Genomic DNA, 72,089 nt, shown 5'->3' with positions numbered 1-72,089 from the left:
GTTTCATCTGGTGATGTTACAACTATAAACACGAAGGCAAATGCTGGCACTAAAATCTGGTAGCTATACTTTGTTATAGCACTACTCATGGCGAAAGAATATACTCCTTTTTTTTTTTAATTTTCACTAAAAAATACAAAATTACACACACACACACATATATTCACACTAACAATTCATTAGTCCTGAAGAATTTATCTGAGTCTCTTTCTGAGATATATAGAACAAAGAAACCAACATTGTACAACCAAAAAAGTACAATGTAAACTGAGGACTCAACCCTAGGTAAAAATGCTGGTTTAAGCTAATATTAGGTTATGAACATCGGCACCAAAAACGAGGCCCACACTTACAATAAGAAAACGAGCTGTCCTAACAGAAAAGAGAGCATAGGAAAAAAATACTGGTTGAAATGACCTAACTTAATAATTGTAGCTCTAAGAGTCTGGCCTTAAATCTTTTTTAATCAAGACAAAACACAACTCTAATTCTAATGTCTTAAAGGGGCACTGATAGAAGAAACATTAATATTTATATTCATTTCATCGCCAAATCAAAGATGAATATTTCTGAAAATTAAATAGTAAAGGTTAATAAAATTACTGAACTTGTCCAAAAATCTATACATAAATTACTTCTTTCCTTCTGGCAGGAGAATGGACTTTGTGTTGTGACTCAAGAGGCTAGCACCAGGCAGTACTGTCTGCATTTCAGACACGTGCAGCAGATGGCATGGCGGCTACTCCATTTACACGAAAATGATCCCATTACCATTTTATTTTCTCTGGCACTGGGATAAGTACAAGGTGCTTTTGATAAACACTGGAAAACATTTTCATAACTTGGACACTCGACTGAGGTATAAAAGATCCAGTTGACTACAGAAAATACCAATTGCTCTTGACCACGTTTCCACATTTTTCAAAAGAAGAAAAAAATAATCTCTATAAAGAAATTTTTTGAAAAAAACTCTAACTCTGAATAAATAATCTTTACTTCAAACCATTATTTAACTCAACATCAGGATATTATTAACACTATAAAAAGGAATAGAAGGCAATTTTATGGTATCAACAAGGAAAAATATTATTAAATTAAAAATTATTATGAAATTAAATCTCGTATATGTGGTTATACTGATTTTTTTCTACTCCATTGTAAGTCAAGTCTTTAGACATAGAAAATATTTATTTCATTTATTAGTTGCTAAATATTTATTGCAGAATTTAACTAGGTTTTTATGTACCTAATCATATAATAGATTCTCTGAAGACAAAATATTTCATACATTTTCTTTAAATTTCTTAATAAATTTTATTATCAAAATCAAAATATTAGCACAGAAAAAATGTATTTGTGCAAATTATGGACAATACTTTTTGTAACTGAGTGTGTAAGAAAAATCAGTTTCTTTGACAAATAATTATTTTCATGAATAAAAATCAATTATTTAAAATAATTTTTCTCTAATACAATAACGTGATGCCCAAGATAATTTCTAGCTTTCCTCCCTCAAAGAAAGAAACAGTTAAGCCTTCTGTAGACATTATTTCACATAAATAAGGAATATTAAAAATTTTATCTTATTTTAAGTTTTAAAAGTTATTCTATTAAATAAAATATTGACTTGGCTTAAAAATAGAAAATACAATCCTCTGATCGTTGAATGAATGGAACAAAAATTCCCACAGACTGGGTCTTACAATAAAAGAAATTCAGAATTTTGAGACTGCATTGAGATCATACATTCTATTTGTTAATCCTATTTTAATTCTCCCTCCTTTCTCTGACTAAAGATTTACTAATAATTAGTTGATTGTGAGGGGAATGAGTATGGATGGAGTATGGTGCTTAGGACAAGAATGAAAAAACAAGGATAATCCTCGAGATATGTTGTTCCAATGATGTGTGATGATGCAGCCAACAGAAAGAAGTCCCACAAGAGGATACACAGATTTGAGGAGTAAAAAAATGATGTACTTACTGTCAGGCATGTTTTGTTGAGGTACCTGTGGGATAGTCATGTAAAGTTATCTGTTAACAGTTGGAAATCTCCATCTGAAAGTTTAGAAACAATAGACTTGAGAAGCATTGATGCACAGCATCAAATCATACCTGAGAGCAGATAATGTCAGTCGATACAATAGTGACCTTACAATGAAAGCAACGCATCAGAATCATCCTTGCTATTTTTTTTTTTTCCAAGATTTGGGTCCCTGTAACTTTCCTCACATCTATTTTGGTGATGGATTCGAGATCTAGAGTTTACCATTTAAATTTCTTTAAATAAGCATTAAAAGTGATCCAATGGATAATGAAGCTTGAGATCCATTGATTTAATTGGGCCATCAATGCAAAGAACAAATAAAGAGGCATGAAATAAAGGTCAAAAAGAATGTCAAGAAAATAAGATCACAAAGAACAGGGGGAGAGATCAAGGAGAAAATGGCTAGTAGGGTTAATGCTGCACAGAGGTCAAGTAACAGAAGATCTGAAGTTTTTCTACTAGATTTCCAATCCAGCTGTGATTGGTAAGATTACAGAGAAGTTGAAAAAACAAACATGAATTTCTTTTTTCACAAATTTTACCATGAAGGAAAATTTTAAATAACATAATATACAGAACAGAAAGCAAGGTGAAGTGAGGGCTTTTATTTTTAAGGTTGAAGGAGCTTATTCAAATAAACTAAATAATATGCATTTTTCTTGTTAATGTGACACCAAGCAATCATTTAAACAATTCATCCCTTTTATAACTCATAATTCCACACTGTAGTCCCTGGTTCATAAGAGTATACTCAAATGAACCTGTAATTCCCCCTCATTATAAAGATGGAGGTTATAAAAGATGCCGGAACTCACATATTATTGAAAAACAACATAGTAGAAGGGACTCCATTTTTAAAAATGCTGACAAATATTTAAGCAATCATTACCATCCAGTTTACTATAAATCTAGTGGACACCATGTTGAGTTCCCTGATGTGTAAGTCCCTGTAAGTAATTCAACACACATACCCTGAGAGCAAGGTAGGTCTCAGAAAGGTAGCTACAACATAAAAGTATGTCTGGTTGTCACTTATTAATGAGGCCAACAATCCCCGAAGCACGTGAGTCTTTTATGAAAGTTTCCACTGAATGCTTTATGCTATTGAGTTTTTTGCTCAATACAGACAATTTGGGAATAAGCAAATAAAAGTCGATGTTGTCTTCAAGTAATCATTTTTCTGGTGCTTAATTCCCTCTGCCACTATATTTTTTTATTGTGTTTGGGCATTGAGGGTAGGAATAATTAAAAGGACTTTCATTTTCTGTGCTCACTGTGTCTGGAAAGCATCAAATTAATGCTAAAATAAAAAGGTTTTCCTGAGTTGACGCTTGTTGAAGAAGCAGGGGAGGGAGGCTTTTGTCAAAAGTCTCTTTGTGTTTGTATCTGTTATCAAAATAATGGCAAGGACTCCATTGTTTTGAACATTTGCTACCCATACTTAAATTAGCAAACATATGCAAGGCCATTCAAACTTGAGGGGAAAAAAATGTTTTATTTGGGATCTTCATAGAAGTTGATTGAAAGCTTGGATGGATTAATTACTATGCGGCATTTTCATATAGATGAGGCCAGGGAAACTAAACTGCTTAAATATGAGATGTTCTTGTTCCTCTGCCATCCGTGTACCTCAACACTCAAGATTTTGGAAAATATGTGTTTGCCATGTGGGATTCTAGTGCATTTGATCATCGCCTGTGCTTTAACTGTTAACAAGAAAATGCTCATTGTTGTCATTTTATTATTCTTAGTTGTAGCAGTGGTGAAGCTAACTCACTCTTACTGGACAATGTTAATCCTGGCCATGGTGCTAAGTATTTTACTGCAGTGTTTAATTTAATACTTGTTGTACAACATTTAATCTTTTTGTTTTAATGATGAAGGAACTGAAGAACAAATACATTAAATAACTTGTCCAAGATACACAGCTCATATCAGGCAGAATAAAGATTAAGACGAATTTTGTCTCGACATTGAACTTGAGCTCTTACCCCTCTGTTGCTTACTGTTTCTGCTTGAATGTGGTATAAAATCCAGCCCAGCATGACCTTGAGAGATGCCTCCACTGGTGGGAAATGCAATGCCATAATCTCTTGCACATGACAAAGATCATCATTATCTTAGGCTGTTTCTTCAGTCATTTCTAAGCCATAATTAACAAATATAGGCTAACCTGTTTAAATACACAATGCTGATGACCAAAAAAAAGAATTTTTGTTAAGAAAATATATATTCTCATATAGATACAGCTCCCCTGAGAAAGTGACATATAACACTAAGACTTTATGTCAAGACCTGGGGCTTAGAACACAAAAATTAGTAGTTATAAATATTTCATAATGAGATGAAAGAAAGAACAGACTCCTAGTTGAATTATCTGTTATCCTGGATTGAAAATCTAGATTTCCAATCCATGTGTCATTAAAACAAATAACAGCAACAACAGATCAATGAGAAATTAAACTACTCCAAGTCACACCAAATGAAATATCTTAGTAGAATATTTTGTTCTGACTCATCACCTGCTGATTTATTTGCACAAAGAAAGAAGAGAAAATATTCTTAGCTTTTAGTCTTGACCTACTCTTCTCTCCTTCCTTCTGTTGTTGTGGAAGGAGTGGAGTAATTATGCTTAAATTTGTCCTTATCTAGTGCTGGTGCAAAAAGTGTTTGTAAGAAAATAGGTTATTAGATTTTTAAAATAGTGTTTTTGTTTGGATATCTTCAGAAATAAATATTCAAGTGAAGAGATTCATTTGGGGTATGAAGGAGAACTCTGATAGGGGAGTGGAAAATGAGACAAGAAAAGGCAGCCACAAAAGGGTATGTTACCAAGTCAGCTACCTCTGTGGGCACCTGGAGATTAATCCTGCTGGGAAACTTCCAGAAGCAAAGCAAAGAACACTTGGCTGAGATTTATCTCATCTGAAGCATGAGAGAACTCAAGAATTTATAAACCAACTTTCCTAAGTCACTGGTGGGAGGTGGTTGGGGTGGGAGGTAGCGATGTTAATAAAGCTCTCTGCTTTCTTTCCTTAGGGAAGATTTATTCCAAAGAAGGCAGAGGTTCTTGCAGACAATTGCCTTTATGAATTTTGTTTACCAAAGCTTAAAACCATTGGAGAGATTATGATTGGTATCTTGAGCATGTGGCAAGCAAGGTCCAGAATCAAGAGAAAGTCTTAAAAGAAATGCTAGAGCTAGAAGTTAGCAGTTAAGTTGCAGTGAGGTGGTAAGGACTGGAAGATAAGGGACAGGGCACCAACAGTGTCTACTACAATTACGGTAAAATTTCATATGCAAAATAGTAATATATAGGGTACTTTGTTTTTTTATTAAGAGATATAGTATATGTGAATGTAGAATTTAGAAAGTGATCAATTAGTTTAATTTCCTTCATTATTCTTTTCCCCACCTTTTCTAACTCTGCACCTCATGAAATTCAATGGAATTAGACAAATTTTTGTTAAATTCTTAAATCTTTAGTTCCTTCTCAATTCTTAACAATAATTAAGCTGATTTCTGAGATCTTGGGGAACTGATAATCTAGTTAAAGTCCCATTATAATTAGAAAGTTGTATCTTTTTTCTGTGAAGCCCACATCCACCTGTATTTCTGATTCAAACTGAGATGTCCTTAAGGTATCAAGATGATGCATGGAAGTTTCAGTTATAACAACCTTAACTGCATTAAAGAAAAATTCATATAGCTTATTTTTGATAGTAAGTAAATTTACTGTTGAAAATATCCTTGTTTCTGCCTCTTTCCTTAAAAATGGTGATATGAACTGTGTTGCATACCAGAAGACACCTGGTGCTGTGTCTGAGGGATCAGTGAACACAAGGACTCTGTGAGATATATTGTACAGGTACCTTAATAACTTGCTGTAAAAAGAAAAAAAAGTCAAAGATTGTCACTGGAAATGCAGTTGATCAAGCATTGACATTGGACTTCTCTCTGTTTTTGACCCTAGATAGTCAAATAATTTACAAGGAGCAGGGTATTTATGTGACAGAATATAGCTCAAACGTTAGTCTTTAACAATGATTATAAGACAGCGCAGTCAGTGTTGTTTCCACTTAGGCGGTAAATTTACATCATACCCTGTATTTAAAAGGCAGTTTGGTGGGACAGGTGAATATTGACCCTTCTAACTGGACTATTTGCTAGTCAAAACTATTTTCACAATTAAAACAAAAGGAACATGAAAACACTTTCATTTAAATACATTTTTCATTTCTTAAACTAATGATTTTTCTTCTGATGAAAAAAAATCCCCCGTCTAATGTGTATAGCTATTTCTGTACGTGTGTGTGTCTAAACCTTCTGTCATAGAGCCACATTCGGGGTAAGAAACAAGAAATTGTTCATTATACTTGTAAAAAATGTTTTGTTATTTTGTGTGAGATGCTTTGCTGCAAAAATGTGGATATGAAAACAACATTACACTATGTCCTTTTCATAAAGGACAATGAGGAGGAAACCTAAAGGATAAATTCCAACATGACCTAAGAAAGGAAGAAAAATTGACACGTGACTTAAGGGTTTGCCACTGTTATTGGGTTATGCTCTGTCTCACTCTGTACTATTGTGAATGTAAACTACATAGCCAGAATGTTAGTTTATTTGAGGGCAAAATAAAGTTCTAGACTTGAATCAAAACACTGGCATAGATCCTAACCAAACCAGCAGGCACAGATTCCAAGGGACAAAGGTCAGTGTTTTGTTTATATTACTTATATACTTACTAACTTTTGTACTTAGAAAAATTTGCCCTTTGGAATAAAATCACCCCAAAGTGCAAGTATGGATTAATGGCATTTAATTAAATGTTTTATTTCAATTTAATTAAATGACCCATGTTTAATAAACATTCGAGAGTAAGTTAGCAAATCAGAGTTCCACAAACTGGATGCAGAAGCTTGCACCACTAGGTGGTTCTGGCATGAAGTGAAACATCCAGTAACTGGGCTCTTTAAGAATAATTTAAGTCCAAAATGACTACATTTCTAGCACAGTGCACTCCCTGTAAAGTGTAGGCACTTAAAGATCAAATGAATAAATGATGAAACATTTTTGTTTTGTATTTAATTTGCTGAAAACGTTTTTTTTCTTTAGTTGCTATTGAATCATTTGTTAGAAAACACCACTTAATTTTAAGATTTTTATGTTACACACTTCAATAAAAATAAGCCTTTGAACCATTCAATCTGCACTCTTCCTAGTTCTGGGTTTTTTTCTCACAGGTGAAGAAGGGAGCTATTGTGAGTATAATTTGGAGTCTTAGAGACTCAGTAAGTTCATCAGTGAAGGGAAAAAAGTATCTGTAAAAGGCAGAAAACTGTTAGGTCAAATAGCTTCAAGGGCAGATTTTGCTGACCTGGCTTGTGGTCCTGAAAGTGTCTCTGTATAACTATATCTATGTCATCTGTATCTTTCTATTTATTAGAACACACTGTGAGATATGAGAGAGTTGTTTTACTTCATTTTGTTTTCCTCTAAATATATTTTTTTTAAGTGTCTCTCTTCCCTATTTAGGCAATTGTCTTTTTTGTGCCTGAGGGAAGATTTATGACTTGGCAGATTGCAGAGGTACCTGTAGGCACTTGTCTTTCTGGATTTTGTTTACAAATGTTTAAAGCCATTGAGGAGATTATGATTCAATTTGTGTCCAAAGCCTAGTAAAACTGATTTTGAGAAACATAGAAGGAAATGACTAGAAAAGAAATATTTAAAAAAAAAAGAGTAATTTATACCAAACTAAAAATATCCCCTTGGAGTGGAGATAAGCTATTTTAGGAGTGGGAGGTTGGGTTAGGACTCTGGGACTTCAAGGATCCCAGCAACACCAAAAATGTACCTCAATTACCACGCGAAGGCAACAGAGCTGGTGGAATTGAGGGGACCGGGTGGACCAAAATGAAGGATTTTTAGGGGTTTAATCTGATAATCAACCATCACAGGAATGGGAAGGAGGCAAGAGACATATCAAATGATGATTGAAGTTAAGTGCCCTATATGCCTACATGTATAATATAGAGAGGCTTAAAGAGTCCAATTTCACTGCACAAGATTTTTATTTCTGGTCTGTCCTAATCATTTGTTTCTTCCTGTCTTGTGTATCATAATTGTCACATATAAACATTCGATGACTATTTAAAACTCCCCTTTCTTCCAAGCTTTCCAGCTATTTCTCCGATCCCTTCCACATTATTTCCTAAGACAATCACCACTTGCTTTCTCCACATCCGTATCTTCCTTTTGCTTGCAACCTACCTTAGTCTGACTCCTGTTGATACCACTCATTCACTTTCCATGTGTCAACATCACAAGGATTTTCAGTTCTCTCTTTTTATCTGAACAGATCTTTGAGCACTGTCCCACACATTAGACCCTTGTTCCTTCTGGAAATACATTTCTTCATTGGCTGTTCTAACACCAAATACTCCTAATTTTCCTCTTTTGTACCATTTCCTTCTTAAATTCCTTAGTTACATCCTCTTTCTTGGTCAGATCTTCTAGTTATTTTAACTACCTTATGTAGATGAGAACTTTGAAAGATAATTCGGGTTAAATAAGGTCATGAGGGTGTGGCCTTCATTATGGGATCAGTGGATTTATAAGACGCAGGGAGATTGATTTCTCTCTGAATATGAGGACTAGAGACAAGGCAAGTCAGACAAGGGCTCTCAGGAGGCACTGAATCAGCCAGAATCTTGATCTTGAATTTCCCAGCCCCCAGAACTATGAGAATAAATGTCTGCAGTTTAAGGCATCCAATCTATGGCATTTTGTTACAGCAGTCCAAGCAGGCTAAGCCAGGCAGAACCAGAGGAAACATTATTTACTGGAAGCTACTCTTGGTAGGTAGCAGAAATTATTGTTGACTTTTAGCAGCTCCCAAACAATTTGAAAATCATCTCTTCTGCACTTCAGGCAGGTGCAATCTGTGGGATGGCATCCCTGAACTCTCTGCTTTATCAGATTTCCTGAAAACTCCCTTGTTCTCCTTTGTTCTCTCAGCCTTCCTATTAATTATTTAAGTTTCTATTTGCCCATATTAAATCTCTGCTTACCAAAATATCTATAGGATTTAAATTTTCCTTACGCACTGATATATTTCCACACACAAAATATTACCTGGGAAGTTCATTCTCTTCCATCAAGCATACAACAGCCTAAATGATGGGCGTGCGCATAATAATGAGGAAGAGACGTGAGTCACTTCAGCAGACTCATACTTGGACATCAGTGGAATGATGCACCTTGATCATCCCTTGTTGAATGGGATTTCTCTTTTTATTATCTGGGGTGGACAAGGAAGGAAGAGGCATTTCTGGGTTTCTGACGTTTGTTAAAATAATGCTTACATATAAGAAAAGCTAATTTACAAATTAGTTTACAAATAACTAGCTTGTGAATTACTTTTCAAAACATGCTCTTTTGGTGATATTGAAATAGTCTTTTAATTACTATATAACCCTTTGCAATAGACTAAATAATATATTATGGACAGTTGAGTAAACACGAATACAACCCAGTCTTTCAGGCACTCTTAATTCTACATTTCCTGTCAGATTAGTCTTCTTAAATTAGTTCTAATTATAATGGTGTTCAGCCTCCCAAAACTTAATTGGCTTTCCATTCTATACACAAACACACACACTCACACACGTATCCCTCACACACAAAATGTACAACTCCTTACCCTGATTAATAAGATGCTCTTTAATACCCATTGATCTGATTTAGTTTACCATTTTTAAATATTCCACCGCTTTTCATGTACTCCCAGTTGAATGAATGACTAGCTATTCTCCTAACACCTTGTACTATTCCCTAACTTTAGGATCTTGCCCAAAATATCCTTCATCATAAAATAATTATGTGAAAATTCCACTTATTATTTTTGTTCTAGCTTAAAAGTCTTCACTTTTTTGTATTGAAATACAGTCAGTTACAGTGTGTCAATTTCTGGCATACAGCAAAATGACTCAGTCATGCATATACATACATATATTCGTTTTCATATTCTTTTTCATTAAAGGAAAAAAATCAAAGTCCTAATCAAAAAACATTAGGCAGGAATAATTATCTCTTACTTGGGAAAAGGTTGGCCATTTTGTGATATTCAGACCTTCAACTGATTGGATGAGGCCCACCCACATCAGGGAGGACAATCTGCTTTGCTTAGTTTACTGACTCAAAGCTTAACCTCAATCAGTATCACCCTCACAGAAACATCCATAATGTCTAACCAAATATCAAGTCACCCCACAGCCTAGTCAAGCTGATAAACACTCACACTCAGTAAGCAGGGATAAAGGTTTACTCCTGGATGCTGATACTGACTGGTCAAAGGGTGGGACAAGGAGAGAAGAGAACCAGGGTGTACCTCACATTCTTCAGGTCAAAGAGGTCTCTCAGGAAACCCTAAAGCATGCAATAGGTAAAAGGGCAAACATTTAAACATCTATCATATTCAGAGGGCACCAGCACTAAGTCATAAGTTTAGAGTCCATTAAGAATTGCTTTTCCTTAATTGCTCTCTCCTGCAATTGTACAAATGTTGTTCTGCTGACTTCCAATATGACTGAGACCCTAGTTGGAAGAAAGTTGGCTTTAAATTAGACAAGCAGAGGAAATATTACTAGCGGGCTGGATTTGTTGTTTCAATCACTGAATAATCAGATAGTTGAATCACAAAATGAATCTCAGGGCTATGGAAGGTCCATTATTTCCTATTTTTTTAGCTAATTTAATCTAATTTATCCAATAGACATGATATATACATATATATATGTGTGTGTGTGTGTGTGTGTTTTCTTCTACAGTATGCTTAGTGGTAAAATTCATGACATCTCTATGTTCATCTTGTAATAGGTGAATTATCCTATGTATTAGAAATATAGAAACATAAATACAAGAAGAGACTTGTGGAAGACAAAAACATAACAATTCAAAACTTTAGCTGTTACGATAAGTTCTCTTATCATCCTTAAGGATATATCTACCCAGGAGATAAATTATGTTATTTATAACTTGCTCTTCCTTACCCTTGTAACTAAGACCCTGTAATGATAGCCAAGGCAGAACTTCTTCGCGTTGACTCTGTCTCTATAAGGATATACTTAAAGGAGATCTGTGATTATCCTGTGCTAAATGCTAGGCACTTGTCATGGCATTGGAGATACAAAATTAACTCTTGATTTCAAGGATAACATATGGGAGTTGTCTACGTAAAGAAATAGTTAAAGACTGATTATGGTGATCAAATAAAGCCTAATTAGTAATTAAATAACACAATATAGTATGAGTGCTGTTACAGTTACTAGAGCTGCATAACAAACCAGTCCTGAACTTAGTGGATTCAAATATTTACTTAGCTGATGAAAGTACGGTCTGGGCAGGGTTTGCTCATGACCGCTCTCTGGCTCCACTCAGCATTATCTAGGGACTGGAATCATCCAAAGTTGTCTGGTCTAGGAACACTCAGGCAGCTGGGCACTGGAACAAGTCATCTCTCCTTATTTCTGTGAGGTCTCTGCACATAATCTCTCCAGCATGGCCACTTAAGGAAAGGCAAACTTCTTCTATATCAGCTCAAGCCTCCTAAGAGGCACCTCAGCATCCTAGAGAGAGCCAGGTGAAGGCCGATCACCGTTTATGGCCCTATCTCAGAAGGCATGCAGTACCACCTCACTATAGCCCAGCTGCCCAGGTGTTCCAAATTCCAGACCTCACCTCACAGTGGATGAGTGTTAATGTCACATCGTAAGAACACATAGACTGGGCTATTGCATTTGGAAAAATGTAATCAGCCATGGGGGCACAGAAAAGGGGGACTTATTTCAGACTGGGGAAGTCAAGGAAGTCTTCCAGCAGTGGGACTCAGAAACCCAGGTGCAGGAACCACCTGGGTCTCCCTGCTTCTAGAGACTCTCCGTCCACCAAGCAATCCATTCTTCACATTTCCTTCTACATAAATTATCTAAAATGCAAACTGGATGTCATGCCCATGCCTAACACCAAGCACTTGTGTCTAAATTTCAAGAACCTATACCAGCACTACCACATAGAACTTACCGTGGTAATGGAAAGTCTCTCTGCTGCACATTATGGTAGCCCCCAGCCTACTGAAGATTTCAAATGTGAGTATCACAACTGCAAACCGAATATTTAATTTTATTTAATATAAGTTAATTTTAATTTATTTTTGATCCTTTTTTATTGAAGTATAGTCTATTTACATTTCTGTGCTGGTCTCTGGTATACAGCGTGGTGATTCAGTTATACAGACATACCCACATATATATATTCTTTTCCATATTCTTTTTCATTATAGGTTACTACAAAATATTTTTATTGAAGTGTAGTTGATTTACAGTGTTGTGTTAATTTCTGGTGTACAACATAGTGATTAATTTATACATATACATCTCTTTTCATATTCTTTTTCATTATAGGTTACTACAAGAAATTGAATATAGTTCCCTGTGTTGTACAGGAGGACCTGTTGTTTATCTATTTTATATACAATAGTTAGTATCTGCAAATCCCAATTTATCCATCTACACCCCCTTTCCCACCTGGTAACCATAAGTTTGTTTTCTATGTCTGTGAGTTTGTCTCTGTTTTGTAAATAAGTTCATTTGTGTCTTTTTTTTTTTTTTTTTTAAGATTTCACATACAAGTGATTTTAAATATGACATGTGGCTAGTGCTTAACATTTTGAGTAGCATAGGCATTCTGAGATAAACTCCAAAGTCCTTAAAGTTATATTTTAAAATCCTTGTAACATCACGGTGCTGGGTTATTATTCTATTTTAAAGGCAAGAAAACTGAGGTTAAGGAGAAACAGTTTCTATTTAAGACGGTAGAGTATGCCTTGTAATGTGAAGATGTTATTTTAACCTAGATCAACGCAAGTACTGAGGACCTCTTTGCGCAACATTCAGTGCTAACATGAAGAAGCACTTTTACTGGGATCTTCTTTACTGGCAGCATTCTTTTCTCTAATGTGACATTTTACAACCTCACATACGCCAAGAGGTTGACCAACCATGAAAAAAAAATCAAGGTTGTGCTCTAATTCTCTTTGAACTATTGATGGTGTCTAAATGTTATTAATTTAAAGTCACCCCTGTAAGACTTTCTAAGTGATTATATTGTTCATAGTCCAGAGGCTTTGTATAATTTCTTATACCTATGCAGTTGGTCTTAGGCATAATGCAATTTTAAGCATTGTTAGTTCCCTTTAGATTACCTCCCCTAAGCAAGGTAGGGAAATAGTCCCTTTAACAATATGGTGATTTATAGATCCATCTTACTACACAAACTTGAATTTTTCTCAAAATAAAAACATTTAGCCAAATATTCTGACAGAATGCTAACATTACATATATATTGTGTGAGTTCTAGTATATACATAAGAAAGACAATAACATTTATACTACCTTCAATTAACAAAAATGAAGATATCAAATTGGTCAAAAGATCATATTAAGAGCAGACCTGGAAGAGATCTGACTATATTATATGATCACATAGTCTCTTTTTTGGTCCATATGATCTGATTCATACATTAGTCATCTTATTTTCAACTCATGCTTTTTTTTTTTTTCACATTTTCTAGATGAAAAAACGAAACTTGGCAGGCAAGATTAAAGGGAGCAATTAAGATTCTGTTTAGTCCATGAGTTGTAATTCACATTTCCTGCTGATTAACAAAGAGCAATATTTGAAAGGTTGACTGTTTTGATGTTTGTTTGCTACACATAGGATAAGAATAACTTCCTCCTATGGGTGGCTAAGCAGTGAATGCAAAGCACTCATTTTTACAGGAGAGGCTTATCCCGGGAAGAGCCATAAATCTAAATATCCAAATCTAAATGTCCCCTGCCATTTCCTTTTCATTGAGAATTCCCCTGTAGGATGGTAAGTGATCCGACTGTGGAGGTCAGGCCAGTGCTTCTGCATACGGGGTCCTCCAAGTGCCCACGTCCCCTGGAGCACACAGTTGAGAGGCAGGGCATAAAGGGAACCAGAAGGCATTGGCAGCTGATGGTATTGGTGTCTTGGACTGGATTATGGCTTTCCCTGCTGCACCCAACCTGAAAAGAAAGGAAATAGAAATGTAAGTGAGACATACTCCAGTTAGGTGAATTTGGTGGACTACATATTATTTAATCCTGTATTCTTCCCACATTTTTTCAGTTCATGAAACTGAGTAAATATTGTGTTAATGACATAAATACATTATTGGTTCAGCTCTGCCATCAACTCAGTGAATCGTCTCACGCAAGTCATTTTACCTGGAGCCTCCTAGTCTGGATTTGTCATTGATGCCTAAACTATTGGCTTGTCTTGAGAAATAAATGGGTAATGTAAGTGAAATTGCTTGTTACTCTAACATAGTGCTTCTTAAACTTCAGTGAGCACCAGAATCACCTGCAGAACTTGTTAAAAAGCAGTGCTTTCAAGCATTGTTCCAACATAAAGACAGCCAATGATTTCAATTAATACCTTTCTATCTAACAGTAAAGTAATCATGACATACAGGATTCAGGAAGTAATTTTTATTAAGAATAAAACAAAAATAGATTCAGTAAATATATTTAGTTTTTATAAATGGGTTACACCAAATATTACTGTATAGTATTAGTGTAGGTTTCTATATAACAATTCTTATAACACTTGATAAAAAATAATGATTTGAGTTTATGTTTATGTAACTCTTGATTATTAAAGATGGGAACAAAGAAATTTTTTCTTTAGGAAATCCTAGGACATAATTAAATAACCTGTTTTTAGATTTTAAAAAAATTTTATAGTAGTAGGTTGAGTAGTGTTTCCCTCAAATTCATGCCTACCTTGAGTCTGAGACTGTGACCACATTTAAACAGGATCTTTGCAGGTACAACTGAGTTAAATATTGAAGTGAGATAATACTAGACTAGGGTGGGCCCTGAATCCAATGACAATACCCTTGGGAGAGACATAAAAGGGCAGTGATGCAGAGACAGCAGTGAGTGCAGAGATTAGGGTGTCTGCAGGTCAAGAGATGCTGAGGATTGACAGCAATCACCAAAATCCAGGAGAGAGGCAAGGATGAATATCTCTCTCAGAGTCTCCAGAAGAATCAACCCTGCCAACACCTTGATCCTGGATTTCTGGTCTACTGACCTATGAGAGAATACATCTCTGTTGCATTAAGCCACCAAGCTTTTGGTAATGAGTTATGGCAAGTTTAGGAAATTAGTACATCATAGTAGGTATGGAAGCAGACATGTGTGAACTTTAAGGTGTTTGACCTCTATTTTACTTAATCCAGTAGATTTTTGCAGGCAGGAATTCTCAGCAATGTTTTGAATCCTGCTGGAAAAGGGCAATGCTTTCACTGGTCATTATCTTGTCACTGAAAGACCTCCCACTTCTTTGCATTCAGTTTCCGCTGTCACTTTATTATGACTTCTTGTAATTCTTTGGTTTACTCTCACTTTCCACTTTGACCTTCTGGTCCTCCTTAAACTCTTCATTCCGCTACTACTTTTCCAAAAGCAAAAGTCATGCACGAGTTGTCTTTCCTTTTTCCCTCTCCCTCGTAAAGCACAGACTGGGCTTTCTATCTCACATAGCTGGCACTATCACTGAGTAGCTCTTGTGTTTTCTGTCTCTGCCCGAGCATGGAAACAAATCTGCGTGCAGACTTTAGTAGGCTGAGTAGTTTGTTAAAAACCAACCAACCAACCACTCTAACCACACGTGCATGTACACATACACATACATAGATCTGTGTGCCTCTCTACATTTGGAATGACCATTTTCACAGTATGCCTGCTTTAACTTAATTGTTATGATACTCTGCTTTTCAAAGATCCAATCAGTTCCTTCGCACAGCTACTCTACCAGCAAGAGAATAAAGAAGAAGAGACTTTAACATATGCTAATTGACATAATGCTGGTTCAATCTGGGCTACAAAATAGGCAATATTACAATTCTCAACTGCTCTACTGGATAGCAATTACTGAACACTTCACAGTCATGTCAAAGCTGTCCTTCCTGGTGGACTGTCAATACAGAGTCCCATCTGTATCCATCAGAAATGTGTGATTTATGCTATTTTAATTAGTTTATAATTAATTCATAAAAGAATATATCTGCCCACCAAGACCTGAAAACTGAATTCCTCCAGCTTTAGATTTACCATTTGTCTTTTCCCTCATATATTTTTCATTCCTTTAAGGAATGAATAACTATTTAAAGAGTTTAGTGTATTCTCAATTTAATCTTCATTTAACTTTGTGATTATGAATCAAAACAATAAATGTACTGATATTTTTCTGAATTGGACATAGCGATAAATAACCTTTATCAGAGAATCTTTGATATAGCAGGGGTTGCATTACATTGTCTGGACATATTTAGAACGTCTTTCCAATGTTTAAACCCTCCAAAGATCCCAAGTTATCAATTTATTTATTTAGTAGTACATGAACTCATTTTGCTCTTTAAAAAAAATACACACACACACACGCATACATAAAATATCTCAGGAGCTTCAGAAATAGTTAACATACAGCACTCAAGTTGCCTACATTCTAGTACAGAAATTCCAAGATGTCATCTGTGAGTTAAATCCCACTCACAAACCTGTTTGTTTTATCTGCAGTGTTTTTATTTGTGTTTTAAACTTTCATTATAATTTTTTTCAAAATTTAGCAATTGACCGTTTTCACATAATTCAAAATTCTGACTTCTCTTGACAAATCAAAATATCCTAGACACTGAGGCTTCCTGTAAGTTCCTGCCAGGTTAGCAAATCTGCACAGAGACTTTGCTCATAACTGTGAGCACAATTACTATTACCTACAAGAATCACTGAATAGAAAATACATTTGTGATGACTTTTTTGTTTCACTTTGTCTAGGCTGAACTTTATTTTCCTAGAATTCTCTTCCCTGTATTTTCCAGCTAGGGCAGGCTACAGGAGAAATGTTTCTGTGGGAGATCTGGAGAACAAAAGGGAAGCCACAGACGTTGTGTAGCTCACCTCCTGACTCATGTGGTGTGAGTCAGCAGCTGGGACCACCACCTTCTGTACCCTCTTTAGCTTCTCCAGGGCCTGGGCCAGGTGTGTGTTTAGCTTTGTGCTGTATGTCAGTATCAATGGTATCTCAATAAAACTATAAGGGAAAAAACTAATTAAGAAAACACAAAAAAATGTACATGCATATAAATAAAACATATCCCCTATAACTTCAGAGTGTTCATAGAAAGCAGGTGGAATTCCATGGAATCTGGACTAATCATCAATGCCCTAGGGGGAAATCTGGTTTTAAGGAACACCAAGAGCATAATTTCAGACCAGAGAAATTTCAGTGGGAGAAGAAATCAAAAACCAATAGAAATTAAAAAAAAAAAAAAAAACTCTGTATACTGGTTGTATAAACCTTACAACCAGTAAACTTCTGGGACACCATGTCCTTAAGTTCTCATTGTGGAAACAATCTCTGAGATCATGATGACTCCAGGGTAAAATTGTATATAAAGGATTCACTCTATAGACCACTATATCCGTGAGGTACAGTCTAGGTGAGCCCAAACTTCTACTTGAGGATCCATAATTCTACTATCAGCCACCGTACACTTGACTCAAGTTGGGATCTATTGATTTTATGCACAAAACGGGGAGAAATTGCTCTACTATGTTTCATGCACAGGTTTGCTTTGGCAAGTACCCAGAAGTGTTCTGAGCTTCTGCTGGGGCACCCACTCACTATAGCATCCTTCTTTCTATAAAAAGCAATTAGAAGGATAGTTTCACTTTGGGACTAATCACACATTTTACTTGGTATTCTGGGGAGTAACTTAAATTAAGAAACACCTTAATCTTTGACTGTTGTGTACAGAGATTACTTACTATCATTCTAACATCATCCGAGGCCGCAGCTTGATATTGACTTTTTCCTTCGCAAAAAGGTCAGCTTCAAGGTTCATGTTTTTTTCCTGGTTGTTTGTTCTTAAGTTGATGGCGCCAGAATAGTGGCCTTAGTGGGCTGCTCTGGACCCACGGCCTGCCTTCGATCTCTACAACATGTGAGTTTCCTACTTCCTAATTCCTCTTCCTTTGCCACCCTCTGGGCTCTGTGCCTGGAACAACTCTTTCATCCATAGATTTGATTTTATGTTCCCAGTTATGCTTGTTCATGTTGTGTTTGTAATTTAAACTTCCTAGGGGCTCAGTATGACATGTATACTTCTCTAGGCAGAAAATTACTACCTTTATTGGAAAGCCAGCCTTATGGTCCATCATGGTGGAAACTGCCCTGCTATGAAAATAACAGTCTAATATCTGAACTATATTTGGTTAGCTCCATTCTTGCCGTTGCACTCGCATCAACCTTATTTCAAAAAATATATGTCCTGATTAGTTATCTCATTCCAGCAAGGGAAGCAATAGCAATGCTACTGGGTTAATGCAACGGAAGCCTCCTTATGTAATAAAAATTCAAATAAGAGTGAAGTGGATGGTCAGTTTCTGTGAGGTATAATATAGGTCAGTATCGTCCAGGCCATTTGGCATGTGAGCTTTTGAAATCTTCTTGACCTTCATTTTCCTGCAGTTTAACTTTACTTTGGCTGAGGCTTTTAGACCAATTGGCAAGATAATTCAGGTCAAGGTCGTCTTTGGAATAACTAATCTTTCCTGACTTGAGGTAAGCCTTAGTTACTTTCTCTCAAAGGCACACTATTAAATTCATCATTTTTTTCAGACTCACCGTGTACACCCCTAAACACACTCAAATAGATCTCTTTACACACATACATTGTTCTATAGCTGTTTCATATTTTCATAGATAACCAAAATATTAATTTGCAAACTGTTGCTTAGCTTTTATAACCAAGGGTTGGCTCTTCTGGGTTTGGGATAAATTCCACGATGTCTCCCAGTATCAAAATAGGTAACCTGGAGAAATAGAAAATCCTTAATGATAGTGAGCATAGCATGAAGAGATTCAAAAACACAGATCCACACTCTCCCATTATTTTATGGAAAAGGAGGGTGGACCTGGGTATTGCTGGGCCAACAGTGTGGTTCTGCGTTCCAATGGAAGAACTTTTTTTTTTTTTCTTGCCAGTTTTTTTTTTTTCTTTCTTCTTGTCAGTCCAACATGAATGTGCATTTGTCAATAGTGTAATACGATATTTGGTGTCAGTCTGGATCTTATAGGCCAGGTGACTATAGGAGTTATCTACAGACGTCAGCTACCAAGCACCTAGGGACCCCAGGGCCAATGGGATTTTGCAGTGCCTTTTGCTGAGACAAGCTTGTGGATGGGAATGGGGACCCCCCAAGTATCAGGGAAGGTGAGCTTGGATATAGCATTTCCTTCTGCTGGGTAGGAAAGGCTTCTTCTGTTACAAGTGTGTTTGGGCAACTCAAAAGAGCTCCAGGAAACATTCTCAGACAGTTCTACTAGTTGCTCCACAATTTCCTTGGCAAGCATATTATTATTTAATTATTGTGATGATGATTAAAGCCCTCGCTGAAGCCTCACTGCACCGTTATGAGTGGTCCTTTCTGCAGTAATGGATATGTGTTTGAACCATGGCATAAGAAGGGTGCCTTCGATTCTCCTGGTATCTTCCTTGGATATTGTCCAAGATAAGCTCACATTAAGCTGACTACTCATTGTGAGTTTTCATTATATAAAGAGGATCCATGTATACTAATTTTAACCTATCTGATCTTATACCCAAGTGGACAACACTTTTTTCACACTGAATTTTCTAGCCAGAATTGAAGCCACAAAGGCTAACTTTCTTTTTATATACATGGATGTAATGTTTGGTATTAATTCATTCACTCTGTATTTTCCAGATGCTCCAGATTTGTGCCTGACATTGTGAGTGGGGATGGAAAAACAAAGAATGCATATGCCCTACGTTACTTATTATTAGAAATCTAAGCAGCCTGAATTTTGGGACGTGCAAAACCACGCTCTGGGTTCAGCACTTTGAAGGAGACTATTCACGTTTTGAAGATCCATCACAAAATTGCATTTAATTTTTGTTTTTATTGAAGTGACTGTACTTCAATAAAAAGTTGACTTTGGAGCTTATTTTAAGCCAAAGTAATGCTACTGACTAGTATTTTTATGATTTCAGATTTTACCCAAAGCAGGCATATTTCAGTTTAATACACTGTTTGAAGAATTATATTGAGGTTTTGTTTAAAAAGTCTTTCATGAATTTTTATTGTAAGACCTGTGACTATGCAAATACAAAGCACTGACAGTATTCAAATGTTCAACTAGGGGATTAACATATATAAAATAATACAGTCTAAACAAAAATATTTCATGTAAGGAAAGCTAGACACATCAGAAGTTATGAATAAAACATCAAATAATAATATGCAACTATTGATTGACAGTCATAGAAATTTTTATATGTCTACTGTGAATGAAACTTTAATGATGACATCAGAATATCTTTTCACATTTCACCTGTAAACATGCTGTAAAATTAAAGCTCTATTTGAAAGCTATGTGTAACTACTTAGTTTTTCAGCGGTGGAGTGACATTATTATCCTGGTGTTAGAATAGTCAATCTATAGTCAAGGTGAAAGACTGATTCATGGAGCAGAAAGCATTGTACTGGTCCAAACAATCTCTTTTTCTCCTACTCAACACCTAATTTGCTAAAATGTATCTTTTGTTATTATTCTATGAACATAGGACAGTGTGTTAGGGATTAACCTTAACATTGGTATCAAAGTTTTGACCAGATAGCATCTAGTTTAGATTTTGTAGGCCATGGTGTCTCCATCTTAACTATTTGACTGTCATTATAGTGCAGAAGTGGCCGTGGACAATATGCAAATGAATGAGCATGGCTGTATTCCAGTGAGATTTCACTTACTCAGACAGGCATCTTTCCAAAGCACTGTAGTTTGCCAATCCTTAGTAGAAATTCCTTCTAGTCGAAAGCCAGTACATAACGTTATTACTGGGATTTAGAACCCCTCTGTCTTAATGTACCTAATGGTCTTAGAGAAGATATGCGATGTTTATCATGAGTTATCAACCATTTCCATTTTATAATGTTGGCAATATAAACGGTTCTCAAGTTGCCAATTTGCTCTATTTTAGCACTTAATATTCAAGTTGGTCATTTCTAAATGGAGGAATTGGAATTGCTAAAAATAACATGCTACCTCAACTAGGTGAAATATTAGTGAGCTAGTAAATATATAATAACAGAGAAATAGGTTAATTTTGTAAAAAAAAAGTTTGAAATTTTAAATTACAGAATTACAATTACAAAAAAACAGTGCAAACTATAGAACAACAAGGATTTACATCTGTGAAAAAAAGTCACCAAGTATGTAAAAACTGTAAAGTAATAATAAAATCAATTAGAAATTATTACTTTTTCTTAGGAATCTTCTTTAATATTATTGCTATAATATTTGTTAAATAAAATGCTCTAAAATTAAAAATAGTTCCTTGAAATCTAAGGAAGTTTTTAATAGAAATGAACAAATCTTGGCAAATATAATTTTTTTTTGGGGGGGGGCAGAGGATGAGAGAAATTACAAAAGAAGACTGGTCAGTATCATGAAACAGGATTACACGTGACCTTGATACTGAGATTTGGTATAGCTTATGAACTAATATGGTTCTTTTCTACTTACAAGATTTAGAAATAACTTGACCAACTCTTTGTTCTATATATCTATCTCCACTTATGGAAGGAACCTAAGAGAATTATCTATGCTCTGTGTTTAGATCTTACACTGATTCTATTTGCTTAGACTAGTTTGTTGCATCAATAGTTGTTACAGTCAATAAATAATGGTAATCAATATCATGTGTTGTGCTTCCTCATTAAGAACACACAGCAAGGAGACACATCTACACTGTGAATCTCTGTTTCCCTTCACATCACTTTCACCGCAAAGCTAGTAAACTGTCCCTGGTAAGTATTTCTCAAACGTGAGTGGCTGAGATTTTAAGAAAATGAACCTGGAGTGTATAGGGTGAGTGCATTAGTGCAGGGAATGCCTATGGTTAAGGAAGTCCTGGTTCTATTATAATGGTGAAGACATAAAACAATGAAGGTATGACTGAACATCCAATCAGCAGGAAGGAGAGGGGAGGGATGATGTGTGTGTCGGTGCGAGACAGTATCAGAGGGGTGAAGAGAAGCAATAATTAGAGGAATTAAATTCATTTTCTTGCCACCTTAAAGTTTTAAAACAATATTCATACAAGGTTAACAGAAAGGAAAACAGTAATAAAAAATATTAGAAACAAGTTAAAATGTTACATTTTTCCATAATTAGAATACAGATGTTTTTCTTCTTTTCTCTCCTTTTAATAGTGAGCACACATTCTTATAAGGGAAAAATACACTTTTAAAAAAACTTCAGTATGCCCCCTCATCTCTGTTGTTTGTCTTCTAAAACCAGTACACCTATCTATTTTTCTACATAAAATGTTCACCTAATGTTTAAAGACCTAAAGATATTTTATGTGGAGCAAAAATATATTGGCATTTATTTAAACATCTTATGTGGAGCTTTCAAATTTCTTCTCAGATGGGATATTACACTTGTAATTTTGATAGGGGAATATAAAATATAAGAATATTTAAGTTTATTCCTCATTGTTCAAAGCTTGTCTCATAAACCTACTTTCCTGCTTTATCCTCTAATACTCTCCGTGACACATTTAATTTGGTTTTTGGTATTCCCATTCAACTGGAAGTAGATTTCTTAAGTAATGAGCTTGGACATTTAGCTGAAGAAATTTCCAAGAAAATTGTTCAAAATTGAAGTTCTAACATCCAGGAACTTATTTGGAGGCAGGGTCTTTACAGAGTTAATCGAATTAAAATGAGGTTATCAGGATGGGTTCTAAATCAGTATAACTGGTGCTCTTATAAAAGAGGGAGATTTGCACACAGGTACACCCACAAAGAGAGGGTCATGTAAACATGTTAAGTGGTCACCTACAAGCTAACGAGAAGCCTGGGGTAGATCCTTCCTTCACATCCCTTATGAGTAACCAACCCTTTCAACACCTTGATTTTAGATTTCTATCCTCCTGTATCGGGGAGTAACAAATTGTTGTTTAAGCCACCCAGTGTGCGTTACTTTGTTATGGAAATTGTATCGAGCTAATGCATGTACTGAACCAGTTTTACAAGCGAATGGGGGAAAGGAATATGGAAATTCAATTACCTCTCTCAGAAACGCTGATTCTTCCAACCACTGTGTCTGAGATCCCTTACTAATTCGACCTTTTTGACTTTCCTTCAGACCAGCATCACACTGGGAGTTGACAATCTTCGTATTTAAGTTACGTTGGAGCTTGGAGACAGTACAGATGTAAGCAGGACCCACAGTCATACTGCCTGGGATTGCATCCTGGCTCTACCACCTCGTATTGGAGGGTATCATTTTGCAAGTTATTTACTGTTTTCTGCATCAGTTTCCACATCTTTAAAATGTATATAGTAATGGTCTAACTCCTAACACTCTAGTGAGAATTAAATGAGATAATCTGAGGTAAAGGCTGAGCATAGTTTTCTTTTATGCCTCTTATTTTTGCCTCTTATTTTTGCTCTCTCTCCTGGAAGAGATTCAAACCCACTTCTGTAGCTCTTGCTCCTGGTAAGCAGTAGAGTATGGTGGTTAAGAGCATGGACCTTGGAGAAGGTGAACCAGGGCTTAAATACAAGCTTTGCTCCTTGCTTGGTTTGCGATCAACGGTAAATCACTGAATGTCAGAATTGCTGTGGAAATTAGATAAAAATGATTATAAACTACTCAGCCTGGATGCTTGGCACAGAGTACGTATTCAATATTTAGCAAGTATTATGGGTACATCCCAGGCTTTGCTCCGCAGTCAGCAATTTCTTCTGATTCATCATATCATTGTGTACAGAGCTTGGCCAGATCTTCTCACTGACTTTATTTTTCACATCCTCTTTCCCACTCTGGCTCATTTAATTCAGGCTTTTCAAAATCTCATGATGAAAAATCATTTCTCTTCCTATTTGTCTGTCCTGGTTTTTCACTGTATCAAAAATAAACCACAATTTCTTACCTTTCAAGCCCGCGTCTCTGTTTGTATCTGCCTGTCTCCCGAATCTCACAATTTCCTGGATTGATACCGTGTCTCAAGTGTGCATACTTTCTCATAGACTTGATTTCCTCCTCCCATATATTTTTCCTCTATTAATTTTCATACTGTTGTATTTTTGCATAGCCTCCTACTTATCAATCATTTGACAGTCTTTCCTATTCCAGGAGCAGTTTGAATGGATTTCTCTCAGAAGTGCCCTTTGAGGCACATTACATGGATGGATTTAGAAACTTCTGTTTCTTCTGTCATGTGTTATGTCACCCTTTTTAATATTTAGCCTTAAATACTTTCAGATCAATTTTATAAATGTTTCGGATTTAGATGTTTTTATGGGCTGAGTTGTGTTTCCCCTCCACATTTATGTATTGAAGTCCTAACCTCCAGGACCTCAATAAGACTGATGTCCTTATAAGAAGAGGAGATTAGAACCCAGACATACATAGGAAGGACCAGAGGGAAGACTGCCATCTATAAGCCAAGAAAGGAGGCCTCAGAAGAAACCAACTCGATGACAACTTGGTCTTGAACTTCAAACCTCCAGAACTGTGAAAAAATAAATTTCTGTGTTTAAGCCACTCAGTCTGTGGTAATATGTCATGGAAACCCTAGCAAACTAATGCAAATGTTTTAATGAATTTATAAAAAATAAATGATTTTTTTTCTAGATAAAATGTTACCTTTAGTTTAAAGGTAGAGCTATAGAATGATGGTAATCATTATCTGCCCCCAGTCAGTGGGCAGTACACTTGGTTCCATGAAAAACCAAACTTAGAATATACAGAATAATCTTGATTATTGCTGCTCCCAATTTCATTTGTATTTTGTGTTTAGATGGAGGCTTCTCAGTTCATGGTGTCTCCCCTTAAACTAAAGAGCTGTTTTTAGCATTAATTGAAGACGAGGCCTTAAAAGACCAAATTTGAATTATTCAATACTGTTGATGTTGAAGTAAATAAGACGAAAAAGTTTAATAAGATATTTTGGAAGAATTTTCAAAAATGTCAACAGTATTATGTTACCCAATCAGTACATAAAACCTGTCAAAGATGGAACACTAAATAAAAAAAAAAAATGGAATTGATGAAGTATATGGAAATACACATCCACAAAATTTAGAAAATATTTTAGAAAAGGGACAATGGCATTTCTTCAGTGCTTAGCTGTTTTCTGAAAATCCCTGTCTAGCCCTGGGTGCAAATGATCTGTTAGAGTGTATAAAAAACAATTATTTTTTAGGCTTTGTTTTCAATTTTTATTTGTTCCTTGCAAAACCTGGGGTCACATTCCAAGAAAAGTAACCACTTTACCAGCAGGCTCTACTTCTAGCTTTGTTCTTATCATTTCTAGCTAGTTTTCTAACATAAGGAAATCTTTCCTTTTTCAAAACTTTCCTTTTGTAATTGTCATAACTGCAAGAAAAAAATTTACACTACAAATCTAACATGTGATCATAACATGTTCACTACTTAAGCCTCTTTCATAGTTCTCATTACTCATTACCTTCCTCCTCTAACTCTGCTAGCTCCACTTGAAGCAGACCTGACACCCAGGTTTTCTTCTTGGAAGGATGGGGAGGCCCAAGAGTTCACATTTTAATAAATCCCCAAGGTGATTCTAAAGCAAGTAATCTGTAGACACAAAGAAAAAAAAAAAAAAAAGATAAAATCCAAGCCCTTTTGGGGGTCTGTTTCTTTCTTTCTTATGTTTTTCCTGCTATTTCCTGTTTCACTTGTCTTATTCTCAGGACAAAATCATTGACAGTCATTGCACGTCCCATTCCAAGTCAAGCCTCTTTGACTTTGCTGGTATTCTTCCCTCTGTGTTCAACTTTCTCTCTTCCCCTTCCTATGTTTAATTTCTATTCATATTCGCTTTGTAAGTAAACCAAACTATCAAACGTGGGGCTGCTTTACACAATGTCTCTTTCACAACTATCCCCTGTGAGGTCAGGGAATTATCTTCTTTGGTTTCCTTACTTACAACTTTTGTCACTTTTACTATTGTTATTGCAAACACCTCTTTACTTAACTGTCTCTTTTACCAGACCTTTAGCTTCTGGAAGATAGTGACTATATTTGGTTGTTTGTACCTTTACCCTGTAGTATATAATACATTTACATAGTAGGCACTTAATATATGTTCACCGAAATAAGCTAGACCATCGTATACAGGCATTCTACCACATTTCTAAAATGATATCTTTATCAAATACATAATATAGTATTGCACTTTTGAGACAGGAGAGAAGGGGGCAGGGCACAACCACTGAAAGAATGACACAGCCATTGAGGACAGGACAAACTGATTAGAACCAAGATGGCAGAAGATCTGACTTCCAGTAGATCTTGAGCCTCATGGCACAGCCACAGGCACCATGACAGTTCCTAGGCTGACCATAAAAGGTCAAAAAGTGTGTGGGGTCAGGGGGGCAATTCCTGGAAATCCCCACCCTTTCCCCAACATACTTAGATTAATCCTCCAACTTATTAGCATATGAAATTACTGAACCCATAAAAACTAACAACCATCTACCTCGTGGTCATTCTCTTGCCATCTGAGACACTCTGTCTATGGAATGTGTGTCTCTCTAAATAAAATTGCATTCACTTTACCATGATTTGCTCTTGAATTCTCTCCTGTGTGAGGCAAGAACCCATTCTCCAGCAACACCATAATACTAAAATCCTTTAATTCACTACAAAATATCAATGGTCTTATAAGAAAAGATTTTATATTTTCAAATATACATTCAGCTTACTAAAAAAAAAAAAAAAAAGATAGGCATTTATAGAGTGAAAGTCAGCAGGAGATTAGCAAAGAATGGCCAAAACTTTGGAGTTTGTGGCATGGAACTTCAGAAGATACTATTTCTTGTTTGCACAAACACAGAGAATTTAGGTCACTAGACTCTCCTTACATGGATTGGAACAGGGCCAGGGTATAGGCTAACCATCCTGCTCTCTAGCAAAATGTGCCCTGGGACGCTTAATGACCACAAATGGTCAGGACTTCAGCTTTATGTCTCATCCAATAAGAGCTCTTGTCTCTCAAGACACTAAAATGAAGAGTGAGTCATAAGGAAATCAATAGTGTTCTATTCAAACAAGGCTGTTTAGACCAAAACACATTCCATTTTCTCATTAGCCATGGAGCCAAAGGGGGAAGGGGTGATGATCTGCCTTCACTTCAAATTGCACACAGATGGAACTGTTGGTTCCCGCTGCCTAGTGAAGGCTCCAGAGTGCACACAATTTAATGTATTTTATTAAGTCTGACTTTAAAAATGCATGTTGTTTCCTCCCCTTTATTCAATAATTGATTAATTACAGCCTACTTTACTTCTCTCAATGACATTTTCTTGTTTCATTTATCCTTTACATTTTTGAAGTTTGATTGGCTTTGGGAATTGTATTTCAACTGAATTTTTTAAAGATTTGAGGATATTTCATTTCCTTTGAAAAAACGTAATGCATCAATTTTCTAAAGTCATTGGTTGCATATATGCATTTATTACTTCCTATTTTTATGCTTTCCAACATAAAGCAGAGGTCACATAACTGCTAAAGAAGGACGGTTGTGAAGTGGGAGGAAAGGGAGCAGGGCACAACCATTAAAGGAATGACACAGCCATTGAGGACAGGATGAACTGGTTAGAACCAAGATGGTGGAATATTTGACTTCCAGTAGATCTGGAGCCTCATGATGCGCCCACAGGCACCACGACAGTTCCCAGGCTGACCACAAAAGGTCAAAAATTGGGCAGGGGTGGGTGTGTTTCCTGGAAATCCTCACCCTGTCCTCAAAGTAATTGGAATAATCCTCCTACTCATTAGCATATGAAATTACCGAGCCCATGAAACCTAACAACTCCCGCACCTCATGGTCACTCTCGCCCTGTCACGCTCACCTTCTGAGACGGCCCGCACTCTGTCCATGGCGTTTGTATCTACTTTTACTTTAAACACCCCACACCTCAGCTTCTCTGCCTCTCACCTTCTTTGATGGTCCACATTCTGCCTATGGAGTGTGTATCTCCTCAGCCATTTTCCTTTCTGTGTGAGACAGACCACACTCTGTCCATGGAGTGTGTAACTCTCTAAATAAACTTGCTCTCTCTTTACCATGCCTTGTTCTTGAATTCTTTCCTGTGTGAGGCAAGAACCTTTTCTCCCCCAGCAGTTGTTTCCATTCCTTCCAGACACCTTGAGAATGTGTTCACACTCTACTTCAGTGTTATGAGATAGAAATATAAAGTGAGTCACATGTCATTTTAAATTTTCTAGTAAACGTATTAAACAGAAGAAACAGATTAAATTAATTTTACTGCTGTAATTTATTCAATCTAGTATATACAAAATGTCATCATTTCAGCATGTAATAAATATAAATATAATTATTTCCAGTAGTAATAAGTGTTTGAAATCTGGTGTGTATTTTACCCTTACAGCACATTTAAATGTATCCTGGCCTCACTGTGAGGGTTTAAGTGGCTAGGACATCATAGCTCTACTTGATCTAACAACAGCACCACAGTAATAGTAAGTCCCTTTTGAATTTGCTTCATTGCATTTCGCTATATCCAGATATTAAAATATCTTGAACATGTCTCTCTCCCACCATCACTACCACAACCAAAACAAATACAAAAAAAAAGTATGATTTATTTCACTTCAAAATGTCTTCGGATTGTCCAGGATGTAGTGGGTTTACGATCAGTGCTCAGAGAGTAATTAGCATTTGAATTAAGCCACATGAAGATAACAACAGGCGATTACGCATTTTAACAGCTGCTAAGGGGTGTTAATTGCTGGCTTTAGACCACAAGCTGAGTGATTTTCTGTGTATTGTACAAACAGAACGAAACAAAATGGAAGTTAAAAAAAAAAGTATTATCCTCATTATGATACGGTACAGTACCTGGGAATATAATGTATCCTTAGAACCTAAGCCATTTATGAAATTGAACATGAACAGGTATTTTGGGGAGAAATTATGTATGATTGCTTATTTTTATTTTCAAATAATAAATACCCAAAACATTTATACATACATACACTTAGAAGTGTTCTAAATATTTCATAATTTTATAAAACTGTCAATGGATGGAGTTCTTGATATTTAAATTAATTAGGAAGAGATGTGGTTAAAGGTTAGTTGCAGGAAGTTGGGGAATATAAAGCCTCATTAAATTAGTTCTATTAAGAACTGCCCAAAAGAAGAGGAACTTATTAGATCATTAGACTATGCTAACTGAGCTGAGTTCTATCAGTATTTACTGACATTTTAGTTTTGTTTCAGTTCCTGAAATATATAGAAAAATATAACTGGTTTCCATTTCCAGTTTATTGGCGAAACAATAAACTGATCACATGGAGAAAATTAAAAGTGTTTGGTTATTTAAAATGGTAAAAGTGATCATAATGGTTTATTCTTCTTAGTATGTATTGTTAAAATGAAGATGTTGATTTCATGTGGAATATGCCATGATCTAGCTTAAGATATAACTTGATATTATTTTTTTGGCAAAAGCCACTCACATACAGGGTCCCCTTGATTTCTTACAACCATCTGTTGATCAGGGTGGCTTTAGGACATGAGCTTCCTAGGTCTGTAATATGCCTGGTACATTTCAAAGGGAGCTAAGTGGGTAGCTACATTTGTCACCTGATGCTTGATGCAATTTTATCTTTTTCTACCAGGTCATTTCCCAACTCTAGCCAGACTATTGACTATCATCAAGATGGCCTCAATAATCCCCTCAATTTGACTAAATTTTTGGCACACTTCTTCCCTACTACAGGTCCCTGACCACACCCCCTTTTGTTAGAGCACTCACTTTAGAGCAATTATAAATTCTTTCTATGCCCCTTTGAGATGCAAATATCCCAACCTCTTGACAGTTTTACAGCCCAGACAAGTCTTCCTCAAGGATTGGGGGCCATTTTTTGAAATATAACATCAGGAAAGACAAGGTTTTTCTATACCAGTCTTTGTGAGATGATTGAGGCCTAATTTGATAACTGCCAGTTAGCAAACACAGATGGTCTAATTATATTGACCAGTCCCTCCCCTAATGTCCTGCAGTCCTTTTCCACTAACTCATCCCAGGGCTTCAAAACTCTTCCATCATTTGTTTCAATGGACTTGGAGTCGAGTTTCATCTCTCTCCCCATACTGCAATAGTCTTCATTTAAAATATAATGGTCTCAAATAAAAATTTTCTTCCAGTTTAACTGCAATCTGTTTGACTCTATCTGGTACAAGTTTTCTTTGACTCTTTCAAAAACCCACATATGGGAATAGGAAAGGAGGGCCTTGGAAATGTACCTTATATAATTAAATCTTACACTTACGGCATTCTAAAATCACCTGCATTTAATCTAACACTACACAGCTCACAGAGATGTTGTGTATGGAATTACAGGATTATGGAGAAAGCTATGGAAAGAAATATCACCTGGTTGCCTTGGTTACATCAGAGAAGTGGAGATGCTGGGTGTGAAGGGAAAAAGAGGTAGAGCTTAACTCCTTTTACGCTTTCCTTTGTATTCTTTTGTATCTTAAATTGTTTTGTTAATCTTGTAATTAAAACATATATAGGGTTAAAAAACAAATCCTCTCAAAAACAAGAAGAAAAAAGTACAAATTTGCAAACATATCACTGTGACTGGTGATTTCTTGGGGGAAATGATGGATATTTATAAAGGATGGATTTTAAAATATATGTAGGAAAAAATTTGAAGGGATGTATTTGGGGGGAAATATAATTAAAAATAAAATATCCTCCCAACCCAGACATTTCTACAAAGGCAGAAGGGAAAGAAAACAATTTTATTACTGAACACATCAGACTGAGATGTGGATCACAGGCAATCTACTGAAAGACTGCAAAGGCAGAACGAAATCACCAGTTTATGCCTAGCCAAGCAGATACAACCCATCACATATATGTTCTCAAGATAAACCATAACCAGTCCACAAGTAAGAGGACTTGACAGCACTATTTGTCACTGCATTAACTTGGTAACTGAGTTGACCATCTGTGCTAGTCAATCAGTTTTACACAAAGGAAGGATAAACTTCTAATATCTTTATTAAAGGAGGTAGCTTTAGAAACCAGAGCCTGAATCTTGCTGAAGTTAGGCTCCTGCCCTTCAACAGATGCTGGAAAACAGGGGCACCGTCTTGCCTAGACGATTACAGTTCAAAGGTAGTTTCCAGGTCCTTGGGAAAGACGTTCTTGTGTCATAGAGCTGGCAGAGGAATTTAGCTGTAGAAAAATTTACATGTATTTCAAAGGGAGAGAAAAAGAATTTACAATTACAAGTTTTCTAAAATAAACACTCTAAGAAAAGGGAAAACGGGAAAATTATTTTCCTTACCTTCACCAATGAGAATTGTCTTTTATTTTCAATTTGTATATGCCCTTGCAGTGCTACAGGAGGATTAATAAAGTGGCCACACTTAGGCTAACATTGCTTGTTCTTCTCCTTGCCCTTAAAACGGTCAGCTGACCTGACTGATTGGTTTCTACTCAGGGTTCCAGGCCCATTGTTAAAAGCAAAGCTTTTGATCTTACTGTTTGTACTTTATTCCAGTCATTGAAAGTAACAATCATGCTTGGTCTCTGAGTCCTTCTCCAAGGAGAAGGTCCCAGGACTGTAGCTTTAGGAAATAATCTGAATTACCAAGAAGACCACACTTTGTTTACGAGATAAAGAATCTAACTGCTGGCCTCTATAGAATTGGTCACCTGGAGGCATCATGTCGCCATTCTAAGTCTTCTGATGAGAAAATGATTCTGTTGATTGTTTTCAATGCTTTATTGTTTGAGCCATGGCTATGTAACCACTCCACCCCATCCCTGAGGTGGGATCACAGTTCTGAAGGCACTAGCCTGCTGTGAGTCCCCTTTGCCCAGCAAAGCAATAAAATTGCCTCTTTTCTTCTAAGATCCAAGACCTTGTCTCTGGGTTATTTGGCTCTTCAGGGACAGGGGCTGATCTTTCGGCAACAGTACCACCATTTTCCTTAAACGAATCAAAAATATAACAAATATTTTACAAGAAAGCGTGAGAGGCATCTATTTACTAATTGATGACATAGTCAATGGAATGATCCTGAACTACTTGACTCTCAGGTGTATATATATATATATACACACAAAGGATCGGGGCTACGGACTGGATACCCCCCCCCAAAATTCATAAAGTGAAACTGTAAGCCCCAATGTGACAGCAGTGGTGTCACCCCAACATGGGAAGGTAAAAGACTCCAGTTCTTGTCTTATCCGAAAGATAAGAATTCACAGGATGGGAAACAGTACATTGTGTAGTGCGAACAAAAAATACTGCAAACCACCTCAGTAAACACAGAATGCTGAAGCCATCAAGTCATCAGCGGCTGCCGCCACCCCGCAGTGAAGACAAGCCTGCAGCCTGGCCTCTGCAGCCACTCACAGTGGTGCACCCTCTGAAGGGACTCAGAATAAGAAAGGACAGGATACTGGCCCTAGATAGCTAGGTGCTTGTCAAAGGAATGAATTCAATGAGCCCAAATGTTTGCTCCCTCCCACACATAGAAAAGTGCTAAATTCTTTAACTTGAGATGCCTGGTTTTCTTTAGTTAACAAGTAATCTTTTAATGTTCCAGCTACCTGGTCTTTGTTGTAAAACTCCTATATATCCTGGCTCCTCCCCTATCTTTTCAGAGCAGTCCTTCAGAGCCATCTGAGAGGCTGTCGTCCTAGGCTCGAAGGGGTTCAAAAATGCCCACCAAATAAAACATAACTCTCAACTTTTAGATTGTGCATTTATTTCAGTCGACAGTACCAAAGGATTTTAAAGGATTTGTTAGCAAAGGGAACATACACCTCCAAGAATAGGAGGCCAGCTGATCCAAGAGAGAAAAACACAGAGGTCGTTGCCCCTTCTCTAATACCCTGGCTTAGAGTTGGTCTTTTGATTGGTTGACAGCTCTTGTCCCTGGAATGCTTAGTCACATTTGGCCCCTTTGCACATGTCCTTACCCATGATGCACACAGGAAAACCCATGGGGGAGCTTAAACCACAATGCTAATTATACTACAATGAGCACTGGGTCATGTCCAGTTAGGTCCTTCTCACTGTGGCGCAGTTGCGGCTGTCAGGTTCTAACCAGCTTCTTACTGGCACTCATCAGAGGAAGTAAAGTCCCTTTATACTGAAGGCGGGCACATCACCATCTTCTGGACCACACTCCCTCTCCTCCATCTATCTGCCCAGTGCCCCCACGTATCTAACTACCTAACAGTAGCAGGTGGGCCTTTGGGAAGTAATTAGGTTATGAGGATGGACCCCTCATGAATGATATTTGTCCCCTTATAGGAACAGCCATGAGAAAGCTTTTTTGTTCTCTTTCTCTCTGCCACATGAGGACACAAGGAGAAGGCAGCCCTCTGCAAAGGAGGAAGAAGCCCCTCATGGGACACTGAACCTGCTGGCATCTTGATCTCAGACTTCCCAGCCTCCAGACAGAATTGGGAGAAATAAATTTCTGCTGTTTAAGCCCCCCAATATATGGTATTTTTGTTTACAGCAGCCCCGACTGACTAATACAATCAAGTTGGAGAGTCCCAGTTGCCTAGAACACAACTCATGAGACACTCCTCCACCAACCTGTGAATTTTCCTTTTAAGTGATATAATTTTTTTCCTACTTATTCTACAATATTCATTAAGGGATTTTTTAATTAAATAAAACATATCTATAAAGAAGAAAATACAAATAATTATAATCAAACATTATTAACATTTTGGTATATTTTCCAGTGCTATTTTGCATCTATACATTTTAATATACCTGAAATCATAGTGTATGTATGTGTGCGTCTGTGTGTGTGTGTGTGTGTGTGTGTGTGTGTGTGTATAGTTAGACCTTCAAATATAATGTTACATACATTTTGATGTCTATAATTAACTTAAATTCTTCAGTATAGGTAATGTATTATATTGTTTAAATCATGCTCTAGGAGCTGTTAGCTCTCAAATCAGTAATTCACACTCCACGAGGAGTCAACTAACATTTATCAAAGATACCACGCTACAGAGGATGCTTCAGTGAGTAATCTAGCTATCTCTACGCCGCATCTGCACCACCTGCTTTACATAATGTATGTTAGAACTAGGCTTTTATTGGTGAAATTAGTTAGTTACCAACATGAATATTAGAAATGGTTTTGAAGATAAATGTATTGTCTAGAATATTGTAGAGACCCTTCCCCAACTTTGGTATAATAATTTAGGAATCACTTTAAAATGTAATGTTGGGAAATCTCTTAGGCTTGATCCCTACATGGTCAATAGTTTATCCTTTTTCTGAAAATTCCCTTTACATGGCTGTGATAAATGGCAGGATGAATACTGTAGCTGGAAGATGGTCCCATTTGTCTCAGGTGAAGTTTTAATAGAGGATGTCTTGAGAACTCTGAAAAAGGCAGAGAGATTATAGAACGCTTTGCATCACTTTTTAAATTAAATGCTTGCTTAAAATGTCAGCACGTGTGGCAGAAAGGGTCAGAGATTTGCTTTCATTTCAACATTTTTGTGGGATAATTCTGAAGGAGCACTGCACCTCACCCAGGGTTACTGGTGACTACTAAAAATTCCAAAATAACTTGTAGTTGTCTAATACTAAATTGGTGTATGCCAGTTTGGAATGTAAATAGCTCTCTTAATACATTTCTTTATAGGCACTATTTTGCTGACTGAATCTTTTGCAAAGGTATATACCACGATTTATCTAAGCAGGATCAATTGATAGGCATGTGGGTGAGAACAATGTAGTAATGTTCACAAGGCTTTGACTTTCTAATAATTTTATTGTAATATAATGCCAGAAGTAATACTATTTCTTCAAAACATATGATTGTAGCTTTTTATATAATGTCACGTTATTTCCCAGGAAACAAATGCTAGTTTATAATCTCTCTATTTCTTTGAAAGTTAGAAAGTTACCTCAATTTTCTCCAATTCATCTTTTATTTTGAATGTAATGGGAAAGGGAAAAAAAGCCTAACTTTCTGACATTTCAAGACAGACTATCTTTACCAACCATCTCTTTCTTCTATTTCTACTCTCAGCACATAATGCACACACACGGATAAGCAGTAACCTAGGGGGAGGGACGGGATTAGAAGCATCATTTTAATCACTGGTGTGATCAGGGAATAAATTCTTATTCTTTCACTCAAGAAAAACTCAAACAAATACCTAGGATATCCTGGCTATGTCGAAAGGGCAGTAGCTAGAGGAAAATATCAAGGTATTAAATTCACGGAAGCCAAGTTATCAGTCATACTTGAAGGAAGTGATGAACAGAACACACAAAAGAGGAAGAGATTGCACCAAAGGGTGGTACTTAACCCACATGGGAAGATGTGGTAGAGATATCCCTGCATGTTTTGTGAATGATATTGTGGTTTATGCTCTTTAGGAAAATTTAATATATTATAGCCAATGAAATATTAGGACAATTTATTTGTGATTATGGCTGGTGAGAGTTAAATGCAAAACTGAGGGGACTGTCCAGATAAGAGGTTTGTTTCCCTGTGTGTGTGTGTGCGCGCGCCTGTGTGTGTGTTTTATTTGTGCTGATTTGGGGTTGATCCTTAAACTGAGAAAACCGTGTCTCCTCTGAATTACAACAGCAAATTTGATCATGCTTTCTCTAGCATGAATATCAAATTTGTGAATATATTCTTAAGTGAATAAAAAATATATCTCTATTTGTGACGAGAGAACTGGGGGTGAGAATTAAGTATAAATAGTACCTCTTTTTTTGTGTCCTTTTTTTTTTCATCTTACTGTTTGCAATTAAAAATATATATAAGCCAGAAAATATTATGCTAGAAACTATTTAGTATTTCAAATGATTATATAAATACATGAAAAGAAGTTTACAAGTTAAATAATTGAATAAATGGAACTTTAAGATAATAATTTTTAGCTGAGTTCATATTTTTGTCATGAATATTGAGTGTCGGGTAGTTAGAATCACAGTGATGATCAAAGTAAAATCACATCATAAATATCCTAAAACAGAATTGGTGACATCTGGTGAATTATAGTTACTCTTTTTTTTTTTTTTTCTTAAGGAAAGAGAAACCATCAACTAAGAAAGATCAAGTCTGAACCAGCTAAGAAAGGTAAAGGGCTGAAGTATTATCAGTTAATTTGATTAAGAAGTAGATTATCAAACTGATTCAAACTGAATTTTTTAAACTCCCAGCACATGAGTTAATAATTAATACACAGAAAATGTATGTGTGTGATATAAGTTCTTGAGGGCCTTCTTATTCTTATGTGCCAAGTCAATTTTATTCCTTTAATTTCTTTCTTTTTTTTCTTTTCCCTAGCAGGTATAGTCTCTAACTCTGAAGAAATTCATAGGAACTGAGTAAATAAGTAATAACATTGCATCACCATTTTCCAAAATGCAATATTGTCAGTTCTTTTTATTTTTGAACTTTATATGTGGTCTGAGAGTCTTGTTCAAATATGCAAATGTTTGCAGAATGAAGACAATAGACAAGGATAAAAGGAGGAGCTCATTTATATGTAAATGACTTTGTAAAGAAGTAATAGAGCATGTATTTCTCCTTGTTATAAAAAATTTCAATACCCTGAAAAATCGTCTTGTTACAAGAAATTAAGTTAAGGAAGGGAAAACGCAATATCTTAATGGGCGAAGCAATTGTCTGTCTATCTGATATGCATGAAAATTTTTCTGAGAAGCAAATGCAACCACATAGACTAAGAAGGGATCTGATCAAAGCCTTATCATCAGCAGAATATTCTGACCTATTATTTTCCCTTCAAGCAACTATCAAAGTAATGTTAAGTGAGCATATTTTATAAGTCAGGCTTATAAACCATCGCATAGGTTGTCATTATTTATTAGAAAAGTATATTTCCAAAATGGTATAGTTCTTTTTCACTGAAACAGATTGAACATGCTTAAAGAGACTTAAACAAAAATTTTTATATGGAATAAATAAGTTCTTCAGCTAGAAGACTAGACTAGTTATAAAACTTTGAAACTTAAGAAGTTTTAAACCTAATTCTGGGATGAATGGCGCATCATATGTCCATATACTTACATTCCTAGTATGTATCTGTGAAAAATGTTAACATTTCGAATCATCAACCTGATGCAATCACAAATAAAATCCTGAGATTCACTTGGGTCATTGTGCTGAGGAAACTGAGTCATAGAAAGGTAAAGCAACCAGGTTAATTACATCTTAAGAGAATGAATCATAACCCACTTATTTTTGAGAATCCTACTATATTTTAAACAGTATTGCTAAAAGATGAAAGTTTCAAATGTCAAGTGATAAAAGCTACCTATAAATTATATACTATTATTACTCATTTAAAAAAAAAGTTAGTTCATTTTGCATTCATATGCATCTCACACAGAGACCTCGACAACTTGCATGTCTTTAATGTACTTAGAGATTGGTGATATCAGTAGGAAATTATTCCATCACAAGAACACATCCCATTCCTTGCAAAGCTTTTTCACCCAGAGAAATTCCACAGCTTCAAGCATAAATACCTTCATGAGGGACAAACATACAAAACAACATCTGAATACCAAAAAAGGAACAACTTTCAGGCTGGTAGCACTTGTCTCATTAGAGTCATGGATACTAGAACAAAATGAATTAATGTCTTTGCTTTTACGATAGGAAAAAACCCTGAAACTTTAATTTGATGCTCGTTATTCAAGGAGTATAAGAGCAAAAAGAATACATTTAATAGTTATGAGCCTATTAAATTACTCAAAAATATACACTGACCATAAAAGAATCCTCAGAAAGAGAGCAAAATGTGACACGTGACACAAATCTCTGGTAGTTGAGTAAGATCAAAAATGAAGGAAGCCAGAAAGAAATTAAAAGGGATTGCATTAGAACTTGATATAATAAAATTCTCTTTTGAGATACTGATTTCACTAGTGTAGTATTTTATCTTTTTTATTGGCCCTACAATGAGAATATGTATAGAAGCATATTTAGTATATATTTTATTGGTTTAAGTTTTAGCCTGAAACCCCCGAGTATTTGTAGATATTTAGTATTCATAAGAACTACCTGAGGAGATAGTTAAAAGTGCAGATCCCTGTTCCTCATTGCAGATCTGCTTAATTAGCTCCCTACACGTAGACCCAGGAATCTGCATTTCCATGAGCAGACCAGATTCTGATGCCGGTGGCCCGGACCTCAGTTTAGAAATTCTGCTGTGATAACAGAGAAGAGACTTAATTAGCATTACTGAATAAAGTGCAAATAGTGTAAATCATGATTATATAAAATACTAAAATAACTAATAAAACCAGGGAGGCTAAAAAGCCAGGACACGTGAAAAGAAGGAAAATAATGTCCTCGTTTTCATAGCAAAGAGTGATCAGATTCATTGTTTGAAGTAGATGTGTTAAAACAGGCATAAGCATATCATTTAATTTATCTTATTTAAAGTTATATTTGGTGACCACTCAAAGAAATGAAAGCAGTATTTACTTCTAGAGGAAGGGGGAGGGTATTGGTGATGGATAAACAAAAGCTTTGCTTTCATTTTATGTTTCATACAGTTTGCTAAACAAAGGTGTGTGTATTATTTTGATTTAAATCTTAAACTGATATTCTGTGCATTTCCTGCTTTCTTGATTTTCACGTGAACACATCCTTTGTTTAATTATTGTGTTTTGCTGTAGCGGTTCCTTCTTTTCTCCAGCTGTTTGCTGGGAGTTAGCACTTACGCTACTACTAACAGTTCCTTTGGGCTCCGTAACTTCCTGCTTCGACTGTGCTTTGTTCTGGAGAAATTAGACAAATCCAGTACTCGAGAAGGACTGATACGGCAACAGTTAGCCATTCTGAAGAAGATATTAAGACTCCTTTCAATAATAAAGTGCAACCATTTTTGTACATAGACTTTGTGAAAGATGCTTCACTAGCTTTCTTGTGCATTTTGGTTTCTCCCTAACTGTTGACGGCGAACGTCTCTCGGTTCATCTCTGAGAAGAGTTAGCACATCCTCCTATACTGGCAGGAATCCACTGTAGGTCCCTCGGTTTTCATTAAAGGATACTAACTGGGCCTTTTTTTTTTAATGAAGACATTTCTATTCTACACATCGATAAATATTTCCTCTATAGGAAGTACTTGGCAATCGAATGCAATCTCCACTCTTTGCCATTCAGTGAGCTTGAATCATATGCAGTATGTTCATTCTCCCAGGTATTTCACTGTCTTCTTCAGTGAGGTCAGGAGGACTGATGAAGATAGCATTGCTTTGAGGGATGCCTTGAGAAATGGCTCCATTAAGGCCATCTATATTTGTATAATTGTATTAAGTATTCCGTGTTGTTTTCTTTATTGTTTGATCATTACTTTAGAACATTGTGCATTACTTGGTATAGTATTCTTTTTTTCTGGATTATTGCTTACTTTTATTTATTTTTCTTTAAGTATATAGTCAGTTACAGTGTGTCAATTTCTAGTGTACAACATAATGTTTCAGTCATGCATATACCTACATATATTTGTTTTCATATTCTTTTTCATTATAGGTTACTACAAGATATCGAATATAACTCCCTGTGCTAAACAGAAGAAACTTTTAAATCTATTTTTTATATAGTAGTCAGTATTTGCACATCTTGAACTCCCAATTTATCCCTACCTACCCCCTTTCCCCTCGGTAACCATAAGTTTGTTTACTATGTCTTTGAGTCTGTTTCTGTTTTATAGATAAGTTCACTGGTATCTTCTTTTTTCTTTTCTTTTGTTTTTTTAGCATTCTTTTTAAGCTCATGTTCATGTGAAATTTCTAATTATCTTGTTTCTAAGAATACTATTAACTTTGAGGTTTTTAAAAAATGTCATAGAGTCTGTAAAATGCATAACTGACCAGAGTTTGTAGGTAGGCGTTTCTAAATGTCTAGTCTACTTTGTGACCACTCATTTGATGAGAATAACTTTTATGGTATACAATTTAGGTTAACTTATGGCTTCATTTTAGATCCATCCCTTATTTTTCTACCTTTATTTTCCCTGACTCTGTTTGTTGTTGTTAAAGGGAAAAAATAGGACTTAACTATGGCATCAGATTTTTTTAGAGAAAATATTGTCTCTGTCCCTTCCAAGCTGTAGGATTGTGGGAAAGATACATGATCTATGTAAATATCAGTGTCTTCATCTTTATAAAAGGGTTATTAGCAGTGTCTACCTCATAATGTTTTTGAGAGGACTGCATGAAACAATGTGAGTATAGCAAATAACATATGGTCTGGCATGTAGCAATTATTAGCCATGAATGCTGTGATAACCGTCTTTAAATTTTTTCTGGATAAAAAACAAAATCAGTCTGCCTGTATACACACACACACACACACACACACACACATATATACATAATATTCATTTATATTCATATATATGTATGCTATTTGAACTGCAGACATTTTGGCCATCACATATAAATAGTCCTTTACATTTTCATTTTCTATTTTATTCCAAAAAATCCAACAAGCCAGTTTTAAGAGAGAACCCAATAGTTTGGCATCCAGCAGGGAGCATACATTCAGCATAATGCTCACAGCTTGCTATAAATGCTTTCCTATGAACACAACCCGATGCAAGCATAAAAAGTGTTTTTGCAGGGAAATATAGGAAATGGAACAAATAATGGAAAATATAAGTATATTCTAATCAGTTTCTAAGCAAAAGGAAATGTGTGCATGAAATAGCATTAAACTGAAGGCTGATACGTGCTTTGTCAAATGTATTCCATGTTCTCATCATTATATTCTTAGAAATTCCTTTTCTTTAAAGTGTCTCCTTTTCCCATGCAGTTCAGTGAAACCACTTTTCTTTTGTGGAAAAAAATACACTTTTCTTTTGTGGAAAAAAATACCTTCATATTATCACTTGTTTTAACTAGTTGATACTATACAAATGAAGATGAAAGTCTGCACAAAGTCCCCTTTCTGTCTTATCACTTTCCTGTATATTTTTTTTCTTCCTAGCCACTTTATTTTCTTTCCCCTCTTCTCAGCTTCACGCATTTTCTAAAGCTTATTAGGGGAGTATATGTTTGCACAGCTGTGTCTTTTAAACTACTCCCTAATTTTTTTCTCTGTAATTACTCCTCTAGTCTTCTAAGAAGAAATTAAATAGGCAAAATGAGGAGGGGGGTAGTTTATTTTCAATGTTATTTTTCAACCCTAAAACTTTTCCAGTTGATCAATTACAGATTTTTGACCAAAATCTACACTTTCTTCATTAGGAAGAGAAAGGGAATAAGCAATTTGCTTCATCTGCTAATCTACCTTCAACAATCAGGGTCCCAAACAGGTTGCTTTGGGTTTCACACTTACCCATCTACCACATGCCTCATAGAAGTCATTGCACTCTGCATGATCAAGAGAGAGAATCCATTAAGCAGCAAAGATACAGCACAATTAAAAAGCATCAACTCGATTATATCCATGATGTAGCTCTAATTTCTACAGTCTCCTTCCTCATGCCATCAATTCAATGGCAAAATTCCTAGATGCTAATTTACATTGTCTAGCCCTGAAATTTTTTGAGAGAAATCTGGCACCAAAGTACTGCTTACAGACAAATAGCCAAGAGATCAAATGTGTTAGGTTTTTTTTTTTTTTTAAATCCTGTCTGTTTGACATTATGGTTTAAAACTGTAAGATAATGGCAAAAGGCATCATTCTAAAAATTGCTCTTGAAGGCATTTTCCTCCTGAGAACACATGAGAATGATTTCTGTTAAAATTAAGAAAAAGGTATGATTATGAACACTGGTGACAGGAATTTGAGTTACCCTTATATTTGGGATTTAGACTGTACATTTCAGGTATAGAACTCTAATTCTGAATAAAATTGTGCATTAACATTTAATGATTTATTTCATAGTCAATGAAAAGATAATTTCCTAACAACTCGAGAAAATGCCTGCTAAACAAGATGTCTAGTTTATTTTTTTTAGTTTCTTTTTCATTTGACTTTACTTTCATTTATCATATACTCCACAGCTACTGCTATAGAATACTTAAACACCTTCAAATAAGGGACCTAATTAAATTTCAAAAGCCCATTTTAGGGGGGAGGGTATGGCTCAAGGGCTAGAGCATGCATGAGGTCCTGGGTTCAATCCCCAGTGCCTCCTCTAAAAATAAATAAACCTAATTGCCTCCCCCACAAAAAATAAAAAAAACTCATTTTAATATTTAGCCTTTAATTCAAACTCCACTGATATCCCAGAATAAAACGCACATATTAACCTTGAGATAAAGATTTTTAAAGTAAAATAATTTGTGTAATTTTTATACCTCCTCTATTCCCAAATCAGCCATCTAGGGATCAACCCTCTTTTTGGAACTAGACTGTGATAGATGTAGAGAAGGGGTGTAGACACACCGACCGCTCTAGATTTGAGCTTAGCAGTCAAAAATTAAAGCAGGAGACAAAAACTAGAGCCTTTATTGGAGAAGATTATGCAGCTCTGTATATTCTGATGACTCATAATAAAATTATTGAGATGTGACATAGAGAATTCCGTTCACTTAAAAATATTTATAAATATTTATTATTTATTTTACACTTTTTAAAGTCACCACTGATTATGAAGTTCATGAAGACAAAGTCCCTGTGTCTCCAGTACCAAGCAGAGGATTTATGCATTTGATTACCAGAGAAAATACATGATGCCTAGATAAATGTTCCTTTGGGACATACTTACACTGAAATATGATCTGTAGTTTATTTACATTTAAATTTAACTTAGTTTCTGTGTTGTATCTCCTAAATTTTCAATTGCTCCTACGTGCTGAGTAAATAAAGAAACAAATGCTGTTAGCAAAAAGTTTTCTGATGTTCAGAAGATCATATGGAAGAAAGAGCTGTCTAGAGTTCATTTTAGAATGATTTCCACTCAAAGCAATTAATATATGAAGTGATCTGTGTCTATAAAAATAAACATTAAGCTCTACAGTCCAGATGAACACATGTCTCCAAAGAAAGACACTTAAGGTTTTCCTGCCTGTTCTCTAAAATATATTTCCACACAATTACTAAACTGTGTTCTTTTTGTTTTTTTAAATTATTATGAATAAAAACAAGAGAAACTTAGAGCAGGGAGAGGAAGGGAGCATCACTATTTCCCATCTGCTTATTATTTTTTAGCTTCTTCCTGATCATTGAACACTTAAAGTCATTAGAGAGTTAAATCTATTATTTCTGTGGACTCTCACTCATAATGAATTGTTTCTTTGTGTGTTGGGGAATTTTTTATTATAAGTATCTCTTTACTTGAGCATAACCTGCAGTATCACGGGACATATACTGAGGTAGCTTTCTTGCTTAGTAATAGAGTTGCCTTGTCTTCCCCAGGGCGCAGGGAGTGACACTAATCCGGGATTATGTGCCCCTCCCCCCAGAAAAGGTCTTCAACTGAATGTGAGAATTTCAGGTTCAAGTCCTCTAATTTGCTTGTGCCTCAGGATTAGTATCAAGATCACATATTCACATTTGCAGCCAAGACGACACAGACTTCTGAGTTTTCTTACCACTTATATCCACCTCATCTGTTTTCAATTTCTTATTCATTTTTTTAAAATTTTCTGTAAGTCCAGAAATGTGTTAAAATTACATTTGTTGACTACAGCCAGAAGCTTTAGAAGCACTTTTAATCTTGTGGATTATGTTCAATCATCTCCCACTGTGAAATATTCCCAGAAATGAAGAACCCAGTTATTGAGCTGTTTTGTTCAAATGAAAGAGGTAAGGTTTAGTTAGACCTGGAGTTAACTACAGTCTCTAAGGTTTCACCGCCTTATTATCCTACGCAGCTCTGCATGAGAAACGTCATTGATTTGGGGGTAAGAATTACCTCAGAAACATTTCCCTGTTTTCACATGAAGGGAAACACATTTATGTTTCTTTTACCAGGATAAGATTTTCCTCTCACTAAAATTTGTAAAGTAATATATCTGTGTCACACTTAGGTTGTGCAGTGTGATTTTTTACTTTTGCAATTTATGGGGGTTATGGGACAAGACATAGGTAACACGAAGCTGTCGAAGGCAGTCAGAGCCTCACCCACATTATTAGCCTCCTGATCAAATACTTACAACACACATTCAGCTTTGGGGTGGGGTGGGGAATGTGGCAGAAAAACCCATAACATAAAGTTTACCATCTTAATTATATTCAGGTATACAGCTCATTTTTGCTAAGTATAGTCATATTCTTGTGAAACAGTTCTCCAGAACTTTTTTCTTTTTCTTTTGCAAATCTGAAACTCTCCACCCGTTAAACAACTCTTATTTCCCTGAAAGATTCAAATTTGTAGGTCAATACTATATTTAGGACCTACAGACTCAAAGCTTGAGCAAAGGACTCCCATAGATATAATATTTGCCAAGTTCTGTAGGTGTTGTCTTTTGACCTCTTTTTTTGGTAAGATCTCTGGAGATTCTAATGCTTATGCCAATTTACTGACAAAGGATCAAATGGTACATAGTATTAATTTTGGGGTTTAATTCATGAGTGCTTATCTTTTCTTCCCCTTTAGGTTATTAGATGACTATTTGCCAAAGGAAAAAGATGAAATATTTGCTTTGGAGAGGTAAAGGTATAAAACACTCAGATTAAGGTATCTCTCCTACCCATTTGGTCTATTAGATAACAATTTCTACAGAAAAATCTTATGATTATCTTCTTGATAGTGTAAGAAAAATAAATCACATTTTTCTGAAAATATGAATAAGCTCATTCTCCTAAAATGTATCTGCAGCCCTGATATGTCATGATTTTATATAAATTAGAGCTGTTGTCGAGTCCTCCAGATGTCAGAGATACTAAATCATCATTTTAAACTGTTTGGAGGATTGCAGGCATGAAAACAATTAATTGAGCAAGGTTGAATGTCTGAGGGGCCATAAATTCTTCTAGTACTGATGCATTTGCAACAGAGAAATTGTTTTCTCTTTCTTCCTTCCTTCTCTTTTCTTTTTTCCATCGTATTTTTTTCATTTCTTCTTCTGTTTATTCCACCATCCTTTCTACTATCTTCCATCTTATATGTTTTTCGGAATCGCTTGGGGTGGGGGGGGTACAATTAAACTTTTATAATAAAACCAACCCATTGAAAACTGAAGAAATTTTTACCATCTTAATGACAATCTTTTTTTTTTCCAATTAAATTTGACATTTTAAATGATGTTTATTTATTGCTTCCAAAAGCAATAATTTAGAGACAAAGGGGATTTATAGAGGAAGAGTCCTATGAGAGACAGGACCATGTGAAGGACTCTACTGTACCAGCTTCTATTCCTCACTAAGTCTCCAGGAGACATCAGGAAATGCTCAGTGTTTCATTAGTGACATTAAGAGAAACTCCAAGTCTTATTGGACACTCAGTAAAGGTGGAGACATGCAGATCACTGTGGACCTCTCTGCTTTCACGTAGCTGAAAGTTAAATTGGAAGATACAGAAAGACATAGAAACCAATAAAAGTGTGTGCTAGATACTGAACAATAAACAAAGTGCTATAGATCAAAAGACTGTGAAATGTAATGTGAGTTGGGCATAGAAGATAAAAGGGAAACATTTAAGGTTGAGCTTTAAAGAATAGATACAGTATTTATAGGTGAATACTTAGATATAGAAATTTCTAGGTGGAATAACTTGAAGAAAAAAAAAGATTTAAAGAAAGCTCTATGACAAATGAAAGTAGGATTATTTAAACAATATAGTAATATCGTATGTATTTAGTTGAATATTATCTTTCCTTCACTCCATCTGTAGAATACATCTTGTTAGAATCTACATCAGAGGATTTGAAGTTACAGGAATTAAGTAGGGTAATGAATGGAGGGCACTTAGTAAAAGACGGGGAGCATACTGATGGCTAAAAAGAAAAAATGTACCTTTATTAAGAAAAAAATGAGAAACAGTGTAAATGTGAGGACTACTTTATAGTAAATTTTGGTTGGCCCCTTGTGACCAGATGAAAGAATTAGGAGAGAAAGTACCTAATAGGTTGAGATAAGAATCTAATTTGAACCCTTCTGGGAAAAGAAAATTAAGTCTCTGCGTTTATTTTATTAGGATTTCTACTTCTACTTCATTTTCAATTATATGATTTCTTAATGTATTATTTTTAAAAATTCTGTTTATTATAATAATCCTTTGAAAATTAAATAAAACAAAACTGCGTATCTAGTCTCTTACTGCAGTGAATATGTACTCCCTTTTCATTGTAAAGCCCCAGTGTTATTATGAAATGTCAAAGTGGTCATAAAAACAGAGTTAATTTTGTAAGTGTCATCAGACCAAATACTGGTTGTTATTAAGTGTGTATATAAGCTTGAACACTTACAAGAATAAGGCTAAATACCTCATTCAAAACTTTATTTGTGGAGTGTTCTAGAAATATTATTTATAGCTTAATCTGGCCTCCAAAGGTCTTTTAAAATACATGCTTGCTCAAAAACAAATGCTCTTTAAAAGTTATATTTAATTTATATTAGGATCACCTCTTATACTTTACATTAGAACTTGTAATCTTTTTCTTTCTCCTAGCATCGCATCAACAGTTGTCTACTTCCTGATACACAGACCCACATATACAGGCCGTGCAACTCCCAGCATGCTTTTGAAAATTCTAGCCACTTCTCTTTTTCTCCCATGCAATAAAGCATATGAAATTGCAAGTAAATATATGGCATTATTTGAGGGAAAACTTTGAATTCTATCCAAATTTTTAAAATGCGGAATCAGGTGATATTTTAAATAACATTAAAATATTGTCTGTTACACATCAGAAAAAACACTGGTGACTAGACACAGATTGCTGTGACGCTGTGGTATATACTAATTTCTCCTAACTTTCTCTCTTCAGTGGGAATCTGACTAAGTTAGGCACACAAAGCCAATGGGAACAGGAATCATTTGACGTGGATTCTAAGAAAAGTGGTTAAAAGAGGTCTGAAGAGCTTCTAGCACTATTGAGTATATTGCTGTCTGTATTAAATTATTGCTGTTGTAACGCATTACCAAAAAATTAGTACCTTAAAATGACACAGAGTTACTGTCTTATAGTTCTGGAGGTAAGATGTTCTAAAATCAAGGTGTTAGCAAGGCTATGTTCTTTCTGACGTCGCTAGGGAAGAATGCATTCCCTTCCCTTTTCTAACTTCTAGATGCTTCCTCCAACTTCAAAGCTGGCAGTGTAGAGTCTTCAATTTTTCTTCTCTCTCCGTCCCTGACCCAGTGTTTATCAAGTAGTGCAACAGCATATATCCATACAATGAAACATGATTTGGCACTAAAAATGAAGCCCTCTTATGTGCTGTAACATAATTTTGAAAATATACTACGTGAAAAAATGAGTCACCAAAGGTCACGTATTAAGTGATTTCATTTACGTCAAATGCCCAGATAAACGTGTCTGCAGAGAGAGCAAATAGGTTAGTGATTTCCTATGTTGGAAGTTGGGGATTGGAGGAGTGGGGAAGTGATTAGGGAGAAACGGAAGTGCCTGCTGATAGGCAGGCACTTCCTTTGGGGGATGGTGAAAAGTTTCTAAGATTGATTATGTTGACAGATGCACATGCCCGTGAATGTACTAAGTCCATTGAATGTTACAACTTCAGGCGAATTGCGCGGTAAGTCAACTGTATCTTAATTCTATTATTGCACTAAAGGCAAAAATTGCCTGTATCTTTCTCAACATACTTTGCTCTTTCACCTTGCACAGTTCAATGTCTCTTGTTCCTCAAAACTCCTCATGGGTGGGGAGCTCAATGAATATTTACGGGGCACATACTGTGTGTCAGGCATTGGTACAGTTATTTGGGCTATAGGAGTGAAAATTAAGGCAAACATTACCGCCCTAAAATTACATTTTATTGCGATAGATGGACCATCGTCAAGATCAGAAGTATAAATATCATGCTCGATAAAGAAATTGCCTAAGGTGAAAAAAAAATAAATTAAGACAAGAGGCAATTGTCCGGGCACAAAATTTTAGATAGCGTAGCCAGAGAGATGCTCAGCAAGAAAACAGTCTTCAGTCGAAGGCTGGAAAGAAATGAAGGAGTGAGCCACGGATTTATCAGGGGAAAGAGAGAAAAAGAGGAAGCAACAACTGTGAAGTCTGTCAAGTCTTCTCAGGACTAGTAACAGAACATTGAAGCAAGTGAAGGAAATGAAACAGTAAGGGAATTTAGGAAGAATATGCTGACAAAATCATATAGAACTTAGTTGATGATGATAAAGATTTAGACATTTTCTTCAACTGAAATAAGAAAACACTGGTAGATATTCCTTATAAAAGTGATGTCATGTAAATATTTTTTAGAATTGATCTCATTTTTGCTTCAAGGATAGTCTGTAGCAGGGTAAAGGAAAAAGCCAGAGACCAGTTATGACGTTTTTGCAGTGAGAGTGGCAAAATATGATATTAGCTCATATTGGGGTTATGGTACTGAATCCAACATAGAATATAGTGTGAATGGTGCTCTCTTGAATTTTGCCACATGAAGGCTTTGGTTAATGCATTTGGTGTAAAGGATCAAATTCAAATATATTTTGAAAGTAGAACCAAGCAGATTTATTAGCAAATTACCTGAGGAGGAATTTGTGAGTATAAGAGGATCATAAAATACGATTTTAGGTCTTCAGCCTGAGCTCCCTGAGAAAGGGATTTGTCATTTCTGAAACAGGAAAGATTGTGGGAGAACCAGATGTGTGTAGAACGTCACAAGCTCGGTGTGGTGCAAGCTTAGTTTGACATCTATCAGACATCCAAATGAAGCTGCCATTGCAATTAATCGATGAAGCCTAAGGCGGAAGTCTAGTCTGGAGATGTAATTTTGGAAATATCAAAGAGATACTATTTAAAGCTAAGAGCAGGAATGAGAACCTATTGCCTTTGATGCTTCTTACCCAATTGGTCACCTCGTCTACTAGACTTTCTCAGTGCCTCCAAGCTGCGTTAGATGCCCCTCCCATGTACTCCCTTAGTCTACAGTACAGTGTATTGAGATGCCGTGGCATTTTCACATGCTCAGTGTTGTATGTGGTGAGAACCCCCACCATGTTATTCTACTGCAGGGTGAGTTTTATTTCTGTATTGCTTTTCAAAGAATGTGTTTATAAATATGTATATAACTGATGAGTAAAGGAATTTTGAAGCCATCTATAAGATCTGAGATAAAAAGGGTGACTCTTAAGAAATAAGTCTGTAATTAATGTAATGGGTTTCCGTTAAGAGATTATGAAAATCTCATCACTCAAAGTATCTGAGCAAAATGCAACATGTTTTAATTTCTATCAAGAATCTTATAGAAGGCAATCTTGCACATGGTAGACGACAGTACCTCTGAGAAATCTATCAACACTAAAGTCGTAACTTCTGTGTATCAAGTGAATTTATTAGTGGGGCATGGAAGTGAGTGAATAATACAAATGTAGTAAGATCCACTAAACAAAAGTTGGTGATGTTAAGGTATCATCTGCCTGTCCAGCTGTCTTTCAAAGAAAAGTCATCAATCAAATGTTATTACCTTGGCAATTTTGTCAAATTCCATGTTCCATTTTCCAGCCAAATCTTCAAGGATTTAAAGATACTGATTTATGCACAGAATTCACAAAAGACTTTCTATTGCATTAATTTTACAGTGAGAAACAGACCTGTCAAAGGTATAAGATAGGCAAATGTGTCTGAATGGTTTTCTCTGTAGGAAAGCCACATGGAGAACGAATTTAACAAAATGGTATCTTGGAAGCAGAAACAAGAAGTCCTCACAAGAGGAAATATAGGTTTATCATTTCAATGTTTCAAGGCTTGTTCAGGCTTGAGTGTTCTAACGCCAGGCTTCTGATAGGATGGACTTCCCCCGAGCACCTTCTCCTACAGAGCTGTTAAGATATTTGCCTCTGAGGCTGTTGCTTTTTTACGCTCTATTTCTTACCAACTCTACTCTGATTAATGTGTTTTTTTTTCCTAGGTATATAATGACTTCATTTTAATCTTGCTTTTCTTATGGAATGGTCCTTTTGCATTATCTTTCCAATGGAACAATGTTGAGTTGATTTCATAGTTTAATTTTCAGGAAGGAATGAGTTAAAGCTGCAGGTCTGCTGTCCATTCATTTTATTTACCAAGAAGATACTCCTAGAGGCAAGAAAACAAAGCAAGGAACCATGTCCAGTCTCTTTTTCCCTCTGAACCTCTGCATAAAGAGGAGAGAGAGAGACTGCATCTCCGAAATGTCCTCAGCAGCAGTCTTGGCTAAGGATATTCTATCGCAAAGAGAGCCTACGGTCTAGGAGGCATGACTGTCTGCAGAATGTCACCAAAGCCATACAACTCTCTGGAATTAAAGATGGAGATGTTTTATACATTAAATGCTCCTTACTATGTAAGAATATCTGCAAATCTAACTCAGACTCCTCATCTACCTGGGCCAAAGGTGCCTGCCTCACATAGTAACTAGAATCCGGGGAGCTACCCTCAATGTCACAGATATATTTCTGCTCCTTTTGAGCTTCTAATGTCCTGTATCCTTAAAATTATTTAGCAAATCTTGTTACTGGGTAAGATCTCTGACTTGTGTGAGGCTGATTTGATGATCCAAACCTATGAGTTACATCAAACAATAGAATAGAAAGCTTCTTTCATTTCTAAGGCTTGGAAGAGAGAAAAGGGAGGTCACTCCATCATCACCACTATGTGGTACCTCTAAGAGTTATCTTATATATGCACAGTGTTTTTAAATATATTTACATGAAATTCAAGTAATGGAAAGGGACCCTTGTTCCTATGACTAATACAGAGAAGTTCAAATAAATCTGAATAGTCTCAGTAGGTAGTGTGATATTTAAAGTATCTGATGCTCATAGAACTAATCACACTGTTCCTTGTAATCGTCATTATTTGAAATCCTGTACGCTTCGGGTATCAGCTCAGTAATATTTGTAAGAAGATGATCTTATTTACCTGTAAAGAAATATGTTGCAAAACTATATAGCACTTAAACCTCTTTATGGAATACAAAGTTCGTCTTACTTCCTTAACTTACAGCTTAGAAACCAAGACCCTTGCAAGTTATGTATATCGTTCAATAACACACAACTATTAGCATCAGGGACAGATCTGTATTGGAGATTTCTGACTTTTCTTTTACTGTTATCTTCGCTCTAACAAAGTATAAACCATGTGCTTGAAAATATACTTGTGAGGGGTGGGTCTATAAGGAAAAATGTAAAATATGTAAAAGATTTTTCTACAGTGTTTTGCTTTCATTTTCTTTCCTTTTCTTTCTTTGAGAAACTGTGTTTTGTTGATCCTCTGACTTCCTAGACATGTTGCTGTGTGATTTGTGTCTAGAAACCGTAACGTGTTTTGTCAGTTTTCTGGGTCTACGCAATTTTCTTGAACAGTGTAATTAATTTGTAAGAACATATCAGCCAACTGTAAAGTTCGCAATTTCAAATTGCAATTCAGAACTTGTTAAAATACAAGATGTGCCATAAATACATAAAAATGATAACAATAGCAGCCAAAGCAATTGAAATCTAACACACAAATAAGTTACAACTGTGTTATTAGGAAAATTATAATTAATGATGTGTTAAGGACTTTCAATATAAGATTACTTTTTCAGGGTGTTTATAAGTTAAATATAAAATGATGAATTCTGACATGTATAGTTGTTTATAATAAGAAAACATAGACATTTTCTATGGATGTACGAAATAGAAATTATCTCCAAAAAGTAGTTAATTTTTTCACTAGCAATAAGGTGGCTTCTTGAATATACATAGTAAGCTATTATATATTTAGGATGTCTAGATATTTTAGTGAATTAAAATTTAACCTAATTTTATATTTATTCTCCCAATTAACTGTTCATTTCTACATTTAATTTAAAACATAAAACTATGTAAAGTTATATCTGAACAAAACCATAAAGTATAAGATTGGTATATATGCAACAAGCCTAACTCATTTAAAAATCCTCATGAACAATATTCATACAACTTTGAAGTAACAAATCCCCCTCCTGAAAAAAATCTAACATACATTTGGCAAATAATTTAGATCCAGAAAACAAGCCCTAACATCCTAAAATAAAAACAAAAACACTCTCCTTAAAAATGTGCAAAAGGTTGAAATTTACCTCACAAAAGGAAATACAGGAAAGGCAAACACATAAAAAAATTATCAATGTCATAGGCCATTGAGAAAATAAACATTGAAAGCACATTTGGATGCTCTCTGAAACCAACTATAATGAATATAATTAGAAAGAATGACAACACCAAGTACCAGTGAGGATTTAGAGCAGACATTAATGGTGGAAATGCAAATGGTATACTGATGCTGTAGGACTACTTTGCAGTTTTTAATAATTCCTAGAGCTTTCTAGCCAAGAGAAATGAATTTAAATATGTTCAGAGAGCTACTGTAGTCTTATTATTAATTTTTAAAAATCCAAATATCCATCAATGGGCAACAAATTCTCATGATGTCATACAGATTATGCTATTCAACAACAAAAATAATGTGATATTCACAAAAATGAGTGATTCTCACAGATAGTAAACTAAGCAAAAAAAAAAAAAAACCTGACATAAAAGTATTCATACTATATAATTCCATTTATATAAACCTTAAGAACAGAAAATACTATCCTTTGAGCTACAAATTAGAAGACTGTCTCTTTAGGGAGTGAGGGTGAGAATTAAACTAGAAAGAATACAGGGGGCCTTCTTGGGTAAGAGCAATTTTGTAACAAGTGTGGTCCAAGTGGGGTTTACACAAATATACATCTTAGGCAAAACTTACTGAATTTTATGCTTAAGATCTATGAACTTAATTAAATATAGATTAGACTTCACACTTACGAATACTTGGTCATTTCTGGTCTTCCAAACTAAATTGTATTTTCATGAAAACCAGATTCATACACCATTGATTGCCTAGTGTAACACCTTGTGTATAGTGAGCCAGGGTTTATTGAATCAGTTGGGGGAGGAAAAAAAATGGGTGAGTTTGATGACCTGAACTTCATGGCTGAAGATGGCGAGGAGTTCTTTATATATTTCTGGTCTGAAAAAAAAATTGATAGATACCAGGATTTGTCAAATGCATTTGGTTTGGAAAATGCTGGAGGAAAATCTAGTTATTCTGAAGAGGTGAGTTTAGTTTGACAATGTGAAGTTTGAGATAAATGTATGGCAACCATAAGATACTGCAAAAAATAAGTAATAATTTTATTTCTTCCATAATAATTCAGGGAACAAGCAGATATTTCAATCCAGCCCAGTCATTCAGTTGCATACTTTTAGCAAAGGTATTTGCTGAGACCAAACATAGGAAGTAACTGCCAAACACTGGGCAAAATGTAACATTACTTTCCTTACCCCAGTGCAGTTTTGGCAGAGAATTACTAAAAATATAGACAAATGAACCAAGAGCATGATCGAGTTGAAAACTGGTTACTGATTATAAGAATTAAAATGTTTCTCCTTTAAAATAAAAACAGCAATGAATGTATAAAACTTGCAATAAGTAAAATAATTCCTCTAGTATAAGCTTATTAAAGTTAATTAACATTACTGAACATTTACTAACCTTTCAATAAATGTTACTTATTGCCTAATAATTTACAGAAATGGTACTATGTACTGAATTATATATAACCCACGATTCTAGTGGTCGTTAGGATTGACTGCATTATTCATTCCACCCAGATGATGGACAGACATAAAAAATTGAGAAAGTCTCATTCAAGGCTTTTGGCAAATAGAAACAAAGAAAAGCCATTCTCTTTCTGGATAAGAACCCAGGAATATATTTCCCAAGTTTCTACTGGCTGCCAAGTTGAGACTCTAGAGGGAATTAATATTATCACCAAATTAACCCACCAAAGGGTCAGAAAAGAGTGCCAAATAGAATATGGCTTTCCGATGCTTCTGCTGACCCACAGAATCAATCAAACTTTGAGTGTATATTATCTAAGGAATTATAACCGTGGGGCAGTAATTTCCTCACTGGTTAACAAGTATGTCAGAGTTTTCTGCTGCATACAGCCAAAAATATCCTAAGAGATCCAGATATTATTATGTTGCTCATCTTACTAAGAAGAAAATAGATACTCACTCTTTAATGACAGTGATATCATGCTGCAGTGGGAAAGACCAAGAACTCCTAAAGCGTTTTTATCTACTTGTGATCTTGTGGCGATGACCCCTCCCAAACTGGGATGGCTCAGTCAGGTGCCTTAAAGACCTGCCCCTCAGAAAGCCCCTCTGCCTAATCATTAGGCAAAGATGCCATCTTAAATTGAAAGATTGAATGTATGTCCCTGACTCCATACCTTCCAGCTGAATTTTCTGGATTTTCACTTTAACTGATTGCTCACATCCTTCCCCAGAACTAACAGGTAAAAGCCAACTTTGACTTCATGTCCCAGTTAAACGCAGCCGCATTAGAAGTCCACGCCTCCCTGACTGTTTAATTTCACATAGATCCTTCTCCTCATAGTGCTCTGTACATCTCCCAAATATGCTCACATCAACTCCATTTTTGCCTAAATCAAATATTTCCTCTGTGTCATCAGTCAACCATGTTTCTCATCAAAAAACTCTATATCTATGTACATTTTTCTAACATTTCCTTCATATTCTTGCTTTCATCGAAACATGTCTCTACCCTTAAAATACTCTTTGCCCTGTATCCCTGACAATCATAGGCTATTTCCATCATCACCTCTACATATCCCCGTGCATCCTGGCACCTGCAGTTGGAGTTATTATTTTTCTTACCATTTGTTATTTTTTTTCTAAACTACTTTTCTTCTTTACTCCTCAAAACCCTAAGATATTTCAAGCACAAATTGTCGGATTCAATGGATCTTATTTTCTAGGAGTCACCTTTTCTGCAAACAAGTAAATTATACCATATTTGAAGAAATTTGGTTAACTATTTTTGAAATTTGGAGGATTTAAAATACACATTAGAATATGTATAAGGAAATTTTTCTTATTTGCATTCAATGGCTACCTCAAGGCCACTTAAGAAGGCATCGGCTCAAAATTCTTCATTGAGATAGTTTTTCTGGATTAAGTCCAAATCATGGGTGCTACAGCAAAAATGAATTATATTTTTGTAAATTTGCAGTATCAAAGGGAGCAATTATCAGCTGAATGAACTAAAAATTCTTCCTTTTCTTCTTTATAAATTACCAGTGAATTATCATATATTTACATAGAATATATCTACTCTAAAACATTCAGCGTGATGAATTAAACTCATATCACTGGACCTCTGACTTTTGTTCTGCTATGCAGAGAGCAGGAAATAGGGCTGCTACTTAAACAAAGGAGATCAAGACTAACTTCAACCCTATGATTTAGTGAGTCCTTCAAAGAACTGAGGTCACTTGGGCTTTGTTTGGCCCAAAGTCTAAGGAGAGACAGATGAATGCAGGGGGTAGGAGCCATGAGCATACACTTACTTGTCAGATACAGCTAGATATAAAAGAGTTCAGCTAGAATAGTTCACCAGCTAGTGAGCTGGTGAAGACCACATATAGGATGGCAGGGTTGTGTGAAACAAGATAATCATAACAGGCATTTGAAGACTTTAATTCATTGAAGGCTATCTGAGCAGTAAGAATTTCAAACTTAGCTTAAATCCTAACCAGAATAGCGCATAACTCTTCACTTAAGGCCTAGCAGAAGGGGAAGATTTACCTATTTCCAGACATTAAAAACTATTTACCTCCATTTCTGCAGATCTCCACAAGTTGTCCACCTGACAATAAAGTATTATGAAATATATGAGAAAACAAGAAACAACACACTTCCAAGAGACAAGGCAACCATCAGAATGAAAATCAGAGATGACACAAATGTCAGCATTTTCTGATAAGGAACTTTAAATAACCGTGATTAGTATGTTAAAGTTCCCAATGGAAAAGTGGCAGCCTGTAAAGTTAGATGTGTAATCTCAGCAAATACATGGACCCAATGAGAGAATCAAATTGGAATGTTAGGGGGAAAAAAGTAGTGAAAAAGATTTTCAGTACGTCCATCAACACACTTGACATAGACGATGAAAGAACTAGGGAACAAAATAATCGGTAAACATGAGAGATAGCCAGAATGAAATAAAAAGAGAATAAATAGTAAGGTGAACAATACGGAATACCTAAGGGCAGTGGTACAATACGGAATGTTCTAAAACATATATAATTAGAATCTCAGGAAGGGAAATAGAGAAAAGAGGTAGAGATAGAAAAAAAAATCTGAGACGTTTCAAAAATTAATGACTGACACCAAACCACAAACCCCAAAAGACTTGGAGAGCATTAAGAAGGATAAATAACAAAAAAAATGAAAGTCACACTGCTGAAAATTGAAGATAAGCAAAAAATTCTGAAGGCAGCCAGAAAAAGAAAGAAAAAGAAACATTATGTTCCTAGGATAACAGCCAAGAATTTTAACCAACTTCTCATCAGAAACCATGCAGACCAAAGACAGAGCGCCATCTTTGAAGTGCTGAGAAAAACAGTAGAAACAACAATTATCTACCCAGAATTCTATGCTCAGCAAAAATATTTTTCACAAATGAAAAGAGAAATAAAAACTTCTCACACAAATGAAAACTGAAAGAATTCATTGCTAGCATACCTAGTGTATACGATTAGGAATTTAACCCAGCAAAATGGTTACTCAGATAGCAAAACTAGCGATGAGTCGATTAGTGAAGCAATCCAGGATTCAGCAACGATCCTGCTATTATTTCTGGGCAGAAGGGACAACAGGAGGAGGTCCTGGCTCTGAATAAAGAATTAAGAAGCTCTGCTGTCCAGCAGGAGCTGGAACTCTGGTTGAAAGGGTGTCCAGGAGCATCTGGAATCACAGAAAAGTCACAACCACACAGACAGAATCTTCCTGAAATAGCGACTCCCTCCGGGAATTCAACGGGCTGAATCAAGCTGGAAGAGAGTCAGCTTGGCAAGCCAGGGTCAATTAGGCTAGGAAATACAGGCTGCGGCGTTCAGCCTCTCCAAGAGACAAAATAAAGAGTGAGAACTGGATCAGGGAGAAGAGACAAATGGCTTATTCTGCTCGTGTTTAAAATAGTTTTCTGCATCCATTTCACCACTGTACTCTGACTCCTAAATAAAACCTCATGTCTCAGCCTGAAATTATGCAACTATATTTCATAAAACATAACTTCTCTTTCTCTTTCTCCAAAATCTCATCAGTTATTGCCATCATTTCAATAGTCCAGGGTCTCGGGGTAATGTGAAGACTTTCCCATCAAATCCACATGTGGGTTCTTGTGGCCTTGTGACGCATGGACTAACTGAAAATGTAAACATCACTCATTTTCTTCATATAAAATAACAGGACAAAGGGAAGGAGAGGGAGAATTTAGTTAATACATACAGGTTAATGTAGTATAAAAGTCTAAATAAGCTCTTTCTCTCACACACACACTCTTTCTTTCTCTCTCTCACACACACACACTTCTAAAAATGCTAAATTCCTCTTTTCTGTAAGTTGCTTTAGGACTGCAACTATTTATCACTTCCTTTTTCTACCACCCCATTACATGCCTCCTTTGCCCTAAAACAGCACCTCAGTTGATGGCTATTTTCTTTAAAACTACTCATGTTGAGCTAAATTCATTCTTGAAAGGTATACACGTTTATTTAGTTGTCCTGGTTTTTTTTTAGTTGATGTACTTTTGACTTAATAGTAGACATGACATAATCAGGAGAGGTCGTGTGAATCCTCTGGGTTCCACATATAGACCCACAATTGCATTATAATGACAAAACCCCCAATTATCCCTGATAATCAAAATTAATTAGCTCAGCCAGTACAGACCTTGTTTTTGGCTTACTGAGCACCAGTGAAACAGCATAAGCACCTAAGACGTGTAGGCTTCCATTAAGAATTTACAAAATCATTCAAACAACAGTAAATATGTCTAGCTATGTGTGCAAGACTTTTGTTAAAAATACTGTTGACCCAATGTACAGAGTAACTCTCACTTATGGAATATTAACCTTGATATTTCCTGACTTTGAATTCCCGATTGTTAAACCTTTAATGTTGGTCTATCATAACCTTCATTTGGAAGTCAATTAAAATAAATAAAAGTCCTGTAAACTAATAAATCTATTTCTTCCAAGAAAAAAAAAAAAGACAATCTGTAGAGATTTAGGAGAACCCTGTTAGCTGTGAAAAGTTGGGTTTATGAAAATTTTAACTGGTCTCTCTAACTGACAGCTTTCCTAATTAGTTTAGCGTTAACTATTGGCATTAGCGGCAGCTCTTTTAATCACGTCTGCTTAAAAGTCACAGGGCGGGATAGGCTGCATTGCATCGGAAACAAGACACTTAAATAACGGTTAAACAAATGCTGTGATGAAAAACACAGAAACTGCCAGAGCTGTCAAAGTACGATGATTCTTGGTTCCTAAAATGTAATGTTAGCTTGCAAAGGATAAAATTCAACATGATTGCATTTAGTGGCATCTTAAAATGGCCAAATTTCAGTTAAAACAAAGAAAAAGTAGAAATAGAGGACACAAGTTTATTGAGAATGATATGCTTCCTATAGTTGCAGAGGAAAATGGATTTTTCATTTGGTGGATTAGATTGTAAATGCCTTAGGGTGAAAGAATTCTGGCTAAAAAATATAAAATCAAAGAAAATCTCTGTGATATAAATAATTTTCTGTTTTTTTGGTAAACTTTGTTTGCATGAGGTTTTCTTGGACAGGGATGTACTGTAATCTACATGTTCTAATTGTTATATGATTTAGTTACTACAAATCAACCTTCAAGTTGCTTTGCTATCCTTCTTAAATATCCCTACATGTCTAGGGAACTCAAATGAGAATCAAAGAGTGGCCTTTAATTAAGAGATGAAAGGGTGCATTTCCTAAAACAAAAGCATGTGGCAGAATTATTGACTCCATTTTGCCACCAGCTCAGCACATTGGCTGATGGTATTGATTGCTGAAATACTAACAAATAATGAGACCATAAAAAATGCAATTGTCTATTGCTATCATATCAGTACCAAGAGGTACTAAAAGCCAACTGGTTGCCTTCAGGTCACTTGAAAATTACAACAATCAAATATATTCCATCAGTGATTTATGGTATAGCTGGGTTTTGTTTCCGGGGCTTTTCTTACTGTGTTTTTAAATTTAAAAACATATTTCATATTCGAATGGTTGCCCTTTGTGTGAGGCACATAGGCTTCAAGTACCACTTAGAATTTTGCTGCTACCAGAAAGAATGAAAATATTAATTCGAAATATTACTGCTTGATTTCTTAATGATCTATTGTTATCTGCTGCTAGAGAGTCCAGTAGGGGCAAAAGCTATAAAATGCTGACTTCTCCCCACTGATCTCAGATATTCATGGATTTCATTTCACTCTATAAAGTAGAAGAGAATGGTGCTGTAAAAACAGGCAGATCTTGCAGAACCAACAACATTATATTGAAATGAAAAAAAAAAAATAGAATTCTGGACTAAGTATAAAAAACCTAGACCTACTCATGTCTTATGTGAAGCCTTTTCCAGGAACTTAATCTCTCATGCCTCAGCGCTCTTGTTGTAAAAGGGGTATCTTTAAAAGACTTCTGGGAGGTTGCACATTCTAGTTAGTAGTAAAAAGAAAATGCCTTTTGTATTTAATACACTTTGTTGGGATTCCTCCTCTGTAACTCGCCGTATTATATTTACTTCTATTTAACCTTGGGAAAGTTACATTTTCAAAGCCTCAGTTTACTGTATCTGAAATAGGATTTATTTATTTATTATATTGATAAGAAATAAACATGCTTTGCACCTTCTAGGCATTAAGTGGATAAGCTCTCCTTTTATGCTCCTTCTTCTCCTTCCGAGTTCCTTCTAGCTCATCCTATGAGTCTCATTATTACAAAGCGTATTAAGTAAATCTAGTGTTACTTTGATCATTCATTTCAGCAGTATTTGCATGGGTATCATCATCTTATTTGTTTATTTGAGATATTCCCGACAAATAATTTGCAAAATATGCCATAAAAGGAACCCTTACATTAAAACGTTCTCTGGTTGAGGGTTTCTGAAATTAGCTATTTGGGGGAAAAATGTACACCACAAGAAGTATAATCTTCTCTAACAAAAAGACTTCGTCATTAAATAAATCCTGTACTTCCTCAGAGTGTTATAAAATTTTTTTTTTTATTTCAAGGACTTTTAAGTTTACCAATAATTACAGCGCTGCATGCTATCTACTAAAAAAATTTCTTGTCCAGTGAAAAGTTTCGTTTATGTCTACTCACAAGCATGGTTTTAAAAACATCATAGCTTAGAACTTATTTCATTTGTCCTTTCTGATATAGTAAAAAACGCAGTCCCAACCCTTTGCTCCATATTCTATGACCAATAAGGTTTACGGCTTGAAGCTTCGGAGATAGAAGGCTCCTGCTCGGGGGAGGAAGAAACACTGACCTTTGCTTAAGAGGCAGAGTTATGAAAACAGGACACGTCAAACCAAGAGGCAGGACTGACTTCAGTCTGACTCCCTTCAATATATTATTTTTAAAAATAAATGTTTAAAGATTTAACCTGCAATGCCCTCAACAATGTATCAATGGTTCTGAAACGCTTTTACTTTTTCAAGTGAATGAGTATTCACTGCCTAGAGCTAAATGCCATTTTACACTTTATGTGTTTTATGACAATCATTTAAATTACTACCATTATTTTTATTTTTCCAGTAAGACAGGAATCTGCTGCAATTTGTGTGGGCAGGTATAAGTGAGCTTACGATGAAGAGCCATAGGAGACTAGGACGTACCTCATGGTATCTTTTGGGGCAACAAACAGATAATGAGACCTCACGTATACATTAAAAAAAAGAAAAGTTTTCACAGAATTATAGAATATCTGGTGATTTTGTTCTTCTTACTGAATAATTGTTACTTAAATTTTTTTGTGGCAAAATTATGTCTGTCTTAAGGCTTAGAGTTTGATCAAGTAGAGTTTTTCAGATTCCCTGCAATTCTTGAAGAACTGCGAAGTTTTGGCCAACAGCAAATGGAAAGACAATATATTGAAGACAGTTCTAAGTTCAGAGAGTTCTAAGTTCAAAACCAAGCTCTGCCATGCTTCAGTTGTCTTGGGCAATTATTTTTTTTAATTCTAATTTCAAGGGTCCTTATTATTGAAATTAAGGTAATAATAACAGTATTTTCATTATAGACATCCTTTAAAAATTAAATGAGTTGATACATGTAAACTGGCTATTGTCAAGTCCGATACAAGTATTTATTAACTGGAATAAAATAAAAACAGAACTAGTAAAAAAAAAAAAAAAAATGGAATAAATGAGAGAAACCCACTTTACTGCAGTGTGGCTAGACCCAGCCAGATTGTCATATAGGCACCAAAGTAGTCATCTCAGGGCCCCTCCTTCCCTTCCCTCCTCTCCTCTCCCCTTCCCCCTGCCTCCCCCATGCCCTGCCTTATTTATCACATACACATACATTATAAAGACTGGTGCTAAAGACTTCTCATTGTTCTTTAAAGGCGAACATATGGGAGTTGCAATTTATCTTAGTAAGGTTTTTGTTGTTGATATTATCCAATTCCTGTAGGTATATCTACCTAAACATACAGCTCTGTTAGTGCTGTCCGCTGGTTTGAAGTTCTCAATGGCTAGTGTTCTCTTTCCATTTGTCCTGAGCTCTCTTCCTACAGAGTGTCTGGTGATTAGGTACCTCTTTGGGCACCATATGTGGTATATGGCCAGTAAGTTTAAAAATACACCAGTGTAAGCAAAAGGGTTCATGTTCAGAGCACGTTGGGGTTCTGAAACATTTTAAAAGCTATACAAAGCATTTGAAACAACTGTCCTCATCTTTTATGCAGATAAAAAGGTTACATTTCCAAAAGCAAAATTTGATCTAAAACTGTAATGAGAGAGGAAAAAAAAAAAACTTGGGAAAACCGTAAGAGGTTATTTCAATCTATCTAGAGTTAAACTCATAAGAAAACATTCTTTAAATTGCAAATGTCCAAAATTAAGGAGAAGACATTTAGAAATAACCACATTTTTTCCCAGCACATCCAAGATAATATTAATTATTAATAAAGACTTTAATCGGAAATTTCCATCTTATGAATAAATTAACAAATGAAATTATCCTGATCCAAGGAAGTCTTTCCTACCCAGGCAGAATCAGTAAATAAGCATGTAGAAATATCAAGGAAGAGTTGTCAAGTATTGACTCAGAACAAAGCTGGGTCCTCCTTACAATATTAGTACAAAATTTTCAGCTATCTCTTATTTTTGTAGGTATGTTCCAAGAACATTGTGATTTTATACTCAAAGATATTAGTAATAAAAGTGTTTTTGAAAGAAAAGAAACAATAATATTGCTCATCTGTTAATTTGTCTTTTAGCTTTAAAAAAATTGGTATATCTCAGGGTTAGTGTTGAGCCCAATATTACTTCATTAATTTTACTGAGTTAAAAATCAAACATTTTGTAACTTATTTCTTCACTATAATACTGCTTGGGGGGTTGTATACTGTTAAAAGCCTAAATGATAAGATTATGTTATGAATATGAACATTGTGCTATAAACATGAATATATTAGCAGTATGTTGAAAATTAAACAATATGGAATATTGGATTCGATGGATACGTGTTAAATTCTAGAGCTCAGTTGTACCCGATACCTACATGTTGTTATAATTTCTTTTACTTTTCTGTGTGATCTCTGTTTGTAAACTCTCCCAGCAGTTGATTCTCTGCCCTCTGTTTGAAAGGCATTGCCTTGCTTGGTTGCTGTTTAGAGATTTATTGAGCAAATAATTTTTGCCTTCTGCCACAGAGATTTTAAGACTGAATCTGTGCCATTTTCTCACTTCAAGGGGAACACAGTTTTCTATGGGTTTTCGTTTTAAATGCCAAGGAAGCAATAAACAAAGCACCCTTATTTTAAAACACTTTTTCCCCCTTCTTTATGCAGTTCTTTAATGAAAAACACAGATTCATTCCCATGTTCTCTGCGGTAATATTCATTGCGAACATCATTACGGATGTGAGGTCTCTCCCTTAATTAAGAACTAAAAGGCTTCATTTCCTAAAACAAAAGCATGTGGCAGGTTTTATTGATCTGGTTTGTGTCGCCAGCTGAACACATTAGCAGAGGTATTGATTACTCTAACGGTAATGAGCCTGGGTTCCTTGTCAGGTGAAGTCCACATTCCTTGGGAGCATTTTCTTGCAACGGGCTAATATGGAAGTACACATTATACTATGATGTATGATTCAGTAGACTTTTAAAGCTTTATTGCCAATGAATCATTCTTTGAAAATATAACAGCAGTCATTAAAAAGGTTATTTTCCAGTCATTATCTTTTTATAATTTCTTCTGAATGCTAATGATGCACTTATGAATACAAGTATAGCATCGAAGAAATGTGATCACATATGGCTCATACGGCTTTTAATAAGTTCTCAAGTAACCATCTTCATTATCTTCTGATGACCAAGCTGGGCAACTTAACTAGTTCGTCTTCATCATGATAAATAGTCATGATCTCCATCCAGTGTTTGAATAAGAATTGATGAAACCAGCTTCAAGGATTGATGACCAATAAGAAATGGTAATTTAGGTGGTAAATGTGTGTGATGTTTCTTAAGGAAAATGATGGTAACTTCTTCAATAGGGAAAATGCCTTAGATAAATACTGATAAAATGTATCTCACCACAAGATTTCTATTCAGGTAAAAGACCCAGTACACTACTTATTAATTCATTTGGGTGGAACGTTGACAAATAGGATGAATGAAAGCAATGAGGGGTTTGTTAACCCTTTGACAGGAAAACACAAAGGTGATATTTAGAATTTTTATTATTTGTTATTATTATTATCTGTAATAATATGTGTTCATCCAAAAAATAACTGTGTAATCTTTAAAACAATTCAGAAATGCCCTTGGGAAATCATTGGAATATTTAAGTTTTAAATATGCTAGTTTCATTAGAGATAAATTCAAAATGACCTGAGGGAGAAATTCGTGCTAAATGGAAGGACGAGATGCTCGTGAAAATAAGGTGCGATGGTTTAATAAGAAGTACAGCCAATGAGAACACGAGGAGATGTTATCTGGAGCCTGCAATTTTCATGTTGATTTTTTAGATTGAAGTATAGTCAGTTTACAATTTTGTGTCAGTTTCTGGTGTACAGCATAATAGCCCGGTCATACATGTACAAACATATATTTGTTTTCATATTCTTTTTCATTAAAGGTTACTATAAGATATTGAATATAGTTCCCTGTGCTATAACAGAAGAAATTGGTTTTTTTTTTAATTTATTTTATAGTGGTTAACATTTGCAAATCTCAAACCCCCACTCACACCAGTCAGAATGGCCAAATTAAAAAAGTCTTTATTCTTATGGTCTAAAAATCATGTCAATTCAGCAAGAACTCAGGATGGATCAGAATTAAGTTTGAATCTTTAAATCCCCCTCAGTCTGACTACCATTCAGGCAGAACACCAGCCCAACCTGCCTGATGTTTCCCGGGAAAAAGGAAGATGCCTGAAGACTAGGAATGGTCAGGGAAGAATCTTGGATACTCAAAATACCTCTATATAGCAACCTCTGCCACTTCCGCTTTGTCCACTGCGGTACTGAAGAAATAGACAGGAGACAATGACCCCTTTCTAGGAATAGTTGTATTTAAAGACCAAACTGCCTTATTAGGGTGTGTGTACCAGGAGGAGATGAGAGAAGGATAGGCAGGCTATCGCTCTTAGAGTAATTTCTGCCATAAAAGTCACAGATTGACCAGCTGCAATCAGTCTGGAATGCTGAACACATGACCCATATTAATTGCAACGGCCCTGCAGTATGGCAGGCAGAGAAGCAGGGTTAAAACCAACACTGGAAGTGTGGTAGATGGCACCAGTGCTCATCAATATCCAGACAGAGTCAGTCTGTCAGAATTAACTGGAGTCTAGGCTCCATAGGATGTTTCCTCTCTCATCTTGCAGCTTTTGGTGGGAAGTACAAATTTGGCATGCTCTGCATCAGAAACAGAGTTTGGTTTTGTTTTGTTTTTTTGTTTTTGTTTTTGTTTTGTTTTTTTTGGTGCCTAGTCTACAACATGGGCACGTCGCCATGTCTGGTGTGGTGAATTTATAAAGCAATCTGATAGTCCGGCAATGCAGGAACTGTCAAGAGTGAACAGGTCCTTTCTGTGGGCATCTATATAAGTGACCCAGACAGTTCAATCAGCAACCACAACTCATGTCTCTGAAGACACGTACGTACCTCTATTCTGAAACAGGCCCAGAGTGTGAATTCCATGCCCTGAGTGGAGCGACCATGTTCACTTTCCATTCACGAATTTTATCTAACTCGTATTTCTTCTCAAACTAAATGCGTGGATTGTTTCCAGTAAGAAACGTTAAATACTGAATAGTGTATTTGCCTGTAGATAGTACAATCCACTGTATTTTCTGGGGACACCATAGTTGATATGTCAGTTACACAAATTTTTCCACTAATATCAAAATTCAAATGTTTGTCAAAATATTCATATTAAAAAAAAAACTTTTTTCAGTGTAACAGATTAACAGTTGTCAGTTAGCTACTTGTTATGGTAGGAACTCTGATATTACTTACTAGGCATAAGCAACTTGCCTATCAAGTTCATAATTCTGTGTCCATGAAATTCATGGCCTGAACTATTTTCATTTCACAAGTATCTAAACCAGTAACAAGGAAGGAAAAAGAAAAAAAAAAAAATTCCACTTTGTGGAGTTGAAATTTTAAAAGACTTGTGCGTGCTACGGTAATTATGCAAATGACCAATTCAAAAAATATAGGTTCAAAAAGTAAAAGAAAACTAACCTACTGTTTTAAGGAAGGATTTGTCGAGCAGAAATGGCAGACAATTTCTTTACAAAAATAAAGATACGCATTTTCTTTCACTGATATATTCTTTAGAATCCTAGAAGAGGAAACTAAATAAAGGAATAGGATGAGGCTGACTTTATGAAATTTCAGTAAGATAAATATGTTGATTAGGTATTTGAGTAAATAAATATTCAGTATAGGTCAGATAGGCAAGTCAGGAGTTCTTAAAAATTTTAATCAGAGATTTCTATGTGTAAAGTTCTAGTGAATAGAATCCAAAGCTGGGAGAAAAAGATCCAGGACATTTTTCTCTTCTATGCTATTACTTTTTACACATTTGGATTGCATACTCACAATATAAATTTTTATACATTTGTTACAATACAACAGGACTATTCAAGCATATCTTATATAGAAAACTACGTAATTTTTATAATCACATGTAATTCAGTCAACTTTAAGCTTTCTATTATCAGTATTATATACTACTTCATAAGATGTTTAAATTTCATTTGTTAATTTCATAGATCTCATATTTATATAAGGAAAAACCTCAACATTTTTATATAATTGCAACCTTAAAAGCATAAACAGCATCTCAAAAGAATTCCCACCAAGACATTTATTCACTATCCTTTGTGTAAAATTGTTCTCATTCTTCAAGTAAAGGTAACTAGAAGTTTCATATATGATTTTGAAAAGCAAAAGAGTAAAATCAACTTGGGTGTATGAGGTTGTTTTTGATTCACTATATGCTGTTTTGTAATATCCATCTCTGCATATCAAATCCAAGTCAGATAGACAGAAAGAGAGCAATCATCCATTGAGACATTTTGAATTTTTTCATGGGGTCACCTTTTAAATAAAGCCTATTAGCATTCTGTGATGATACAGAGGACTGTGTATCCACAATGGAAGACACGCAAAAGGGACTGAATCCTCAGAGGAAAAGTTATCTACACATATATTCATCATCAGAATAGCCAGCTAACAGAAAATAGGGCTGCAAACCTTACATGTAACCCTGGACAGCTGTAGCTGAGTGGGTCAGAGAGGAGGGATCCACACAGCCATCTGTTCCCAGATATTTCTGACATTCTAGAATCGATTTGCTACTATCAAAAGTCAATTAAGGACATTTGTTTTTAACAGGGCATGCAAAAATAGGAGGCAAAATAACATTGAACTGCCAACTTTCTGCTTTGATGGCTCATCCTGGAATAGGAATGAATGAAAAAAAGAAGTGAATTGTGAATATGCCTTCTTTTTTCCTTTTGGTAAAGTTATGTGAACAATCCTAATATCTCACAAATGAATCATCTCTCAGAGAAAGATGTAGACATAGGTAATTAAGGAACTGGAGGATCTCTGCTCCACTTTCCTGGCTGATTGAACATCAGGAATATTGGTATATATAAATCCGTATTAACAATGACCATTAAGGAAATTATTTTCTTAGTTTCTATAAAACTGTGTTTAGAATTAACATACATTCGGAGCACAGATGTGCGGTTAGCTCCTTTCACCTGGGGATCTCAAAATGATTGCAACATGTTAACATTTTGAAAGGTTGGCTACCTCTGAATTCACACAAAAAGATAATTGTGCTAGAAAGATCCATTACAAACATTATACATCTTTGTTAGTGTGTTAATTATAGCAATATATGTGAGGTGATGAAACTAAAATAATCCTTACTACAGAAAACAATCCAGATTTCAAACTCATACTTGAATCCTCCTTTCATGGAACCCATGAGTTCTTGCCTTAAGAGAAAGGCATTTTAACATATGAAAAAGCAAATAGTCACTTCTGTTTTAAAACTACATAGCAATATAGTTCATTGAGTATTGAAATGACATTAGTAATGGCAGCAGTATGCTAGATGTGGGCAGCAAGTTCTTTTAAGAGTTATCTGAGCATGGCATTTCCACATCTATCCCCATTTTTCTAGCATCTTATTTGTACCACCTAACAGTGTGTGGGGCAATTTTAAATGATTTCCAGGTGAAAGAATACTCATCACATACATAAGCACATTTAATCCTCACAATGATTTTGTAAGGTAGGTTTGGGGCAGAGTATTAAGCAATCAGGGAAGTGTGAAATATAGACAGTTGATACTGTCATTAGATAGTAAAGGCTGTTATTGACTCCTTTCTTTAAATGAGGTAACCAGTAGATATGCTTCGTTTAATTCGTTTTTGGTAAGTTGCAGTTACAGGATTTTCGATACACATTTAAGAGCAACAGTGTTAGGAGTGAGACTGCAGGCTCTCAGCAGCTGACGGCTCTAAATTTCACACCAGTCCTTTTCACCTGAGAAAATGTGAATAGAGTGAAGCTTGGCAGAAACAAGATAACTCACTAGGAGAACAGGTGAGTAATTTTCTGCAGAAGAAAGTCCACATATGAGAAATGCAACAGAGTTCGATTTTATAGGTAATGTAACGCTGTGTTGAGTTAGGGCAGAAGAATGAATAACACGTGTACACTTTGTGTGAGATTTGGTGTAGGGAAAGAGAAATACACAAAGGAAAATGCCAAAGGACTCAAAAATCAACATACGGCCGTAAAATAGGGTTCCAAAGTGCAACTTTTCTGATATGTATATATATATCTATATACATATATAAATTTTTTTTTCTCTTTTAGAAACAAATTGACACAAAGAAAGTTGTTACACATTTTTGGATCTCTAATGCAAAAGGTTAACACAATTAGTAATTAATACAATGTTTATGAAATTTTAGGCAGCAAAGTGATACCTAAGTATTTCCGAGAATAACATCCTTACTGCATATCATCACACCAAGTATTCAACTCCTGAAATACAGAAATGCTTCTGTATCTCTAAGTGGCACCTGAAAATGCAGAGGGACAATGTTCCTGCATTGCCCTGGGGAGTGAGTGAAAGACAGGGAGCCATCGGAGTCTGAGGAGGACGTGAAAACTCCTCTTGTGCTGCCTTTCCAGCTTTCTGACTGTAATTTCCTTTGGAACCTGGCAAGGACGATTCTCCCCTGAGGGAAACGCATTGACCTTAATAGACAAGAGGGGCGAGCAACGATGGGATGGGTTTATTATTAGATGTGCTTTTCAAAAGCGAAGTTTTTAAAAAGTTTCAGAAAGAGGTGTTTAAATTGCTGAGCTGCAGGGCACCTGTAGTTTGTGTTAACCATGTGTTTGTTTTATGAAAGTATTTAATCTGTAATTCACTTTTTTTTTTTGAAAGGCAATCACCATAGCAACTCACATTAGAAGGTTTTGTGCTGGCTTTGACATACAGAGTACTCAACAATTAATGCCAAATATATCCTATGTAGTCGGCTTAAGCTTGGAATGCCTGGTTTCAGGAAAGTGAGAGTTAACTCATTGTTTTAGTCAGTTTCTTCTCATCTCGCTTTAGGCAAATGATGAAGGTGGTGACGTAAAAGCAGAGGAAAAATTATTGCACATTAGCTATAACCCTGCGATTGGCTGAGAGAGGCACTTCTTAAAGTGGCCTTAGCAATTTGAAATGAAAGTCTAATATAAGAGCTTGGAATTTTCCTTTCAATTATAAAGTATTCTCTATAAAGAAAATAATTATTTTCCTTTTATGAGCACATAAATGTGATTTTCACATCTAAATTAACAGAAACCATGGAGACTAATTGCTTTTTTTCTCCCAGTAGCATGGTAATGCTATATCCATAAAAAACCATTTTCTTCTCAGATCAGGACAAAAAAGTAAAAAAAAAAATTATATACTTAATGCAGTTTTACCAACAATCAAAAATTCTGAGAATTGTTATTTTATGATAATATCAGAGTATCTGCTATTGTTTTTTCTTGCTTGTAATTAAATTAATAGATGCCATTTAAAATAACATGTTAAACATGTTTTGCTATGAAATTTGATTATAAAACAAATATAATTCAAGAAATATATCCTCACATTTTAAAGTTTTACTTTTTATTCTGAAAAGTATGTTTTAATGTTGGATTTTCCTTCTTAAATCCTGATGATTTAAATGTATTTCTGAAACTATTTCAAACAAATCATCAATTTGCAAAATAATGACAATCTGGGTAAAAGTTAATGAAAAACTTAAAAAATAATTATCTTTTCATATTAAATTAGATTAATAATTACACATTTAGCGAATATATTTTATTACCTGTTCATGATTTTTCTAGACATGATAGGGGTAATTTTTTAAATGATTTATATGCTCCCTGCCTTTAAGAAGGGTATATTCTAAAATGAGATGACAAATAAAAGACAGCTTTGTGCAATCCCAAAGGAAACCTGCTACAACCTTTTGTTCTTATCTTTATGTTATATGTGAAAGGAGATTATCTTATTGGTGTTATCTCCCCAGAATCAAGAATTATCTGGATGGAAAATTACATTATAGGTTCACATACATGCTGGTAGACTGGTGCAGTCTGTTTCACTGTTGGCTCTCTAAGGGGATTTCTCTTGTTCTTTTAATTGGGGGTAGTCCTTCTGCTTTTTCATGTTACTTAACTTTATCTCTATGAATTTAGGAGAGGAAGAAGGGAGGGTCTAGCTCCAGTGGTAGAGCACATGTTTAGTATGCATGAAGTCCTGGGTTCAATGCCCAGTGCCTCCATTAAAAAAAAAAATAATAAAATAAATAAATAAATAAATAAATAAATAAATAAATAAATAAATAAACAAACCTAATTACCTCCCTGCCTCCCACAAGCAAAAAAAAGGAAAAAAAGAAAAGAAAAGAAACTGAATTTAGGAGAGAGAGTTCTCTGTTGTGGTCTTGAAGGACAGTTTTTATGTGGGAGTGTCCCTTTGTGGGCTGTGTGGGTCCAGTATTTTTGGTGTGAAGACTGATTTTGGCATAGATGTGAGTCACCTCTTTCCTCAGAGCATGCTGGCCTTTATCCCCTTGACTGGGGTGTGGTTGGTGATGTGGTGTTCAGAGCCTGTGGTTGATGTTAGGTAGGACTTCCTCTGCTCTGTGGATGTCACAGCCCTGGTGATGGGGTCTGCTCTCCAGTTGCTGGAGTAGAAGCCCTGCGGGTTGAGGTCAACCTGGCCCTGTTGCCTTTGAGTATGTGCCCTGCCCCAAACGTGGTGACTGCTGGAGCAAGTGAGGTCCATGCGGTCACAGCAAACCTAGGCACCGCCGGTGCACGTGTCTGCAGCTTTGCCCAGAAGTAGCCCAGAGTTTCATCCCTTTTTCCCTTATGTTTGTCCCAGACCTAGTGCCAGGCTTTGGTATGGTGTGGACCGGTGCTGAGGCCAGGTTGCTGGGGTTGCAGGGATCAAGGTGGTTGTGTTTCCGTCTGGGACCTGGGCTGTCACCGTGGCGGGACTCTCTCAGGACCTGTTGCACCCCAAGCCGGCTCCAAGCACCAGGTCGGGCTGGGCAAAGCCGGAGCACTCTGTCTGGGGAATGAACCACAGCTTACTCCTCCCCAACATTTCTGGCCCAGACCTCAAATATTACCATTTGCCTATTTGAATTATTAAATTCAAATTAGCTAAAATTGAACTCATTATCATCCGTCTAAAATTAGATTTCTCACATCAGTGGCACTATAATTCTTTTGATCTACCAGGCGCAAAGCTTTGGAAATGTCTCTTTCTTGCTCTCCTTCTCAATTCCCAGATGGAATCCAGCATCAGTTCTCATGCATCTCACAATATAAACTTCCTGCCATCACCCTCCATCTCTCTCAAGCCAAAATTATCGAAGTAGTGTCTTACTTTTTCCTGCTCTTCAATTTATCTCTAAACACAACCTTCAGAATAAAATTTCTTAATGTGTTATTATTTGCTTTCATTCACCAACAATTTCTGGTAGATG

Source organism: Camelus dromedarius, chromosome 12 (assembly GCF_036321535.1).
Source record: "Camelus dromedarius isolate mCamDro1 chromosome 12, mCamDro1.pat, whole genome shotgun sequence".
NCBI lineage: Eukaryota > Metazoa > Chordata > Mammalia > Artiodactyla > Camelidae > Camelus > Camelus dromedarius.
The sequence above is the reverse complement of the archived record's forward strand: the minus strand, read 5'-3'. Positions refer to the sequence as shown.